Raw genomic sequence first — 72089 nt, 5'->3', positions numbered from 1 at the left:
AAGCATTGATATACAACCAGACCTCACCTACAGAGAGAGGCCAGTAAAGATTTTGGAAGAATCTGAAAGGAGGACCCGTCAGAAAACTACAAAATTTTTCAGAGTTCAGTGGAGCAACCACACTGAGGATGAAGCTACATGGGAAAGGGAAGATTTTCTCCAGGCAGAGTATCCATATCTATTCGAGGATCAGCTGAAATCTCGAGGACGAGATTTTTCCTAAGGGGGTAGGTGTTGTGACACCCAAAATTTTATTTGGATTTTTCAAAATTTTTATTTGACTTGAGGGAGGTGTTTTAATTTTTTTTCTTCAAAAGAACCCTCCCTTTCAAAATATTTTCTTTATGGCAAGAGTTTTATTTAGTTTCACCCAAGACTTGATTTTGGTCTTGGAGGTTCTTTCTTTTTAATTGGACTCAAACCAAAATACTTTTCACTTGGGAAAAATGTCCTTTGAAAATTTCTTTGAAAATGCCCTATGGCTTTTGGAATGGTCCTTTGCCACTTTCAACAAATCTCTCTTGCCATGACCTTAGTGCAAATCCGCTCTCATAAACCATTCCTCATCTTTGGAACATGATTTACTTCAAACCCAGCAAGATGGACCTCTCCATTTATTTATTTCCACTTAATTCTTATCAAAAACAAATTCAGCCTTCTATTCTAGCTCTTGGAGTTTTTCAAAGGAGCTACTCTTTCTGTTTTGATTTTTGCCTCCAAACCAACTTCCCTGGGTAGTCCTTTGAACCCTCAACCTAGATCAATGAAGATCCACTGGTCTCTAGTTCAAATTTTTCAAACTATACTTGCTGCAAGTTTGGACCAGATTTGCCAAATTTGATGAAATTCATTCAAATCCTTCTCCAAAAATTCTGAGAAAAATCAGGCAGCCTCTGGGTGCATTGAGAGGTCACCTCACCAAGTCCCAGCTCCAGAAAATTTTTTCTTCATACCATATCATTTCATCGAACACCTTCAGAGCACTGTCAATATCAGGTTCAGTCAAATTCAGTTAACAGTGTCTGAAACCACTGTCGTTTCTTCAGTGTCCGTTGCCGATCTCACCAGTGCCCCGGCGTCGCCGTGTTCCCTGTCCCCTCCCCCTTGTCCTCTGCACCGCACGACCGCCTGGAAGCTTGCGGACGTCGGCGACGAGCAGCAGGAGGTGCGCCGCCCCGTGACCGACGCCAGCGGCGGCTTTGCGGCCGTCAGAAGGGAGGCGCAGCGCAGACGGCGCCGTCCAGCGCCGCCCAAGCCACCGGAGGTCGGCGCGTGGTCTTCCACTCCCCCATGCGCGCTGCCACCCTCGTCGTGAACCGCTAGGCGCGGAGCACGCTCTCTGCCGCCGCCGTGCCAGTACGGCGACCCCGACGAAGACCGGCGCCATTACGCCATGCCCGACCGAGTTTAGCAGTGGAACGGGACCAGTAACTCCCACTGATGCTGCCTGGCTACCTAAACCCCCTGCCAATCCACTGCATCGCCGTAATTGCTCGCCGGAGATTCTCCGTTCACGGCCACCCCCTCGAGCCGCCTATAAATAGAGGCCCCGAGCTCCAGCTAGTACCCACACCACCTCTGCACTCCACCAAGACCCCGCCTAGCCACTGGAAGAGCCCCGAGGGAGTCTCCTTCCTCAACTCCGGCCGCCGCGACCAGCCACGGGATCCAGCTCGATTCGCTCCCGTGCGTGCATCTCTGCCTCCCATCTCTTGCCAGTAACTCTCTAGTGCATCCCTCCTTCTGACCCGCGCTTCAATTCGAGGTTTGCAGCACACCACTGGAGTTCCCCACCATCGCCCGAGCCACCGTCCGCCGGAGAAAGTGTCGCCGTCGACGTGGTGCTCCCCGACGCCCAAGTACACCACCCACCGACGCGGAAGGACACGCTGATACTCTTGGTACACTCCGATCTCCCTGACTCGCCGTGGTTCGACGCCGGCGACCACCGCAGCCTTCGGGCGCCGGCGAGGTTTTTCAAACCTAACATGTGGACCCCCACGTCAGCCTCTCTTCTTTCACCCCGAAGCGTTTTCTGTTGGCGCCTTCGGGCAGAGTGCGTTTTCTCTGTGGGCTGGCGCGTTTCTATTCGAATCGTTTTCTGTTTTCTCAGTTAAGCCCCTGGAACTTTTCTGTTTCATTATAGATGAGTCCCTGGATAGAAACCCTTATAACTTTTTAATAAAAAGCGATTTTGGAGTGATTCTTTTTCTGACAGTATTATAATTTTGTCTAGTTTTTTACGGGATTTATTTGAAAAATTTTTGGAACAACTTTTATGCACACGTTGGTTTTCACGTTAGTATGCTTTTTCGCTATACCATAGGTTCCGGGAGAGGTGACGGAGCCGCGAACTTCACTGAGCTAGACTCCGACTTCTCTGAACCAGGCAAGCATGTTTGAATCTTTGATATGATTAGTGTTTTGCATGTTTGCGTGAATGGTTGTGCATGGCATATGAGCATCGGTGAGTATCTCGTTGCATGTAAGGCAACTACCCGCGTGTTCCGAAGTTACTATGATCTCTGATGAGAGATGGCCTAGTCATGTGGTGACATGAAGGGCAGTAAGGTGGTACTGTTGTAGCATGCCAGCCTTACGTCATCCGTTAAATTCCGACGTTAACGTGGACGGAGTCACGTTATCGTTCTTCCCCCTTCCGTGCCACCACATGTTTTCTGCCAGAATGCGGTTTAGTAAGTTGGTAACCTCTTTCCGTGTACACACCAAATAGAGGGGCCGGGATGAGGGTTCCATGGCCCTGGAGTAATCCGGTCAGGGGGCATGGGTGTTTCCGGTTGGGACCGAGAGGGGGGCACCCCTTAGAGCGCGCGTATATAAATTTGATCCCATGCTACGCGAGGTTGTAGCCTCCCCGTCTCAAGGTTTTTCTTGAATGTTGCCGAGGGTGATTCCTGGCTTCGGAATGTTGAATGGGTGTGTACTGGTTAGATGTGTTTCTCCCAAAACACCGTAAACGGAACTAGTCCCCGTGACTACTGAAATCCGTTGGCTGTGGTTAAAGTACAAACTCTGCAGAGTCAAATCCTTCCGAGTCATCGTATCCAAGGTCAAGTATCGTGATCAGTGTATCCATTTCTATGTCAAGTCCTCGTGGCATTATCCCTGGTAACCAAACTGGAGTGGTAAACTTGGTTAAACATTTTTCCTAAGGATGGACTAACCCCTGTTATTTACCTCATACATGATTATTCCGTTGTTATGATTTAAATTCTTGAGCCACTAAGGTACTAAGTTATGAAGCCCTTTATGTGATGTCGCTCAGACGTCCGACTGTGGCACTCTTGTTATTTACTCTTGATATAAGCCCTTTATGTGATGTCGCTCAGACGTCCGACTGTGGCACTCTTGTTATTTACTCTTGATATAAGCCCTTTATGTGATGTCGCTCAGACGTCCGACTGTGGCACTCTTGTTATTTACTCTTAATATAAGCCCTTTATGTGATGTCGCTCAGACGTGCGACTGTGGCATTTGGTTATTTACTTTTGATATAAGCCCTTTATGCGATGTCGCTCACACGTCCGACTGTGGCATGCACTATCTTTTATTTTCTATTATAAGCCCTTTATGTGGTGTCGCCCTGACGCCCGAATGCGGCATTGTTATTCTTGCATTTTCCTCTCGAGGAGTCATTCAGACCCTCGTTTGGCACCCAGTATTTATTTTGGGATTTCGGGAGGACTACCGCCCGACTTCTCTTTTATTTCCCATGCAGTATTATCTCTATGTCTAGATGCACTTGTTAACCTATTCTTATGCTCCATGCATACATTTGTTATATCTTAAGTCCGAACTGTCTTGCGAGTACTTTCATAGTACTCACCTGGCTTGTTGATTTGGCCAGATGTTGACGAAGGCGATCTCATGGATGAAGAGTTTGATAGTGAGTCCGACGCCTAGAGGAATCCCAGTCAGTCCCGTGCGATCCTGGATATTGGTCACTTGTATTATATACGCTTCCGCCACCCGCAATAAGTCTCCTCGAGCCTCACTCCGACGCTCGAAGAGCTGTAGTTTTCAGGAGTCATATCACCCACTTCGCGGTGATATTTCCACCACCGTTGTTATCGTGAGTTAGTAGTTATGCCACCCTATCCGCATTTATGCTTTTATTGGTGTGTTTGTAATAAATTGTTGAGCAGTCTCCGCTCAACCTTGTATTATATTCAGTACTCCTGGTATTTTTCTTCTGTGACCAAGATATTGTCTACCAGTGAGAAGGAATTCTTCTTTACTGGTCCGTAAAAGGGATTGGTCTCTTAATAAATATTTTATTGAAAAACCGGTCGTGACAATTTGCCAAATTTCATAATCATAAAATGCGGACAGACTTAAGCATCGCTACGGGTGAGAAGGTCTCATCGTAGTCAATCCCTTGAACTTGTCGAAAACCTTTCGCAACAAGTCGAGCTTTATAGACAGTAATATTACCATCAGTGTCAGTCTTCTTTTTGAAGATCCATTTGTTTTCAATGGCTTGCCGACCATCGGGCAAGTCAACCAAAGTCCATACTTTGTTTTCATACATGGATCCCATCTCGGATTTCATGGCTTCAAGCCATTTTGCGGAATCTGGGCTCACCATCGCTTCTTCATAGTTCGTAGGTTCGCCATGGTCTAGTAACATGACCTCCATAACAGGATTACCGTACCACTCTGGTGCGGATCTTGATCTAGTTGACCTACGAAGTTCAGTAATAACTTGATCTGAAGTTTCATGATCATTATCATTAACTTCCTCACTATTTGGTGTAGGTGTCACAGAAACTGATTTCTGTGATGATCTACTTTCCAATAAGGGAGCAGGTACAGTTACCTCATCAAGTTCTACTTTCCTCCCACTCACATCTTTCGAGAGAAACTCCTTCTCTAGAAAGGATCCATTCTTAGCAACGAATATCTTGCCTTCGGATTTGTGATAGAAGGTGTACCCAATAGTGTCCTTTGGGTATCCTATGAAGACACATTTCTCCGATTTAGGTTCGAGCTTATCAGGTTGAAGTTTCTTCACATAAGCATCGCAACCCCAAACTTTAAGATACGACAACTTTGGTTTCTTGCCAAACCATAGTTCAAAAGGCGTCGTCTCAACGGATTTCGATGGTGTCCTATTTAGAGTGAATGCAACCGTCTCCAAAGCATAACCCCAAAACGATAGCGGTAAATTAGTAAGAGACATCATAGATCGCACCATATCTAATAAAGTACGATTACGACGTTCGGACACACCATTACGCTGTGGTGTTCCGGGTGGCGTGAGTTGCGAAACTATTCCGCATTGTTTCAAATGTAGACCAAACTCGTAACTCAAATATTCTCCTCCATGATCAGATCATAGGAATTTAATTTTCTTGTTACGATGATTTTCAACTTCACTCTGAAATTCTTTGAACTTTTCAAATGTTTCAGACTTATGTTTCATTAAGTAGATATACCCATATCTGCTCAAATCATCTGTGAAGGTGAGAAAATAACGATATCCGCCATGAGCCTCAATATTCATCGGACCACATACATCTGTATGTATGATTTCCAACAAATCTGTTGCTCTCTCCATAGTACCGGAGAACGGTGTTTTGGTCATCTTGCCCATAAGGCACGGTTCGCAAGTACCAAGTGATTCAAAATCAAGTGATTCCAAAATTCCATCAGTATGGAGTTTCTTCATGCGCTTTACACCGATATGACCCAAACGGCAGTGCCACAAATAAGTTGCACTGTCATTATTAACTCTGCATCTTTTGGCTTCAACATTATGAATATGTGTATCACTACTATCGAGATTCATTAAAAATAGACCACTCTTCAAGGGTGCATGACCATAAAAGATATTATTCATATAAATAGAACAACCATTATTCTCTGATTTAAATGAATAACCATCTCGCATTAAACAAGATCCAGATATAATGTTCATGCTCAACGCTGTCACCAAATAACAATTATTTAGGTCTAATATTAATCCCGAAGGTAGATGTAGAGGTAGCGTGCCGACGGCGATCACATCGACTTTGGAACCATTTCCCACGCGCATTGTCACCTCGTCCTTAGCCAATCTTCGCTCAATCCGTAGCCCCTGTTTCGAGTTGCAAATATTAGCAACAGAACCAGTATCAAATACCCAGGTGCTACTACGAGCATTGGTAAGGTACACATCAATTACATGTATATCACATATACCTTTGTTAACCTTGCCATCCTTCTTTTCCGCCAAATACTTGGGGCAGTTCCGCTTCCAGTGACCAGTTTGCTTGCAGTAGAAGCACTCAGTTTCAGGCTTAGGTCCAGACTTGGGTTTCTTCTCCTGAACAACAACTTGCTTGCTATTCTTCTTGAAGTTCCCTTTCTTCTTCCCTTTGCCCTTTTTCTTGAAACTAGTGGTTTTACTGACCATCAACACTTGATGCTCCTTTTTGATTTCTACCTCCGCTGCCTTTTGCATTGTGAAGAGCTCGGGAATAGTCTTATTCATCCCTTGCATGTTATAGTTCATCAAGAAGCTCTTGTAGCTTGGTGGCAGTGATTGAAGAATTCTGTCAATGACGCAATCATCCGGAAGTTGAACTCCCAGTTGAATCAAGTGATTATTATACCCAGACATTCTGAGTATATGCTCACTGACAGAACTATTCTCTTCCATCTTGCAGCCATAAAACTTATTGGAGACTTCATATCTCTCAATCCGGGCATTTGCTTGAAATATTAACTTCAACTCCTGGAACATCTCATATGCTCCATGACGTTCAAAACGTTGTTGAAGTCCCGGTTCTATGCCGTAAAGCATGGCACACTGAACTATTGAGTAGTCATCAGCTTTGCTTTGCTAGACGTTCATAACTTCTGGCGTAGCTCTTGCAGGAGGCCTGGCACCTAGCGGTGCTTCCAGGACGTAATTCTTCTGTGGAGCAATGAGGATAATCCTCAAGTTACGGACCTAGTCCGTGTAATTGCTACCATCATCTTTCAACTTAGCTTTCTCAAGGAACGCATTAAAATTCAACGGAACAACAGCACGGGCCATTTATCTACAATTAACATAGACAAGCAAGATACTATCAGGTACTAAGTTCATGATAAATTTAAGTTCAATTAATCATATTACTTAAGAACTCCCACTTAGATAGACATCTCTCTAATCATCTAAGTGATTACGTGATCCAAAGCAACTAAACCATGTCCGATCATCACGTGAGATGGAGTAGTTTCAATGGTGAACATCACTATGTTGATCATATCTACTATATGATTCACGCTCGACCTTTCGGTCTCTGTGTTCCGAGGCCATATCTGTACATATGCTAGGCTCGTCAAGTTTAACCTGAGTATTCCGCGTGTGCAACTGTTTTGCACCCATTGTATTTGAACGTAGAGCTTATCACACCCGATCATCACGTGGTGTCTCAGCACGAAGAACTTTTGCAACGGTGCATACTCAGGGAGAACACTTTTATCTTGAAATTTTAGTGAGAGATGATCTTATAATGCTACCGTCAATCAAAGCAAGATAAGATGCATAAAGGATTAACATCACATGCAATCAATATAAGTGATATGATATGGCCATCATCATCTTGTGCTTGTGATCTCCATCCCCGAAGCACCGTGCTCGTGATCTCCATCTCCGAAGCATCGTCATGATCACCATCGTCACCGGCGCGACACCTTGATCTCCATCGTAGTATTGTTGTCGTCTCGCCAAATAATTGCTTTTACGACTATCGCTACCGCTTAGTGATAAAGTAAAACTATTACATGGTGATAGCATCTCATACAATAAAGCGACAACCATATGGCTCCTGCCAGTTGCCGATAACTTGGTTACAAAACATGATCATCTCATACAACAAATTATATCACATCATGTCTTGACCATATCACATCACAACATGCCCTGCAAAAACAAGTTAGATGTCCTCTACTTTGTTGTTGCAAGTTTTACGTGGCTGCTACGGGCTTAGCAAGAACCATTCTTACCTACGCATCAAAACCACAACGATAGTTTGTCAAGTTGGTGTTGTTTTAACCTTCGCAAGGACCGGGCGTAGCCACACTCGGTTCAACTAAAGTGAGAGAGACACACACCCGCCAGTCACCTTTAAGCAACGAGTGCTCCGAACGGTGAAACCAGTCTCGCGTAAGCGTACGCGTAATGTCGGTCCGGGCCGCTTCATCTCACAATACCGCTGAACCAAAGTATGACATGCTGGTAAGCAGTATGACTTATATCGCCCACAACTCACTTGTGTTCTACTCGTGCATAGCATCAACGCATAAAACCAGGCTCGGATGCCACTGTTGGGGAACGTAGTAATTTCAAAAAATTTCCTACGCACACGCAAGACCATGGTGATGCATAGCAACGAGAGGGGAGAGTGTTGTCCACGTACCCTCGTAGACCGACAGCGGAAGCATTATCACGACGCGGTTGATGTAGTCGTACGTCTTCACGATCTGACCGATCAAGTACCGAACGCACGACACCTCCGAAGTTCTACACACATTCAGCTCGATGACGTCCCTCGAACTCCGATCCAGCCGAGTGTTGAGGGAGAGTTTCGTCAGCACGACGGCGTGGTGACGATGATGATGTTCCACTGACGCAGGGCTTCGCCTAAGCTCCGCGACGGTATTATCGAGGTGTAATCTGGTGGAGGGGGGCACCGCACACGGCTAAAATATCGTATATCAAGTGTGTTCTTAGGTGCCCCCCTGCCCCCGTATATAAAGGAGCAAGGGGGAGGCCGGCTGCCCTAGGCGCGCCAAGGAGAGAGGGGGAGTCCTCCTCCTAGTAGGAGTAGGACTCCCCTTTCCTAGTCCTACTAGGAAAGAAGGGGGAAGGAAAGAGAGGGAGAGGGAGAGGGAAAGGGGGTTGCGCCCCCCTCTCCTAGTCCAACTAGGATTCCCCTTGGGATGGGGCGCGCCACCTCATGGCTGCTGCCCTCTCTCTCCCCTCAAGGCCCACCAAGGCCCAATACTTCCCCGGTGGGTTCTGGTAACCCTCCAGCACTCCGGTTTAATCCGAAACATCTCCGGAACACTTCCGGTGTCCGAATATAGTCGTCCAATATATCAATCTTTACTTCTCGACCATTTCGAGACTCCTCGTCATGTCCGTGATCACATCCGGGACTCCGAACAACCTTCGGTACATCAAATCACATAAACTCATAATATAACTGTCATCATAACTTTAAGCGTGCGGACCCTTTGGGTTCGAGAACTATGTAGACATGACTGAGACACCTCTCCGGTCAATAACTAATAGCGGGACCTGGATGCCCATATTGGCTCCCACATATTCTACGAAGATCTTTATCGGTCAGACCGCATAACAACATACGTTGTTCCCTTTGTCATCGGTATGTTACTTACCCGAGATTCTATCGTCGGTATCTCGATACCTAGTTCAATCTCGTTACCGGCAAGTCTCTTTACCCGTTCCGTAATACATCATCTCGCAACTAACTCATTAGTCACAATGCTTGCAAGGCTTATAGTGATGTGCATTACCGAGTGGGCCCAGAGATACCTCTCCGACAATCGGAGTGACAAATCCTAATCTCGAAATACGCCAACCCAACAAGTACCTTTGGAGACACCTGTAGAGCACCTTTATAATCACCCAGTTACGTTGTGACGTTTGGTAGCACACAAAGTGTTCCTCTGGTAAACGGGAGTTGCATAATCTCATAGTCATAGGAACATGTATAAGTCATGAAGAAAGCAATAGCAACATACTAAGCGATCGGGTGCTAAGCTAACGTAATGGGTCAAGGTAATCACGTCATTCTCCTAATGAGGTGATCCCGTTAATCAAATGACAACTCATGTCTATGGCTAGGAAACATAACCATCTTTGATTAACGAGCTAGTCAAGTAGAGGCATACTAGTGACACTCTTGTTTGTCTATGTATTCACACATGTATTATGTTTCCGGTTAATACAATTCTAGCATGAATAATAAACATTTATCATGCTATAAGGAAATATATAATACTTTATTATTGCCTCTAGGGCATATTTCCTTCACTTGGATCTTCCTAGCGGGCCTCGTTTTGCTATTCTTGTTCTCATTCGCTCTTCTGCCTGACTTGCAGGACTACCACAACCTCCGCGCGGCTGCCTTCAACTCCCAGGCTCGGGAGCTGACCCAGAAGACTGCTGACCAATCTGAGAGCCAAGGTAAGTGCTTTGTCTTTTATCTCATGTGGGGGCGCGTCAGCGCTCCCACTGGCTGTAGTCCCCGAGATTCGGGCCGACTGCTGAGCAGTCGGGTCGGATCTTCCTTGACGACTTCTTCCTTATTGCTTCTTTCTTCTCTGCCATCCCTGCAGCGGCCAACACCAGTCTAAAGGAGCAGCTGGGCGGGACTCAGGCCGCCCTCCGCGCTAAGGAGGCTGAGTTTGCCGCCTTGGCATAGGGGCGTGACCGCCTGGCCAAGAGGTTGGCCGACCAGGAGGAGAGCCACAAGGCGGCCCTGAAGGCGGTGCGGGACAGCGAGGCCGCCCTCCAAGCCGAGTATGAGATAGAGGCGACCAGCTGGGCCGAAGTGAAGCAGACGCTGATCAACGGCTATGGCCAGATCGAAGACTTGGTTGACGGTAGTCCGCCTTCCTCTTCTTCCTTTGCCGCTTGCCGTTTTGGCTCGTTTTCTGACTTGGTGTTTTTCTCTTCTTTCTCTTTCTTTCTTGCGCAGAGTACTTCCCTGACTACTCTACCACCGCCAACCAGGTCGTCGAGGCCCACCGTGAGGCACAAAGGCAGGCTGGCGCCGAAATCGCACCAAACGCTCGCCGGTCGTTGGAGGAGCATCTCTTGGCAATCCAGGCCCGCCTCCAGTCAGCTCATCGCCTGCTCCGCCGGCTTCAGCGTGTTGGGGCGCAGGTGTTGGCCGCTCTCTGGCCTGGTGAAGTGATTCCCCGCACCCCCAGTCGGACTGCCGACTGGCTGGAGGTGGCGGTCGGCCGCTTCGAGGCCTGGAAGGCTTCGACGGCTCAGTCCGGCGCCAGGCGGGCGCTGGAATTCGCCAAGGCCTGGTATCCCGAGCTGAGTCTGGACCAGCTGGCCACCTGGTGGCAGGAGGCCGACACGGAGCTGGAGCCGGCGCGGCCGGCTATCATCCAGCGGGCTTCGGCGATCGCCGACTACACCGACACCTCCGCCTTCGTTCCTGAGGTGGATGACAACGGTGTTGCCCAGCCGGAGGAGTGGTTCGGGCTGAATCCGGCAGACAGCGAAGACTCGGCGGAGGAGATCGACTCCAGCGACGAGGGCGAGGAGGAGGAGGAGGAGGGTGAAGACGCTGGGCCAGATGGTGGAGCGGCCGGTCAGCCTCAGCTTGACCGTGCCTCCAGCAACAAGGCACGCGCGGGTGCACCGCCAGCAGCTGGCGATGATCAAGCCGAGACCCGCCAGCCGGCCACTCCTCCAGCCGGTGGCGCCGTCTCCACCGACCAACCCGGCTCCCACACCGCGCCCTTAGTCTAGTCTGCTGCCTCTGTTTTCCTGTTTTACCACTCTTGGAACAGTGTTTTGTTAGGTTTGCACAATTCCACCCACTGGGGGTGTATTCGAACTATGTTGATTGCCGGCCTGTTGGGGGCCTTATGTGTAAATATGAATATGCATGCGTTTGGCTTTCCCTTGTTCTTTGCTTTTCATCCTTCTGCTATTTCCTTTGCCGCCCTCCCTTGGTTGCCGCCTCCCTAGTCGGATGTTGCTCTGCAATCTGTGGCTGGAGAAGTGCTTGGCCAGTTGGGAGGGCAAGTACTCTAGCTTTGTTGGATTATAGCGAAGTGATTGGGAGGCCGACCAGCCGGCTATTTTGACAGCCGGCAAGCGTGGTTGGAGGCCGTCTTTTCGTTATACCAGTTCGTTAGTCCTTAGCCGTTTTTCGTGTGGGCATCCTTTCTGCCTTTGGCTCTTGCTAGTCGGACAGTCGGTTCTTCGAGCTGCGACTTTCGACAAGAGAGGGCTCGGGAGCCGGCACACTACTTGTCTGACTTCAGGTAGAACTTTAATATAACTTAAGGCGGCCAGTCCCCGGGCCGACTAGTCGAACCCGGTGCCAGACAGAAAATCAAATGTAATAATACATTCATGAATATGACACTCGTCGTTCATAGATATAGGAGGGCAGTCCCCGAGTGCTCCTCGGGGGGCCCTTTGTTTCGTACTTAATAAAAAAGGTAGCATGTTACATACTGCTTTCAACTGTAAAATCTTCTCAGGAGGTTCGCGTTCCATGGTGGCTCCGACTCCTTGCCGGAATCATCCCTCTTGCGTGCTCTTGGTTTTTGTGCGTCGATCAGGTAGTAGGAGTCGTTGCCTAGTGCCTTGTTGATGACGAAAGGGCCTTCCCAAGGGGCCGAGAGCTTGTGCTGGCCGGCTGTTCGCTGGATCAGTCGAAGCACAAAGTCGCCCTCTTGGAAAGATCTTGGCTTGACCTTGCGGTTGTGGTAACGGCGCAAACCCTACTAGTAGATGGCGGACCGGCTGAGTGCTAACAGCCGGCCTTCTTCCAGCAGGTCGACGCCGTCTTCTCGCGCTTCCTTGGCCTCCGCCTCCGTGTACATGGTGAACCGAGGCGAGTCGAACTCGATGTCGGTTGGGATGACAGCCTCGGCACCATATACAAGGAAGAACGGAGTGAAGCCGGTTGACTTGTTAGGTATAGTGCGCAGACTCCAGAGGACAGCCGGCAGCTCATCGAGCCAGCAGCCGGCCGATCGCTCCAGTGGTACGACCAGTCGAGGCTTGATGCCGGAGAGGATGAGTCCATTTGCTCGCTCGACCTGGCCGTTTGACTGCGGGTGGGCAACGGACGCTAAGTCCAGTCGGATACCCTGCGTCACGCAGAAACGTGCCAGTGCTCCTTTGGCGAAGTTTGTGCCGTTGTCAGTGATGATGCGGTGTGGCACACCGTACCGAGTAGTGATGTCGGCAATGAATGTCACGGCAGTCGGCCCGTTCAGCTTCTTGATCGGCTTTGCTTCGATCCACTTGGTAAATTTGTCCACGGCGACAAGCAGATGTGTCAAGCCGCCGTGGGCTGTCTTGAATGGGCCCACCATGTCCAGCCCCCAGACGGCAAAGGGCCAGGTGAGGGGGATGGTCTTGAGTGCAGAAGCCGGCAGGTGTTGGTTGGAACTGAAGACTTGGCATCCTTTGCAGCTTTTGACTATCTCTTTGGCATCTTCCAAAGCAGTCGGCCAAAAGAAACCGTGGCGGAAAGCTTTGGCCACAAGTGATCTTGAGGCTGCGTGGTGGCCGCATTCGCCTTGATGGATATCCTTGAGGATTGCCACACCTTTCTCTGGCTCGACGCAGCGCTGGAAGACTCCAGTGACGCTGCGCTTGACAAGTTCTCTGTTTATTATTGCATATGCTCCGGCTCGTCGTTGCACTAGTCTTGCTGATATCTCATCAGTCGGCAGCTCTCTATTGACTAGGAAGTTGAGGATGGGCTGGGCCCATGATGGAGCTGTGACTTCTTCTGCTGTCAGTACGGCCACTGTGACTCGGGTGGGCGGGTTGGGTGGTGGGGAGTTGGAGTCGGCCACCGCTTCTTGTGTCGCTGCAGTCCCCGGGCCGACTGCTGCAGTCCCCGGGCCGGGTTCTGAAGTCCCCGAGCCGGGTGCGACTATGGCAGTCCCCGGGCCGGTTGTCGAAGTCCCCGCGCCGCCTGCTGGGTTCCTCCAGTCGGATCCGGCTGCATCGGTGGCAGGCGGTACGAAGATAGAGTCCGACTCTGGAGACGGCTTGATGGACGGTTTGAGGAGGCGCTGGAGAGAGACACCGGTCGGTATAGCCTGTCGGGTGGAGCCGATCCGCGCCAGGGCATCTGCTTGGTCGTTGTCGGCCCGTGGCACGTGAAGGAACTCGCACCCTTCGAAGTACCCGCTGATCTGCTGGACGAGGAATCGATAGCTCGCCATGTTTGCATCCTTGGCGTCCCAGTCGCCAGATGACTGCTGGACCACCAAGTCTGAGTCGCCATAACACAGGATCCGGCGTATGCCGAGCTCTTTGGCTAGCCGGAGCCCGTGTATGAGTACCTCGTACTCGGCCACGTTGTTGGAGGCGGCGAAGTGGATATGCAGAGTGTATCTGAGTTTGTCACCTTTGGGGGAGGTGAGGACGATGCCGGCTCCCAAGCCGGTGCGCATCTTGGACCCGTCGAAGTGCATCCGCCAATGGGTAGAGTCGGGAGTCGGCGGTAGGTACCGGGTCTCGGCCCAGTCGACGAGGAAGTTGGCCAATGCTTGGGACTTGATGGCGGTGCGGGGCTGGTAGAAGATTGTGTAGGGTGCCAGCGCAATGGCCCATTTAGCCACCCGCCCGGATGCATCCCGGCTGCCTATGATCTCGGCAAGCGGGGCGGTGCACACGACCGTGATGGGATGCTCTTGAAAGTAGGGCTTCAGCTTCTTGGCGGTGAGGTACACTCCATAGCACATCTTCTGGTAGTGCGGGTAGTTTTGCTTTGAGCTGGATAGTACTTCGCTTAGATAATATACTGGCCTCTGGACTAGCTGGGCTCGGCCTTCTTCCGGGCGCTGGACCACGACAACTGTACTGACCACTCGGCTAGTCGCGGCAATGTAGAGCAGCATGGGCTCCTTCTTAGTCGGCGCCGCCAGGAGAGGTGGACTAGTCAGCATCTTCTTTAACTCATGGAAGGCTTGGTCTGCTTGGTCATTCCACTCGAAATGAGTGGATTTCTTCATGAGTCGGTACAGGGGGAGAGCCTTCTCTCCTAGCCGGCTGATAAAGCGGTTTAAGGAGGCCAGGCACCCAGTGAACTTCTGCACGTCCCGCAACTTGGTGGGAATCTCCATTCTCTCAATGGCCTTGATCTTCACAGGGTTGCACTCAATGCCGCGTTCGGAGACCAGAAAGCCTAGAAGCTGGCCGGCTGGTACTCCGAACACGCATTTCTCGGGGTTGAGCTTGATCTGGAATCGGCGCAAGTTGGCAAATGTTTCTTTGAGGTCCTCCAGCAGGGTGCCGTGCTTCTCTGTGTTCACCACAATATCGTCTACGTAGACGTGGGCATTTCTGCCGAGTTGCTTGAGGAGGCATTTCTGCATGCAACGCTGAAAAGTGGCACCAGCTTTCCTCAAGCCGAATGTCATAGTCAGGTAACAAAAAGCCTCGAATGGTGTGATGAAGGCAGTCTTCAGGCGGTCTGCTGGGTCCAACTTGATCTGGTGGTATCCTGAGTAGGCATCCAAAAAACTCAACAGCTCGCATCCGGCCGTGGAGTCTATCACTTGATCAATCCGTGGCAAAGCAAACGGATCTTTGGGGCAAGCCTTGTTGAGGCTGGTGTAGTCTATACACATACGCCATTTGTTGTTCTTCTTCAACACCAAGACTGGGTTGGCAAGCCACTCTGGGAAAAATACTTCCATAATAAAGCCCGCGGCGAGGAACCGGACTATCTCTTCTCCTACGATTCTTCAGTTCTCTTCTGACAGTCTGCGGAGGGGCTGCTTGACCGGCTTCGCGTCGGCTCGGACGTGCAATTTGTGCTCGGTGAAATCCTTCGGAACACCGACATGTCCTTTGGGGACCATGCAAAGATGTCTCGATTCTCACGAAGGAAGTCGACGAGCTCGCCTTCCTATTTACTGTCCAGGTTTGCACCAATGACTGCAAACCTTTCCGGGTTCTCCTGGTCCAGAGGTATCTTCTTCGTCTCCTTGGCCGGCTGGAAGGAGCCCTGCGCATCATAATCCTTGGGGTTGGGGGACAAGGCCGGCTGCTTGCCGGCCATGGCCACAACTCGCTCCAGCATCTTCTTCTCTTCTGCCACTACGAGGGACTCGGCCAGCCGACTGCTGGCTGTGGCGCACTCGATGGACTTCTTGTAGTCGCCGGTTATAGTGATGATCCCCTTCGAGCTCGGCATCTTCATCTTCAGGTAGGCGTAGTGGGGCACAGCCATGAACTTGGCCAGAGCAGGTCGGCCAAGCAAGGCTTGGTAAGGGCTCTCCAGATCTACTACCTCGAACCAGATTGCTTCTCGGCGAAAGTGATCCTTGTCTCCGAAGAGAACATCCATCTTGATCTTGCCGATCGGGGAATAGGACAAGCAGGGTACGATGCCATGGAACACGGTCCGACTTGGCATGAGCTGCTTTGCCTTGAGGTTCAGCTTCTCCATGGTATCGCGGTACAGTATGTTGATACTGCTTCCACCATCAATCAGAACGTGGGAGAATAGGGCAGCTCGCCTCTCCGTTGCGAGGGTGACATCCAATACTAATGCGTAGGAGCCAGTGGACGGCATCACCTCTGGGTGGTCGGCCTGGCTCCAGTTGATAGGCTTCTCGGACCAGTGCATGAACTCAGGGTTGCTGGAGGCGACTGCGTTGACCTCTTGGTGCTGTCGGCGCCGGCTGCGCTTGTCTTCGACCTGGCTCGTGAAGACGACGTAGGCGGCGTGCTCTTCAGGGAACTCATCTTGAATGGCTCCGACTGCTGGTCGAGCAGCCGGCTACTGGGGGGCTGGAGGCGGCGGGCTGGGAGGCGGAGGCGGCACCAGCCCCTCGCCCTTGAAGATCCGTGTGAGCCAGTGGCACTTTCGGTGTGGTTGGACGGCTTCGCGCCGCTGTGGAACTTGCAGGGGGCATCGAGAGTCTGATCGTAGGAGAAGGCCGGCTGCCAAGCCGGCCTGCCGCCCTTCTTCTTGGGAGCGGGCCGTTCTTCGGGCTGCTCATCTTCGACTGTGGCCACCTGCCGACTGGTGGAAGGCGGCATAGGGGCCTTGCGCTTGTGGTCGTTCTGGTAGGGGCGCCGATTGGAGTCGCCAGCCGGTGTCTTGGGAGCCGGAGCGAGCACCTTCCCAGAAGCGTCCACTCGGAGCTCGGTCTTCATCGAGGAGTCGGCCGTGGCGTACTTATCTGCGATGATCAACAACTCGTCGAGGGTAGCCGGCTCGTCGCAGAGGAGTCGGTGCTTGAGGAGGGTGCCCTCTCGGCACCCGGCGGTGAAGTATTCGATGGCCTGAACCTCGTGTACCCCCTCACAGGAGTTGCGGAGCTCGGCCAACCACGTGAGGTAATCGCGGGTCGACTCGGTGGGCCCTTGGACGCAGAGGGAGAGCTGGCGGGGCTTGGGAGGCCGCTTGTACGTGCTGGTGAAGTTGCGGACGAAGACTTCCGTCAAGTCCAGCAAGCTGTTGACGCTGTAGGGCTTGAGGCTGTTGAGCCAGGTGCGCGCCGTGCCTTGCAGCATGAGGGGGACGTACTTCACGGCTACGCGCCTGTTGCCGTTGGCTATGCTGACAGCAGTAGAGTAGTAGATGAGCCAATCTTCCGGCTTCACAGAGCCATTGTACTTGGGCGTGTCTCTGGGGAGCGAGAACCCTTTGGGGAAGGGCTCGTCACGGATGCGGGGGCCAAAGCATGGCGGACCGACATCGTCTTCTTCTTCTAGCGCCAGGGATCGAGCTAGGCGGTCGATCCGGTGGCGGGCGTCGTTCTCGCTGACTCCTTCGCGGTGGCCTAGTCGGCCACCAAGAGTCGGATGCGTGACAGGTGGCGGGGTGGGATATCTTTCCCCTCGAGGCGGGGGAGGAGGCGGATTTCCTTGGCACTCCACTGCTCGAGGGCGGCCTTCCGCGTCGCGCTCGATGGTGATCCGAGTCCGGCTGCGGCTAGCAGCCGGCTCCTTGTCTTTCCTTGCGCGGGCGCCGCTCGCAGTCGGTGACCGGGATGTCGCGGCGTGCTCTTGGCGCGGGGGAGGACTCTCAGCGCGGGCGCCGGCTTCGTGCCGCTCTGCGGCCGCGTCGATCAGCTCCTGGATTCGCCTTGTCATGTAGGGGAGCTCATCAGCCCCCAGCCCGTTCAGTTCTTCAGCGGCCGCCTGAGCGGCTCGCTGATTCTCGAGCGGGGTGGCGTAGACGGGGCGGTCTGCCCCCAGCATGCTGGCGATGGCCGCGCCGCGCTTCTTGACGAGGCCGGCTCGGCTCGGCCCGCCAGGAGGCGGCGTGCCAAAGGCGGCGCGGTCGACTTCGCGCTGGTGAGCCTCGGTGAGGCGTCTCATGGAGGCTATCTTCTGGCCTTCCGCGACGAGGGCGAGGCGACGTGCCTCCAGGGTCTCGGCGTCGGCGTCGGCCGGGATGGGGACGGATAAGTCATGCATTACCGCTTGCAGGGCGTCGTGGGTGTTCTCGCCCGAGTTGGCGACGTGGCTGATGACCAGCACTTCATTGATAGCGCTGCTGCCGCTGTCAGCTCGAGGGAGAGGGTCGTCAAAGACTACCACATCGGAGGGGTAGGCGTCGAGCGATGCCGTGTCGGAGTCGACAAGCATCGGGTCAGTGGAGCCGACCGACTCCAAGTCTATAGCAGGCTCGCTGGAGACGTGAAGTTGGTCGAGGAGGCTGACGAGGCGGCTCTCGGGGTAGTCCGTGCCCGCGTCGGACGCGGGCTCGTTGGAGATGCGAGTCTCGCCGAGCAGATCGGCGAGGCAGCTCGCTGCGCAGGCGCCGTCGACGCCTTGCAACGCGTCGGGGCAAACGCCATCGGGTGCAGCAGGCTGGCTGCGCTCGCGGGGGAGGAAAAGGGTTCCCGTCCAGAACAGGTCTCCGGACGACGGTGCACCTGGCCCCACGGTGGGCGCCAAATGTCGGGTGGTAGGTGCGACATATGCCAACGAGTGGCTTATCATTGTGGGAGCCAGTAAGACATCCCCGGTGCCTGGAAACGGGATGAGGCGAAGACATGCACGCCGGCGAATCTTACCTAGGTTGTGGGCTCTCCGTGGAGATAACACCCCTAGTCCTGCTCTGCGGTGTCTCCGCGTGATCACTAGATCAAAACAAGTAGCTACAAGTGCTCCTTGAGCTGTCTGGTTAGAGGGAGAAGAAGGGCAAGGCTAGCTCTCCTTTTCTGTCTATGTGGTGTGTGTAGTTCTATCAGACCAACCATTTGCATGGGTGTCCCGGGGGGTTTATATAGGCCTACCCCCCGGGGGTACAATGGTAATCCGGCTGGGCGCGGGTCCCAGCCGTCAGTGTCTGTGCTCGCCGGCTTCTCCGCCGGCCATTGGGGCCCACCGACTGGTGGGTCCCGCCGGCTGCCGGCCTCTTGGCCGACAGGCCGGCTCCGCCGCTTGGGGGCCTGGTCGGCGGCTGGTTACTGTTGCCTCGCCTCTGATGACGAGGGCTTTGTCGAGGTAAGCGCGGCTACAGTGCCGCCGTCTTGCGGACTCTCACTGTAGCCTCACCTCGTCTTGTCTCCTTAATGAGGCACGTGTTTCGGAGGGAGGGAGGTAGCCGGCTATTGGAAGCCGACTACACCCCTGGCCGCCTAGGGGAGGCCGGGCCGCCTTCGAGCGTCTCTCTGGCTAAGGGGCTCGCCGCCTGCGGGCCGTACTGGCGCCTGTCGTGAGTGACATCGAGGTCAACATGGCTATAGTGCCGCGCCGGACGGGAGATGGCTGACCCGTACGGCGCCCTGTGGCCATGCCTGCTTCGGGATTCGGGGGTAGTGGGCTGTACTGCGGCCACGCCCCGTCTTATCACCGTTATGTGGATGTAGTCTTGTTGGGTGCAGTCTTGGCCGGCTTCCGGGAGTCGGCATTCTTCACGGCCGGCTTCTGGGAGTCGGTCCTCTTGAGGCCGGCTTCCTGGAGTCGGCCATCTCGTAGCTTTCTTGGGGAAGGTTTCTGAGACTGGGTCGCCTTCTGGGAGTCGGCCCTGGGGATAGTCGGCCGGGGGAAGGCGGCCCTCTGCTTTGTATGTTTGAAGGCTTGAATGGCCTGATAATTTTTTGAAGAGCCAGGGGGAGTCGGTTAGGCTAGCCATGGCCATTTACTCCGACAAATGTACTAGTGTCGATGATGTTTTCAGCATTGTCCTTTTGCTTTTGCCTTTTTGCTCCAGGAGTAAAAACAGTGCTTGTATCTGATTTCCTCTTTTTTTTGCTTGTTGCTAGATGTTTATTCCTGTTGAGCCTGGTGTAAGTTATCATTTCTTCCGCAGGTGGTTTGTTCCTCATGTTTTGTTCTGTGTCCTTTTCTGATGAATGAGGAGACATGCTGCCTGTTTCTATGCTTTGAATATCACCGTCTTCGTGTCCTGTATAATGACCAGGTAACAAAAAAGGATGTTCTTTTTGTCCGAAAATAGTTGATACACATTTAAAATATATATCTTCCATGATTATGCATAAGGAACGTGAAACTCCCAAAGGGGGTTTTTAGTTTTATTTTCTTGGGTTAAGATAGGTTATTACTATTGTTATCGATTGAGCTAATCAGGGGATGGAAGAAAATATTAATTATGGTTATGAGTGCAGCTGGGGTAGTGAAGTTAGGGTGGAGCATTTTCTGAGACAAAAATGCACTCTGCAGGTGATATTTCATAATTGGAGGAATATCATCAATTATAGTTCAAGATTTATTGGGTAAGCTAAACTATTTTTGAATTAAAAATAAGATAGTGTGCGAACATTTTTAATGTTTTCTATAAAGAAATATATAAAAAGTGGCAGGTAGTTTTATTTGTAGACATAGTTAAGTTATTGTTGTCAAGGATAGCAGTTAAGTAATTAATATCTCAATTTTTTTTTGTAGATGGATAGTGGAGACTTTTTGCTCAAACCTTTGACAGGAGCTTGCTGGATTGCATGCTCTTCAGCAGGGTCTTCGTCAGTATTTTGCTGCGTTTTAGCTTCTTCGTGAGGATTTGTCATTGCTGCATAAAAAATGGGCAGGTGTTCGAAGCAGAGTCGAGTGTCACAGGAAAAAAACCTGCGTGGTGTGAAAACAAATTTGCATGGATAGAGAGGCACGGGTTGTTTTACCCTAGAAGCACAGGGTACACCTATTCTTTGTTCGCGGTATTTCACACCAGAGGCACTTAATTTGAAAAACGGTTACATTGACGGGCCAAGAGATGTAGAAAATCTCGTACGATTATCAGTTTTGGCCTCTTAGGATGCTTGCGGGGTTTGGATCTATCGACGTATTCTAGTTACTGATGTTTCATGTTTTTACCTTTGAGCACAAATCGTATGGCGAAAATCCTAGGGCGGAGAGCAGTAGCATTTCTATTAAATCTCATCTCTGCGCTAGTTCAATTTGTTAGGCAAATTGATTTAGGTTATTAGAAAACTCCTAGGTAGCGGTGGCTAGGGTTGCTGTTCCTGGAAGTGGAAAAATCAATACGATCTACCCGGTGGAATGGAGTGGGATAGAATGATAATTACCTTCAATTACTTGTGCGGTGTTCTTCCCTTCCATCGGCTTATTGTGTCGTTGCTCCTTTTTTGTTGCGATTTCCGCCGCCGCTGTTGAAGTCCTCGCCGTCGGTCGCCGCAGCCGGAGGGGTTATTGGTGTTGTCGCGGGCAGAGAGTGGCTGATTGTATGTCGGATTTCAGTGTGGTTGGCGAACGCAGTGGCGGTTGTCCGGTGACGCAAACTCGATTTCGAGTTTGTGTTTGTGTGCAGAAGGAAGGAGGAGAGCGTGCGGGAGTGATGAAGGTTTCGAGATTTACTTTGCGGAAGGGGAAGCAAGCTAGTAGAAGAGGGAGGGGGAGATGGAAACCATCGAACCGTCTCTAATCTTCAACCGTCCGTTTGGGCATCAAGATTCGTTATGCTTGGCTTGGGTTTTTTTGTGTGCTACAATATTTTTTTAGTGTTGAGACTGTTAGTGCTGAAGTGGAGCCTCTCTACAGGCATGTGGATGCAGGCACACGAGGCACATAAGTGCAGGTTCTACAGGCATGTGGATGTAGGCACAGGAGGCACGGAAGTGCAGGTTCTACAGGCACTTCCAGAGGGAAGCACATGAGGCACGGAAGTGTGGGTTCTACAGGCAGTTAGAGAACCACGGGACAGGCCAGTGTCGCGTGAGGCACGTGGATGTAAGAACCGGAGGCATGGAAATGCAGCTAACACAGGCACGGACATGCTGCTTCTCGAGGCACGGGTATCAACCCTGTGGATGTAGTACAAGAGTGCGGTGGCAGAGGCATGTGTTAGAATGCTCGGTTAAAGAGGCATGGTTTTGAAGTTTCAGGAGCGACGCGGGCGTGGCAGTGGGACCATGTAAGAGTCACGACGCATGTTTCGTTAGGCACGTGAGGCACGTTGGTTCATGCACGGAAGGTAGAAAAGGTGAATCCAAAACAGGCACGTACGTGTGTTTTCTCAAGTCACGGGTGTTTACTCTCTGGATGCACAAACGTATGGCGGCAGAGGCATGGGTCCGACTACTCGGTTACAGAACCACATTCACGAAGTCACGTGGGTGTGGCATTACGGGGCATGTAAGAGTCTGGGCGAGTGACACGTGAGGCACGTGGGTGCATGTACGTGTAGGCACAGAAATGAAGGCATCATGTTTGCGAAGTCACGTGGTAGTGCTGAAGTGGAGCCTTTCTACAGGCATGTGGATGCAGGCACACGAGTCACGGAAGTGCGGGTTCTACAGGCACGTTGATGCAGGCACAGGAGGCCAGTGTCATGTGAGGCGCGTGGTTGTAAGCAGCGGAGGCGCGGAAATGAAGCCAACGCAGGCACGGATATGCTGCTTCTCGAGGCACGGATATCAACCCTGTGGATGTAGTACAAGAGTGCATTGGGAGAGGCATGTGTTAGAATGCTCGGTTAGAGAGGCATGGTTGTGAAGTCTCGGGAGTGACAAAGGCACGTTGGTTCAGGCATGGAAGGCAGAAAAGGTGAATCCAAAACAGGCACGTACATGTGTTTTCTCAAGTCACGGGTGTGCACTCTCTGGATGCACAAACGTATGGCGGCAGAGGCATGGGTCTGACTACTCGGTTACAGAACCACGTTCGCGAAGTCACGTGGGTGTGGCATTACGGGGCACGTAAGAGTCTGGGCGAGTGACACGTGAGGCACGTGGGTGCATGTACGTGTAAGCACAGAAATGAATGCATCATGTTTGCGAAGTCACGTGGTAGTGCTGAAGTGGAGCCTTTCTACAGGCATGTGGATGCAGGCACACGAGGCACGGAAGTGCAGGTTCTACAGGCACATTGACGCTGGCACAGGAGGCCAGTGTCGTGTGAGGCGCGTGGATGTAAGCAGCGGAGGCGCGGAAATGAAGCCAACGCAGGCACAGACATGCTGCTTCTCGAGGCACGGATATCAACCCTGTGGATGTAGTACAAGAGTGCGCTGGGAGAGGCATGTGTTAGAATGCTCGGTTAAAGAGGCATGGTTGTGAAGTCTCGGGAGCGACAAAGGCACGTTGGTTCTGGCATGGAAGGCAGAAAAGGTGAATCCAAAACAGGCACGTACGTGTGTTTTCTCAAGTCACGGGTGTGTACTCTCTGGATGCACAAACGTATGGTGGCAGAGGCATGGGTCCGACTACATGGTTACAAAACCACGTTCGCGAAGTCACGTGGGTGTGGCATTAGAGGGCACGTAAGAGTCTGGGCGAGTGACACGTGAGGCACGTGGGTGCATGTACGTGTAGGCACAGAAATGAAGGCATCATGTTTGCGAAATCACGTGGTAGTGCTGAAGTGGAGCCTTTCTACAGGCATGTGGATGCAGGCACACGAGGCACGGAAGTGCAGGTTCTACAGGCACGTTGACTGTGACGCCCCCGATTCAATCATACACTAATCATACACGCAAACGTGTACGATCAAGATCAGGGACTCACAGGAAGATATCACAACACAACTCTACAAATAAAATAAGTCATACAAGCATCATATTACAAGCCAGGGGCCTCGAGGGCTCGAATACAAGTGCTCGATCATAGACAAGTCAGCGGAAGCAACAATATCTGAGTACAGACATACGTTAAACAAGTTTGCCTTGAGAAGGCTAGCACAAACTGAGATACAGATCGAAAGAGGCGCATGCCTCCTGCCTGGATCCTCCTAAGCTACTCTTGGTCGTCGTCAGCGGCCTGCACGTAGTAGTAGGCACCTCCGGTGCAGTAGGAGTCGTCGTCGATGGTGGCGTCAAGCTCCTGGGCTCCAGCATCTGGTTGCGACAACCAGGTAGAATGGAAAGGGGGAAAAGAAGGAGAAAAGCACCCGTGAGTAGTCATCCAAAGTACTCGCAAGCAAGGACCTACACTACATATGCATGGGTATATGTGTAAAGGGCCATATCGGTGGACTGAACTGCAGAATGCCAGAATAAGAGAGGGATAGCTAATCCTGTCGAAGACTACGCATCTGGCAGCCTCCATCTTGCAGCATGTAGAAGAGAGTAGATGGTAAGTTCACGAAGTAGCATCATATAGCGTAATCCTACCCGACGATCCTCTCCTCATCGCCCTGTTAGAGAGCGATCACCGGGTTATATCTGGCACTTGGAACAGTGTGTTTTATTAAGTATCCAGTTCTAGTTGTCATAAGGTCAAGGTACAACTCCGGGTCGTCCTTTTACAGAGGGACACGGCTATTTGAATAGATAAACTTCCCTGCAGGGGTGCACCACATAACCCAACACGCTCGATCCCCTTTGGCCGGACACACTTTCCTGGGTCATGCCCGGCCTCGGAAGATCAACACGTTGCAGCCCTACCTAGGCACAACAGAGAGGTCAGCACGCCGGTCTAAATTCTATAGCGCAGGGGTCTGGGCCCATCGCCCATTGCACACCTGCACGTTGCGTACGCGGCCGAAAGCAGAACTATCCCCCTTAATAAAAGAGCAGGCTTACGTTCCAATCCGGCGAGCGCCGCTCAGTCGCTGACGTCACGAAGGCTTCGGCTGATACCACGACGTCGAGTGCCCATAACTTCCCCATGTAGTTGGTTAGTGCGTATAGACCAAATGGCCAGACTCAAATCAAATACCAAGAACTCGTTAAGCGTGTTATTATTAAGTATCCGCGGACGCCGACCAGGGCCAGGCCCACCTCTCTCCTAGGTGGTCTCAACCCGCCCTGTCGCTCCGTCACAAAGTAACAGTCGGGGGCCGTCAGGAACCCAGGCCCACCTCTACCGGGATGGAGCCACCTGTCCTTTCAGCCCCCTCATCAGAATCACTTGCGGGTACTCAACGAGCTGACCCGACTTTAGTCACCACATGTGTCATGTATATAAAGTATATAGTATATACCCGTGATCACCTCCCTAGTGATCACGGCCCGATAGTATAGCATGGCAGACGGACAAGAGTGTATGGCCACTGATGGAACTCTAGCATCCTATACTAAGCAGTAGGATAGCAGGTAAGGGTAACAACTGTAGCGACAATGACAGGCTATGCAGCAGAATAGGATTAACCGAAAGCAGTAACATGCTAGACTCTTCTAATGCAAGCAGTATAGAGAAGAATAGGCAATATCTGGTGATCAAGGCGGGGGGGCTTGCCTGGTTGTTCTGGGAAGAAGGAGGGGTCGTCAACACCGTAGTCGAACTGGGGGTCACCGGCAATCTCGGGGTCTACCGGAAAGAAGTAACCGAGGGGGAACACAATAAATAACAGAGCAATCAAAGCATCACAAAGTGTAACATGGCATTACGCGGTGCTAGAGGTGAACTATCGTAGTAGTAGGTGCTACTGGCGAAGGGGGAAAACATCCGGGAAAGTATTCCCGGTGTTTGACGTTTTCGGGCAGATGAAATGGAGGTGGATTGTTGCATGTTCGTTATGCTAGGGACGTGTGGCTGACGAACAGACTGCGTATTCGGGTTCGTCTCGTCGTTCTGAGCAACTTTCATGTACAAAGTATTTTCATCCGAGCTACGGATTATTTTCTATGAATTTTCAAACATTTAACATTTACTGGAATTTACCTATTTAACAGAAAAGGGAATTATGACATCAGCATGATGCAAAGCTGACGTCAGCAGGTCAAGAGGTCGGCTGGCCAGTCAAACCAGACAGGCGGGTCCAGTGGGACCAACATGTCATTGACAGTGTACTAACAGTGGGGTGAGTTTAATCTAATTAGACTAATAATTGTGTGGGACCTACTGTTAGTGGCTGCTTAGCCATTTAATTAACTAAATTAATTAATTACCTAATTATGTATTTATTTTGAACAGTTTAAAAGAGCAGGGCCCGCATGTCATAGCCACAGGGGCGCCCAGTCAGCGTTGACCCAAGTCAACGGGGTAAAAGGGGCCCGCGGGGCCCACAGTCAGTGGCACAGGGCGGGACCCACTGGCGCCAGGTCAGCGTGGCGGTCGGAGCAACGCCGACGACCATCTTAGCGGCGGAGCGTCGCTGGACTTGGCCGAAAAAACGCTACGGTGGCCCGTTCGGGGTGCGCTTAGGCTCGTTCGATCGAGCGTTCAACGCCACATCCATCTACGGTGGCGGTGCCGCCGTAAACGGCCGGAGCGGACGTCGGAGTTCGGCCCTCGCGCGAACTGCGGCTAGAGGGCACGGCAGGACTACTGGGGAGGTTCTAAGGGGTCCTGGCGAGGCCTAGAGCACGGTGGCGAGCCCGGGTGAGCATGATATCGACGAGGACGACGGTGACGAGCTCCGCTGCGGAGTGAGCTTCGGGCGGCGATGGCAGCGGCGGCTACGGTGATGGATCCGTGCGGGGAAGCGAGGAGAGAGATGCGGTGGCTCACCGGGAGCCGTAAGGAAGTGGCAGTGTGCTTGGGGAGCCGCGGAGCATCCGGAATCGACGGCGACAGACGACGGCGATCCGAGGAAGGAGAAGAAGATGGCGGCGGCGTGGAGGCTTCCCGGCTCGTTCCGTTCGGCGTAGTCGATGTAGTCGACGTCGGGGAGCCGTTCGGGCACGTCGGCGGGGCAATCGGGGCACGGTGGCCGCGGGATCGAGCGGCGGCGGCGGCGAGCTCTCGGGCAAGCTCGCAGCGGGAGCGATAGAGAGAGCGAGGGGGAAAACTGGGGGTAGCTAGGGTTTCCAGGGGGTCGAGGGTGGCCTTAATCGCGCGGGGGGCACGGCGGATGGTCGCCGCGTGGCCATCCGTGGCCTGGACGAGTGCCCGGCGGCCACCGAGCTCGGATGAGCAGTAGGAGGAAGTAGGGAACTCCAGGTGGGCTGGGCCGCACCTGTAGCTAGTAGGCCTAAGTGTACAGTAGAACTTAGGCCCCTTTCTATTTTCTTATTTCTGTTTTCTGTTTTTCTTTATTTGTTAACTACTCTTCATTTTAATTGAGCGACCAAATGAATTTAGTCAAATGTGAAACTTCACACAAAAATTCAGGGCAATATTGTTGAGCCACACACAAGTCTGTAGAATATTTGGAAAAGGATAATTATTTTTAGAATTCGAAATGGCCGGGTTATGTGCTGTTGCACCACTTTTTAATTTGTCAAGGGCATTTTAATAATTCAAATGAGGTTGGTTAATTCACCACAATTTCTTATTGAATATTTTCAACACAACGAACATTTTTGTTTTACTGTTTGAAGAAATAAAATTTTGTCTTGCAATTTAAATTTGAATTTGGGTTTGATTTGGAACAAAGTGATGATTAACAAAATAATTGTGATGACTTGGCAGTCATTAGCAGGAGGTTACTGTAGCACGATTATAGGGGTGTTACAAATCTCGCCCACTACAAGAAATCTCGTCCCGAGATTTAAGAGGTAGAGTAAGGGGGAAAGGGTCTGGTTACGAAATTCTAATGGATCTTCTCAATCTTGGCTGCTCTTCTCGAAGAGATCGATCCATTACATTGATGTCTTCATTCCATTGCTTCAGATCATCATTATGAAGTCGTCATCCTTTCTTCGGGGGTTCCTTCGTACTTACGAATAGGTAACGGGGCAGATCGAAACTTGACAAAATGCTACAAGGGTAATATTCTGGGATTAACCCATGAATGAGCATAAGAGTACCTCTCGAGTTGAACAATTAAAACACATCGAGAGTAAAGTTCGAAGGTACCATAAGAAGTTTCAAGCGGATAGACAATCGTTCGTTGTCGGAAACAGAGTGTGAAAGGGGTTTAGAGCAACGGGAATAATTATTGTGTTTCATACCAGAATTGATGATCTCTCAGAAGGTAGCTCGTGAATTGCATACGAGGCCACACGCGAGGAACAATCTTGGGAACAAGGAGTGCAAGAGAGTCAGGTTTCGATCCTGTGGACCTGTGGGTTATGGGCCCACCATGTGGGTTAAAAGTAGGAAGGCGATGACGTCTTACACGATCATGTAAGCAAGGCACGTCAGAGAATAACCGGTCAGTTATGTTGGCAGCATCGTTGGTACCAAGGGCGAGGAACGAAGAGAACCATTTTCCTGCTCGTTGAAACAAGGCGGACCAGTAGGTAAAGTTCTCGTCCATCGGTGGTTACCAGAATGTCATCAACAAAAGTAACAGGGTCTTACTGATAGAGTTGTACAACAAGGTGTTTACTAAGCAGGGAATTATCACTGCTCAGTTAAGTCAGAGTACAAGAAAGGTTAAACAAGACAATGGAAAGGAAAAATGCAATTATCAAGTTTAAAGAGAACAATGGAAATGAAAATGTGTATACACACATATTTCGGGGGTATATCCTTCCCAAGGACAAGCGGAGCATGATATTCATGACAGGATAGAAAGTAAAAAACCATTTAGGTAAGGGGGGAGGAATCTCATGATATTGCCCATACAACAGTGTTAGGATAAATGATAAAGAAAATTTAGCATTGTGCTTCAAATGCTCTTATTAAAAATCGGATTACCACAGACATGCTTCGAGATAGCATTGACATGGTCTTCAAGCAAAGGTCAGACTTTGGATGCAGGAAGGATCCATCAGGAACAACTTGTAGAATAAGTCTTACAATTTCTTCATGGATGAATGGATAACCTTGCAGAAAAGGAAACTATAACACTAGGTGCTCTGGCCGGTGTGCTAGGCATGACATCACCTTACCCGGTCATGTAAAGATGTTATAACTCTTGAAATATGTTCCAACCATCATATCTGACCGCGATTTAGATCTGATTGGTGTCAAGATATCTCAGACACGGGATGCCTGAGAAGAAAAGGTGCAACGCAAATTGACGAGATGACATTGTACGATTCCCGGGGAAATGAACTATGAAAGCAAGTTCCGAAACAAGAGTTCATCATTAAACCAAGGAGAGGGTTAGGAGGTGGCTGATGGACTCAGCGACATTCCATTGAGATTTCCAAAAGATGGATTTCCACAATTATGTGTACAAGGAGATAGCTTTTGTCAGTTCAAATGATATAATGAGGTATGCTCGAGGAAACATACACGATTGAACATTGGTTGACGGTGCACCCGAAATACGGACTTAGGTAGCACAAACAATGTTAGAATGGCGATTCGATAACCAATGGTCTAAGAATGAAATGTTGACCATTAACTTCAAAGCAATAAGGTTGCTAGAAGTTTTTAAAATTACTAGTCCATCTGTCGGTATTCCTGTTAGGAACAACACGGGGACCAAGAAAAGAATGGTGATGGTGAAGTATCACTTATATCAAGAATTCTCAAGAGGTGGTGAGATTCTCACGACATTCCTGACATAAAAGATGGTAATACTCCAAGCTAAAGAAGAACAATTGCTGGATAGCAAGGATCTCAAGGTATATCACAAAGAACGAACAAGTTTTTGTTGAACGAAAGGCAGTAAAATGGTCGATGATAACACAAATCATTGAGAGCAAAGGGTGGTATTTCTCATCAAGAATTCGATAGATATCTTGGAAGAGCTCAGAATGTTGATGATGTTCACGACACATTTGTCGTGAGATTTCATGAAGATGTAATCGATCGGCGACGACATCAAGTCAAAGGAATGATGAGGCGAAAGATTATTGCAACCAAGAGTATGACACGAACTCGAAATCAAGCTTGCCGTTCGAGGTGAAACGATACGACAAGGAAGATCGACATAAGCTTAGCTCATCGTCGAAAGTTGTGCTCCGGGAAGAAGGACCAGGTAGCACAGTTAAAAGTTTGCACGATAATGATATAGCCGACAAGGCTAGGAATGACTTGAAGGATTATTAAACTCGTAGCAACAATAATTACTTAGAGTTATTGAATCGGAGTGCGGAATCGGTTCACTTATCGGTGTTCTCGAGTGACTAATAACTCAGAACCTGGGGGGATCCGAGATCGGTGAGAAGCAATACTAGATGAAGACTTGCAGGAAGCAACACAGTTCTCGAGATACCAGAGGTTAATACTCGAGGAAGATCAAAAATAGAGGTTGCGGAGATGTATCGATCAACAAAAGACAAGTGCTTTAACTTGTGTGAGAAATGGAATCAAGGAGAAAATGTGGTCGGGACCACGATTGCAAATGATCAATACATAGATACAAGATGATTTCATATCAAGGAAATAGTTATTATTACAAGAAGCTTCTATGATAGGATCTACATCGTGTCCATGGGCAAGAACTCAAAGTTCAAGGTCGACTCCCACTTCTTTAATGCATAACCTTTCATTCACTTCTCGCCTTCAACGAAGTTGTGGTGTTGAAATTTTATCTGTCATAACACCAGTAGAGTATGACCCGTGGTAGTTTTCGGGTTCACACAGATTAGAAAAAGGCATATGTCCAACCCATCGGGGCCTCTTAGGAACATATACGACAAACTTCAGGAGTAATTATCACCAGCTCGAAAGTAGAGCATGGTTGACAAAGCAGAGGATACAATTTATCAAAGGCATTATATACCCGTGGAAAGGCTCACAAGGTTATTGAATATGAAGCACGATGTCGGATGAAATCCAACAATGGATCGAGCGATCCACAATGGAGCTGATGTGAGTATCGGTACTCAATCGGAGGAAGAAATAATGCAAGGGCGTCAGATTATAGAACATCTGAATAATTTGATGCTTAGTTAACAAAGGAATTTATGATTTCCAAAACGAAGGATCAGAAGCAGACGCTCTGATCAAGGATGGATAAACTGAATAGACCAGAGGCACAATTGACGACAAATAGTTTGGTCAAGAACCAGCTCATGTTCAAAATGACGTCTGAGCTAGAAAGATAATTTAGAAGGGTCGATTGATGATTGTGTGCATTCGCACACATGTTGAATCAATAGGATCAAAATGATAGTGTCAAAAGATACTAGTGAATATTGCTAGTGATATGGGAGCATCCATAATGTAAGCATACAAGTATATGCAGAGCAATAGTTCGAAGAGGATGCTCAGAAGGTCGGATAGTATTTCAGAGTATCTTATGAAGCATACGAACAACTGGGGATGAACGTATACTCAATAAGTGCGAGGAATCTTCAATAGGGGTATTCATGTGGTAAAGAACTACAAGGAAGTAAGCTTAAAGGATTTTCGGAACAACGGAGAGCAATTTAGGGCATCTTGTAATAACAAGAGCAACTGAGGATGAAGGTATGAACGACAATTGTAGGTAGTTATCCATAAGGGTATATCGGTGGTAGGGGATTGTAAAGTCGGTGGGCACAAGGGTCTCGGGAAAACCTCGGAGAGTATCTTCGGAATCTTCTGGTGCAGCAAGCGATCATCTGGAGTGAGGGGCTCTCCGGGAGAAAGTCTTTCGAGAACCTAAAGTTAGTCTTCTTAGCAAAATCATTTAACCCGAATAGAAGAGAGATCAGAATCCCGAGTAAAGATCGAGGAGTAAAATATCCTAATACCACCCAATGGCGACGTGGGCCCGTAAGCCACACAGCCATGTTAGTAAAAGTTTTGCAATGTCTAGACTCGACTTCGGCCAAGGAGTATGGAAGGGGGATTCCTACAGGCAGTTGGCTCTGATACCAACTTGTGACGCCCCCGATTCAATCGTACACTAATCATACACGCAAACGTGTACGATCAAGATCAGGGACTCATAGGAAGATATCACAACACAACTCTACAAATAAAATAAGTCATACAAGCATCATATTACAGGCCAGGGGCCTCGAGGGCTCGAATACAAGTGCTCGATCATAGACGAGTCAGCGGAAGCAACAATATCTGAGTACAAACATAAGTTAAACAAGTTTGCCTTAAGAAGGCTAGCACAAACTGAGATACAGATCGAAAGAGGTGCAGGCCTCCTGCCTGGGATCCTCCTAAACTACTCTTGGTCGTCGTCAGCGGCCTGCACGTAGTAGTAGGCACCTCCGGTGCAGTAGGAGTCGTCGTCGACGATGGCGTCAAGATCCTGGGCTCCAGCATCTGGTTGCGACAACCAGGTAGAATGGAAAGGGGGAAAAGAAGGAGAAAAGCAACCGTGAGTACTCAGATGTGTAAAGGGCCATATCGGTGGACTGAACTGCAGAATGCCAGAATAAGAGGGGGATAGCTAATCCTGTCGAAGACTACGCTTCTGGCAGCCTCCATCTTGCAGCATGTAGAAGAGAGTAGATGGTAAGTTCACCAAGTAGCATCGTATAGCGTAATCCTACCCGGCGATCCTCTCCTCGTCGCCCTGTTAGAGAGCGATCACCGGGTTATATCTGGCACTTGGAAGGGTGTGTTTTATTAAGTATCCAGTTCTAGTTGTCATAAGGTCAAGGTACAAATCCGGGTCGTCCTTTTACCGAGGGACATGGCTATTCGAATAGATAAACTTCCCTACAGGGGTGCACCACATAACCCAACACGCTCGATCCCCTTTGGCCGGACACACTTTCGTGGGTCATGCCCGGCCTCGGAAGATCAACACGTCGCAACCCTACCTAGGCACAACAGAGAGGTCGGCATGCCGGTCTAAATCCTATGGCGCAGGGGTCTGGGCCCATCGCCCATTGCACACCTGCACGTTGCGTACGCGGCCGGAAGCAGAACTAGCCCCCTTAATACAAGAGCAGGCTTACGTTCCAATCCGGCGAGCGCCGCTCAGTCGCTGACATCACGAAGGCTTCGGCTGATACCACGACGTTGAGTGCCCATAACTTTCCCACGTAGTTGGTTAGTGCGTATAGACCAAATGGCCAGACTCAGATCAAATACCAAGAACTCGTTAAGCGTGTTATTATTAAGTATCCGCGGACGCCGACCATGGCCAGTCCCACCTCTCTCCTAGGTGGTCTCAACCCGCCCTGTCGCTCCGCCACAAAGTAACAGTCGGGGGCCGTCAGGAACCCAGGCCCACCTCTACTGGGATGGAGCCACCTGTCCTTTCAGCCCCCTCATCAGAATCACTTGCGGCTACTCAACGAGCTGACCCGACTTTAGTCACCACATGTGTCATGTATATAAAGTATACATTATATACCCGTGATCACCTCCCTAGTGATCACGACCCGATAGTATAGCATGGCAACGGACAAGAGTGTAAGGCCACTGATGGAACTCTAGCATCCTATACTAAGCAGTAGGATAGTAGGTAAGGGTAACAACTGTAGCAATAATGACAGGCTATGCAGCAGAATAGGATTAACCGAAAGCAGTAACATGCTACACTCTTCTAATGCAAGCAGTATAGAGAAGAATAGGCGATATCTGGTGATGAAGGGGGGGGGGCTTGCCTTGTTGTTCTGGCAAGGAGGGGTCGTCAACACCGTAGTCGAACTGGGGGTCGCCGGCAATCTCGAGGTCTACCGGAAAGAAGTAACGGAGGGGAACACAATAAATAATAGAGCAATCAAAGCATCACAAAGTGTAACATGGCATTACGCGGTGCTAGAGGTGAACTATCGTAGTAGTAGGTGCTACTGGCGAAGGGGGAAAACATCCGGGAAAGTATTCCCGGTGTTGGACGTTTTCGGGCAGATGAAATGGAGGTGGATTGTTGCATGTTCGTTATGCTAGGGACGTGTGGCGGACGAACAGACTGCGTATTCTGGTTCGTCTCGTCGTTCTGAGCAACTTTCATGTACAAAGTATTTTCATCCGAGCTACGGATTATTTTTCTATGAATTTTCAAAGATTTAACATTTACTCGAATTTACTTATTTAACAGAAAATGGAATTATGACATCAGCATGATGCAATGCTGATGTCAGCAGGTCAACAGGTCGGCTAACCAGTCAAACCAGACAGGTGGGTCCAGTGGGACCAACATGTCATTGACAGTGTACTAACAGTGGGGTTAGTTTAATCTAATTAGACTAATAATTGTGTGGGACCTACTGTCAGTGGCTGCTTAGCCATTTAATTAACTAAATTAATTAATTACCTAATTATGTATTTATTTTGAACAGTTTAAAGGAGCAGGGCCCGCATGTCATAGCCACAGGGGCGCCCAGTCAGCGTTGACCCAAGTCAACGGGGTAAAAGGAGCCCGCGGGGCCCACAGTCAGTGGCACAGGGCGGGACCCACCGGCGCCAGGTCAGCGTGGCGGCCGGAGCAACGCCAACGACCATTTCAGCGGTGGAGCATCGCCGGAGTTCGATCGAGCGTTCAACGCCACATCCATCTACGGTGGCGGTGCGGCCGTAAACGGCCGGAAACTACGGCGGCGAGCGGTGGAGTGGACGCCGGAGTTCGGCCCTTGCGCGAACTGCGGCTAGAGGGCATGGCAGGACTACTGGGGAGGCTCTACGGGGTCCTGGCGAGGCCTAGAGCACGGTGGCGAGCCCGGGTGAGCATGACATCGACGGGGACGACGGTGACGAGCTCCGCTGCGGAGTGAGCTTCGGGCGGCGATGGCAGCGGCAGCTACAGTGATGGATCCATGCGGGGAAGCGAGGGGAGAGATGCGGTGGCTCACCAGGAGCCGTAAGGAAGTGGCAGTGTGCTCGGGGAGGCGCGGAGCATCCGGAATCGACGGCGACAGACGACGGCGATCCGAGGAAGGAGAAGAAGATGGCGGCGGCGTGGAGGCTTCCCGGCTCATTCCGTTCGGCGTAGTCGATGTAGTCGACGTCGGGGAGCCGTTCGGGCACGTCGGCGGGGCCATCGGGGCACGGTGGCCGCGGGATCGAGCGGCGGCGGCGGCGAGCTCTCAGGCAAGCTTGCAGCGGGAGCGATAGAGAGAGCGAGGGGGAAACTGGGGGTAGCTAGGGTTTCCAGGGGGTCGAGGGTGGCCTTAACCGCGCGGGGGGCATGGCGGATGGTCGCCGCGTGGCCATCCGCGGCCTGGACGAGCGCCCGGCGGCCACCGAGCTCGGATGAGCAGTAGGAGGAAGTAGGGAGCTCCAGGTGGGCTGGGCCGCACCTGTAGCTAGTAGGCCTAAGTGTACAGTAGAACTTAGGGCCCTTTCTATTTTCTTATTTCTGTTATCTATTTTTCTTTATTTGTTTACTACTCTTCATTTTAATTGAGTGACCAAATGAATTTAGTCAAATGTGAAACTTCACACAAAAATCAGGGCAATATTGTTGAGCCACACACAAGTCTGTAGAATATTTGGAAAAGGATAATTATTTTTAGAATTCGAAATGGCCGGGTTATGTGCTGTTGCACCACTTATTAATTTGTCAAGGACATTTTAATAATTCAAATGAGGTTCGTTAATTCACCACAATTTCTTATTAAATATTTTCAACACAACAAACATTTTTGTTTTACTGTTTGAAGAAATAAAATTTTGTCTTGCAATTTAAATTTGAATTTGGGTTTGATTTGGAACAAAGTGATGATTAACAAAATAATTGTGATGACTTGGCAGTCATTAGCAGGAGGTTACTGTAGCATGATTACCGAGGTGTTACATTGACGCAGGCACAGGAGGCCAGTGTCGTGTGAGGCGCGTGGATGTAAGCAGCGGAGGCACGGAAATGAAGCCAACACAACAACAGACATGCTGCTTCTCGAGGCACGGATATCAACCCTGTGGATGTAGTACAAGAGTGCGTTGGGAGAGGCATGTGTTACAATGCTCGGTTAAAGAGGCATGGTTGTGAAGTCTCGGGAGCGACAAAGGCACGTTGGTTCAGGCATGGAAGGCGGAAAAGGTGAATCCACAACAGGCACGCACGTGTGTTTTCTCAAGTCACGGGTGTGCACTCTCTGGATGCACAAACGTGTCGCGGCAGAGGCATGGGTCCGACTACTCGGTTACAGAACCACGTTCGTGAAGTCACGTGGGTGTGGCATTATGGGGCACGTAAGAGTCTTTGCGAGTGACACGTGAGGCACGTGGGTGCATGTACGTGTAGGCATAGAAATGAAGGCACCTCGTTTGTGAAGTCACGTGGTAGTGCTGAAGTGGAGCCTTTCTACAGGCATTTGGATGCAGGCACACGAGGCACGGAAGTGCAGGTTCTACATGCACGTTGACGCAGGCACAGGAGGCCAGTGTCGTGTGAGGCGCGTGGATGTAAGCTGCGGAGGCACGGAAATGAAGCCAACACAGGCACGGACATGCTGCTTCTCGAGGCACGGGTATCAACCCTGTGGATGTAGTGCAAGAGTGCGTTGGGAGAGGCTTGTGTTAGAATGCTTGGTTAAAGAGGCATGGTTGTGAAGTCTCGGGAGCGACGGGGGCGTGGCAGTGGGAACATGTAAGAGTCACGGCGCATGTTTCTCTAGGCACGTGAGGCACGTTGGTTCAGGCACGGAAGGCAGAAAAGGTGAATCCAAAACAGGCACGTACGTGTGTTTTCTCAAGTCACGGGCGTGCACTCTCTGGATGCACAAACGTATGGCGGCAGAGGCATGGGTCCGACTACTCGGTTACAGAACCACGTTCGTGAAGTCACGTGGGTGTGGCATTACAGGGCACGTAAGAGTCTGGGCGAGTGACACGTGAGGCACGTGGGTGCATGTACGTGTAGGCACAGAAATGAAGGTAGCACGTTTGCGAAGTCACGTGGTAGTGCTGAAGTGGAGCCTCTCTTCAGGCATGTGGATGCAGGCACACGAGGCACGGAAGTGCAGGTTCTACAGGCATGTGGATGTAAGCATAGGAGGCACGGAAATGAAGCCAACACAGGCACGAACATACTGCTTCCCGAGGCACGGGTATCAACCCTGTGGATGTAGTACAAGAGTTCATTGGGAGAGGCATGTGTTAGAATGCTCGATTAAAGAGGCATGGCTGTGAAGTCTCGGGAGTGACGCGGGCGTGGAAGTGGGACCATGTAAGAGTCACGGCGCATGTTTTGTTAGGCACGTACGTTGGTTCAGGCACGGAAGGCAGAAAAGGTGAATCCAAAACAGGCACGTACGTGTGTTTTCTCAAGTCACGGGTGTGCACTCTCTGGATGCACAAACGTATGGCGGCAGAGGCATGGGTCCGACTACTCGGTACAGAACCATGTTCACGAAGTCACGTGGGTGTGGTATTACGGGGCACGTAAGAGTCTGGGCGAGTGACACGTGAGGCACGTGGGTGCATGTACGTGTAGGCACAGAAATGAAGGCATCCTGTTTGCGAAGCCACATGGTAGTGCTGAAGTGGAGCCTTTCTACAGGCATGTGGATGCAGGCACACGAGGCACGGAAGTGTAGGTTCTACATGCACGTTGACGCAGGCGCAGGAGGCCAGTGTCGTGTGAGGCGCGTGGATGTTAGCAGTGGAGGCACGGAAATGAAGCCTACGCAGGCACGGACATGCTGCTTCTCGAGGCACGAATATCAACCCTGTGGATGTAGTACAAGAGTGCGTTGGGAGAGGCATGTGTTAGAATGCTCGGTTAAAGAGGCATTGTTGTGAAGTGTCGGGAGCGACAAAGGCACGTTGGTTCCGGCATGGAAGGCAGAAAAGGTGAATCCACAACAGGCATGTACGTGTGTTCAAGTCACGGGTGTGCACTCTCTGGATGCACAAACGTATGGCGGCAGAGGCATGGGTCCGACTACTCGGTTACAGAACCACGTTCGCGAAGTCACGTGGGTGTGGCATTACGGGGCACGTAAGAGTCTGGGCGAGTGACACGTGAGGCACGTGGGTGCTTGTACGTGTAGGCACAGAAATGAAGGCATCATGTTTGCGAAGTCACGTGGTAGTGCTGAAGTGGAGCCTTTCTTCAGGCATGTGTATGTAGGCACACGAGGCACAGAAGTGCAGATTCTACAGGCACATTGACGCAGGCACAGGAGGCCAGTGTCGTGTGAGGCGCGTGGATGTAAGCAGCGGAGGCGCGGAAATGAAGCCAACGCAGGCACGGACATGCTGCTGTTCGAGGCACGGATATCAACCCTGTGGATGTAGTACAAGAGTGCGTTGGGAGAGGCATGTGCTAGAATGCTCGGTTAAAGAGGCATGGTTGTGAAGTCTCGGGAGCGACAAAGGCACGTTTGTTCAGGCATGGAAGGCAGAAAAGGTGAATCCAAAACAGGCACGTACGTGTGTTTTCTCAAGTCACGGGTGTGCACTCTCTGGATGCCCAAACGTATGGCGGCAGAGGCATGGGTCCGACTACTCGGTTACAGAACCACGTTTGTGAAGTCACGTGGGTGTGGCATTACAGGGCACATAAGAGCTTGGGCGAGTTACACGTGAGGCACGTGGGTGCATGTACGTGTATGCACAGAAATGAAGGCATCATGTTTGCGAAGTCACGCGTTAGTGCTGAAGTGGAGCCTTTCTACAGGCATGTGGATGCGGGCACACGAGGCACGGAAGTGCAGGTTGTACAGGCACGTTGACGCAGGCACAGGAGGCCAGTGTCGTGTGAGGCGCGTGGATGTAAGCAACGGAGGCGCGGAAATGAAGCCAACGCAGGTACGGACATGCTGCTTCTCGAGGCACGGATATCAACCCTATGGATGTAGTAGAAGAGTGCGTTGGGAGAGGCATGTGTTAGAATGCTCGGTTGAAGAGGCATGGTTGTGAAGTCTCGGGAGCGACAAAGGCACGTTGGTTCAGGCATGGAAGGCAGAAATGGTGAATCCAAAACAGGCACGTACGTGTGTTTCCTCAAGTCACGGGTGTGCACTCTCTGGATGCACAAACCTATGGCGGCAGAGGCATGGGTCCGACTACTCGGTTACAGAACCACATTTGCGAAGTCACGTGGGTGTGGCATTACGGGGCACGTAAGAGTCTGGGCGAGTGACACGTGAGGCACGTGGGTGCATGTACGTGTAGGCACAGAAATGAAGGCACCTCGTTTGCGAAGTCACGTGGTAGTGCTGAAGTGGAGCCTTTCTACAGGCATGTGGATGCAGGCACACGAGGCACGTAAGTGCAGGTTCTACAGGCACGTTGATGCAGGCACAAGAGGCCAGTGTCGTGTGAGGCGCGTGGATGTAAGCAGCGGAGGCGCGGAAATGAAGCCAACGCAGGCACGGACATGCGGCTTCTCGAGGCACGGATATCAACCCTGTGGATGTAGTAGAAGAGTGCGTTGGGAGAGGCATGTGTTAGAATGCTCGGTTAAAGAGGCATGGTTGTGAAGTCTCGGGAGCGACAAAGGCACGTTGGTTCAGGCATGGAAGGCAGAAAAGGTGAATCCAAAACAGACACGTACGTGTGTTTTCTCAAGTCACGGGTGTTGTAACACCCCGGATGTAACTTTCCATATTTGTAACTCCAACTCTTGCCATTTTCGGCTATTTGTTATGATATTTCCTTCGTGGTCGGATTTTGTCTTTCGTTTTGCATTTTGTTCATGTCATGCATCTCATATCATGTCATCATGTGCATCTCATTTGCATACGTGTTCGTCTCATGCATCCGAGCATTTTCCCCGTTGTCCGTTTTGCAATACGACACTCCCACCTCCTCCGGCGCACCCCTCTTGTTTTCCTTTTCGTGAGCGGGTGTTGAACGTTCTCGGAATGGACCGAGGCTTTCCAAGTGGCCTTGGTATACCACCGGTAGACCACCTGTTAAGTTTCGTTCCATTTGGTGGTCGTTTGGTGCTCCAACGGTTAACCGGGTAACCGCAAAGTCCGTTTGTGTGTTGGAGCAAAACCGCCCTCTAAACAGCCCAAAACCCCTCTAAGTCTCTTCCATGCTCTAGGTCGTTCGATCACGATAGTGTCGGCGAAAACCGCACTCCGTTTGGAGTCTCCTAGCTCCCTCTACCTATAAAACTCCTCCCCCCTCCGAAATTCACGATGCAACCCTAGCCTCTTCCTCCTCCGCGCGCCGGACATGTCCGGCCGCCGCCCCGGCCAATAGCGCGCTGCCACGTGTCATCGCCGCCATCCCCGCCGCCGCGGCCCGGAGAGCCCGGATCGGGCCCCCCGAGCCCATCTCCCTCCCGCGCCCCGCGCGCGCCTCCTCCTCCAGCGCGCTCGCGCGCCACCGCCGTCCTCCGCCGGCCGCCGAGCTACTCCGGCGAGCTCGCGCGCCGGCCGCTCCTCCTCGTCGTCGCCCGTCGCCGCGGGAGCCCGTGGCCGAGCCTGCCGCGCCTCCCCGCCGAGCTCCTCCGACCGGCCTCCTTCCCCGACGGCCCCGAGCCCACGCCGCCCGCCCCTCCCTCCTTCTTCTCCGGCGAGCCGAGCCGCTGCCCCGACGAACCGCTCCCGATCCGATCTGGAAATCCCGTCGGTTGACTTTTCTCCCTCCCGAAATATTCTAAGTCCCGTAATATTTGCATTATATGCCCATGTTCATCGCATCATAACTCTCTGCATATAGCTCCGTTTCATGCGTGTAATATATCGAAATGTTCGCCTCAATATGCTCTTCATTTTGTTCCATTGCACTATGTTCATTTGAGTCCACCTGTATGCCCAAATCTCTGGTGCAATAGTTCTAGTTACTGTTCACTGCTGTTACTTATCAGAACTTGAGGATTTGTTATTTTTGTTTCATTTAATCTGTGCATCTTCTGAGTATGAGCTCTACATGTGTTTTTATGTATGCCATGCCATCTTTCAGAGGTGTATGCTATGTATTTTTGTGATCTCTGTGGTGACTAGCACAAGCATGCAAACTAGGCTTCGTGATGTTTCTGTTTTCATGGACTTAGTAATTTTACTAAGTCTGTGACTGCTGTTATTTTGTTGCTTTGTATCCATATGTCTACAGAGAGATCCATGCTTATTTTGGTGATGTTTAGTAAGGATGTTTTGTAGATATTGTTGTACTTGATCCATTCATGCCCTTGTTTGCAATTATGGAGTGCCATAGCATGACTCAATCTTGCTCTACTTTTGCTATAAAATATTTCTGGCAGATTATTAACATGATATTTAATTTTGCCAAGCTTGTTGTAGTTGTTTCATACATGCTATGTACTTGATCTTGCCGTGGATAGCTTCATAAACATGCCATCTTGTTGTAGGTGTACTTGTTTTGTCATGCATTGCTTTGTGATGAGTGCATCAAGCTCACCAAGATGCCTTCATATTATTGTTTCTGCCATGCTCTGTTTTCTGCCAAGTCTGAAACCTGTTAACGAAACTTGCTATGTTTACATGGTTGCCATCATATCTTCTGGTCCTTTTTGGCTTACGGTCAGTAAGGGAATTTTGTCATATGCGTTTAGTCGATTAATGCCATTCCTCTTTTTGCTATGTTAAGTTTACGTAGCATGTTAATTTCTTGCTCTGAACATTGCTACCTGATGCTGGTTCATGCATGTCCAGTAATTTCACCATGTCTGTGAACCTGATATCTTTTGCACTTTTGCCATGCTTGTTTGAACCTGTCATGTTGTGATCTAGCCGTAGCTCAGTGTTCATCTTTTCTCAAGCATCACCTGTAGATTACTTCCATATGCTTTGTTGCTATGTTAGAGTGCCGTAACATAGTTTCTTGTTGCATTCTAAGTGCTATCATGCTGTTAATCACAGATTCGTGTCATTCTTATTTTGCTTGCCATTTGCAAACCGTGCATCCGTTTCCGGTGATCTTTATATCGATTTCGACCTAAATCATCTCATCTTTCAAGTGGCATGCTTGGTTTGCCAAGTTACTTCCTTGTTCATCATTTTTCTTCCGGAGCACGCATATGCATCACATACCACATCATATCCTACATGTTTTGCATCATGTTGCTTGTGCATTTCCTGTGATTGATTGTGGTTCCGTTGCTTGTGTTCTTGTCTTGGGTAGAGCCGGGAGACGAGTTCATGAACGAGGAACCTGTTGAGTATGCTTACGAGGATCAAGCTTTCGACAACTCTGAGAACCTTGCAGGCAAGATGACCATACCCTCGAAATCACTTCTATCTTTGCTTTGCTAGTTGTTCGTTCTATTGCCATGCTACGCTACATACCACTTGCTATATCATGCCTCCCATATTGCCATATCAAGCCTCTAACCATCCTGTCCTAGCAAACCGTTGTTTGGCTAAGTTACCGCTTTTGCTCAGCCCTTCTTATAGCGTTGCTAGTTGCAGGTGAAGTTGAAGTTGGTTCCATCTTGGAACATGGATATTTTGGATATCACAATATCTCTCATTTAATTAATGCATCTATATATTTGGTAAAGGGTGGAAGGCTCGGCCTTATGCCTGGTGTTTTGTTCCACTCTTGCCGCCCTAGTTTCCATCATACCGGTATTATGTTCCTTGAGTTTGCGTTCCTTACACGGTTGGGTGATTTATGGGACCCCCTTGACAGTTCGCCTTGAATAAAACTCCTCCAGCAAGGCCCAACCTTGGTTTTACCATTTGACCACCTACCACCTACACTTCCCTTGGGTTTTCGCGAGCTCGAGGGTCATCTTTATTTTAGACCCCCACGGGCCAGTGCTCCTTCGAGTGTTGGTTCGAACCAAGCTGCCTGCGGGGCCACCTTGGGGAAACTTGAGGACTGGTTTTACTCGTAGCTAGTCTCATTCGGTGTTGCCCTGAGAACGAGATATGTGCAGCTCCTATCGGGATTTGTCGGCACATCGGGCGGCTTTGCTGGTCTTGTTTTACCATTGTCGAAATGTCTTGTAAGCCGGGATTCCAAGACTGATCGGGTCTTCCTGGGAGAAGGTTTATCCTTCGTTGACCGTGAGAGCTTATAATGGGCTAAGTTGGGACACCCCTGCAGGGTATTATCTTTCGAAAGCCGTGCCCGCGGTTATGAGGCAGATGGGAATTTGTTAATGTCCGGTTGTAGAGAACTTGTCACTTGACTTAACTAAAATACATCAACCGCGTGTGTAGCCGTGATGATCTCTTCTCGGCGGAGTCCGAGAAGTGAACACAGTTTCTGGGTTATGTTTGACGTAAGTAGGAGTTCAGGATCACTTCTTGGTCATTACTAGTTGACGACCGTTCCGCTGCTTCTCTTCTCGCTCTCATTTGCGTATGTTAGCCACCATATATGCTTAGTGCCTGCTGCAGCTCCACCTTTACACCATCCTTTCCTATAAGCCTAAATAGTCTTGATCTCGCGGGTGTGAGATTGCTGAGTCCTCGTGACTCACAGATTCTACCAAAATAGTTGCAGGTGCCTACGATGCCAGTGCAGATGACGCGACCGAGCTCAAGTGGGAGTTCGATGAGGAACGTGGTCGTTACTATGTGTCTTTTCCTGATGATCAGTAGTGGAGCCCAGTTGGGACGATCGGGGATCTAGCATTTGGGGTTATCTTATTTTCATTTGGATTTGACCGTAGTCGGTCCATGTGTGGATTTTGGATGATGTATGAATTATATTTATGTGTTGTGTGAAGTGGCGATTGTAAGCCAACTCTCGTTATCCCATTCTTGTTCATTACATGGGATTGTGTGAAGATGACCCTTCTTGCGACAAAACCACAATGCGGTTATGCCTCTAAGTCGTGCCTCGACACGTGGGAGATATAGCCGCATCGTGGGCGTTACAAATTGGTATCAGAGCCATCCCCGACTTAGGAGCCCCCTGCTTGATCGAATCGCTGGCGTTGTTGAGTCTAGAACAAAAATGTTTTGAGTCTTAGGATTATATATATCGGAGAGTAGGATTCTTTTTACTCCTCAGTCCCTTCGTTGCTCTGGTGAGGTCTCCTAACGTAGAAGTTTTGACTCTTCTCTCCTCAAATTTCACAAAAAAAAATTTAGGATCACGCGGGTATCTTAGAATCGTTCCGATGGTTTTGTGACGAGAACATTGTTCTTGGTGCCTCCTGACATTTAGGGGTTGTGGTAGTGTCCCGGGGAGTTGAGCTCCGAGGTGTTGTCGTCACAATTTTATCGTTGCAATTCTGGAATACCTGAGTTTCGCCGACATCGAAATCTCTTTTATGCAGTTGTTGGTGAGATCACCTCGACGCCACCCAGTACTGGGGCGGGAGTTCGGGAGTATTGCCATAACTCGTATAACGGATGCTTTTCGAAGGTTGAGGTACACGATTTCCGAAGGTTTCTTGGTTATGTGTTGACGGATGGATACAGCTGGATCTAGGGATTGCTAGTTTGGGTGATATATTTTGTGTCCCCTGTATCCCCAACACCAGATTGCATAACCAGAAAGTTTCGGGAGTTTATAAGTAGGAATTCAAGTAGCTCCTAGTATATCTTTCCGACAGACGCATGATATGAGATTGGGGTTCGACGTCTAGTAGTCCGCCTTTCCACAGTTGGTTTTACAGTGGTCTCGTAGTGTCTTAAAGAGTCCTTGGCTATGCCGACTCGGGGACGCTTCGTATGTCATGTGCACTGCCTTGTACATGATGGTGCTGTACGATCGAGCCCGTGTGGGCCCCACCACGAAAACTTCGGACGAAATCTCTATCATATGTTTGTTTCGGCTTATTCTGCAAGCCAATACTTTGTTTTGTTTTGAATTGTGGTATTCGAGTTGCTTCAAAGTCAAATGTTGATTTCCATACCTTTTTTCTAAGTGGCTTCTCAACTTAATGGAAGTGTGATGATTTACTATGGAATTCATTTGTTCATCTTCGTTCGAATGTTTATTGTGAAGACTATATGTTGCAATTTCTATCCGTTGATTCAACTTGTCTATTTGTCTATCAAGATGCAAACGGATGTCACCCTCTTCAGGATGGCTCCGCCAACGCGTCAGAATCCGGAACGCAATGAAGGGAGTCAGGCGAACCCTCCGCCACCACCTCCGCCTCCGGAGGCATGGCAAGCTATCATGGTAGCCACCAACGCCAATGCTCAGATGATTCTGCAACTCTTGAAAGAACGCAACCAAGGGCAAGGCAATCAAGGAAATCAAGGTCAAGGCAACAATCAGCCTCACTTTGCTACTCTCAACCAGTTACTCGCAAATCAGCCCAAGTCTTTCAGCTATTGTGCCGAGGCCACAGATGCCGATGATTGGCTCGTGGACATCAACAAGCATTTTGAATGTAGCAATGTCAGGCCTGAGGACTATGTCAAGTTCGCTTCTTTTCAGCTCAAGGACCAAGCTGTTGATTGGTATCAACAATACAAAGATTCCAGAGGAGGTCGTGTGACCACTTGGACTGACTTCTGTCGGGACTTCAAAGCGCACCACATTCCACAAAGTGTTGTTGAGAGCAAGCATGAGGAGTTCCGCAATCTCAAGCAAGGCAACATGTCTGTGTATCAATTCAACATCCAGTTTCATAAACTTGCTCGCTTCGCTAAACAAGACGTTCCTGATGAAAAGAGCATGATCTATCACTTCAGAGGTGGCCTTAGAGAGGATCTGCAGTTAGCTCTCGTTCTTGTTGAGCCTACTCAGTTTGATCAATTATATACCATGGCACTGAAGCAAGAGGCTGCTCAGCTCAAGTGTGAGGCTTCTAAGAAGAGAGTCAGGGACGCAGTTCAGTCTTCTTCTTCCTCACTAGTGGCTGCTAAGCAACAGAAGTTCTGGTTGCCTCCTCCTCCTCCGTTTTGCCAGCCTTACCAGCAGAAGAACAAAGGTGGCCATGGATCTTCCCACTCTTCCAACTCTGGCTATCAGAACAAGTCTCAGAATCAAGCTCCAAAGTCGAATGCTCCTTATCATCGTCCACTCTCAGAATTGACTTGCAACAAGTGTCAGCAGAAAGGTCACTATGCTAACAAGTGCTTCAATCAAAGGCGCCTTCCGCCTCCTCCTCCTGTCAGATCTTCCAGCAATGCAGTGGTCAAGCATAATCCCAAGTCTGCAAAGGTGAACATGATGAATGCAGCTCAAGCGGAGGAATCTACTGATGTGATAATGGGTAATCTTCCTGTTAATGACTTTCCTGCAAAAGTCTTATTTGATACTGGTGCATCGCACTCTTTCATGTCATACCCATTTGCATCGAAGCACAATTTTGACACAGAGGAATTATCTAGAGCAATGCAAGTTATTTCTCCGGCTAAGCGTTTGAGCTCCAGCATGATGGTTCCGGATGTTTCCATCAAGATGGGAAACTATAAATTTCTGTCTTCTCCAATTGTTCTTGGTGACTCGGATATTGATCTTATTCTCGGGATGGACTGGCTTTCTAAGCACAAGGCTCAACTTGATTGTGCTGCCAGGGAAATTCAATTGAGACACTCTTCTGAGGATGTGATCATTTATGCCGCTCGTGATGAAACCATTCGGTTATTTTCTCTCAATGAGAAGGGCGATTTGAATGCCATCTCTCAGATTCCAGTCGTTTGTGAGTACCAAGATGTCTTTCCAGAAGAGCTACCGGGTATGCCTCCTCACCGGCCAGTTGAGTTCGTTATCGATCTCGAGCCTGGCACGGAACCCGTTTGCAAGCATCCATACAAGCTTCGACCCAAGGAGTTGAAGGAATTGAAGAAACAGCTCGATGAACAAGAGCGTCTGGGTTTGATCAGACCGAGTTCATCTCCATGGGGTTGTGGTGTTCTTTTTGTCCAGAAGAAGGATGGCACGGACCGACTTTGTGTCGACTACCGTCCATTGAACAAGAAGACAATCAAGAACAAGTATCCACTTCCCAACATCAATGAGTTATTCGAGCAACTCAAAGGTGCTAAAGTATTCTCCAAGCTTGACCTTCGTATGGGTTATCATCAGATTCGCATTCGTGAAGAAGATATTCCCAAGACAGCATTCAGAACAAGCTTTGGTTCTTATGAATATACTGTCATGTCTTTCGGCCTTGTCAATGCTCCTCCAACATTCTCTCGGATGATGAATTTCATCTTCAACCCCTATACCAATGAATTCGTCCTGGTGTATCTCGATGATATCTTGGTCTTCTCCAAGAATAAGAAGGATCATGCCAAACATTTGCGATTGGTGCTCGACAAGCTCAGAGAGTATCAATTTTATGCGAAGTTTTCCAAATGTGAGTTTTGGCTCGATGAAGTTCTTTACCTTGGTCACATCATCTCTGCCAAGGGCATCGCTGTTAATCCCGAGAAGGTGTCTGCAATTGTGAATTGGGAACCTCCTCAGAATGTCAAGCAGCTTCGCAGTTTTCTTGGTCTTGCAAGCTATTGCCGAAGATTCGTTGAGAATTTCTCTAAGATTGCAAAGCCTCTTTCCAACCTCCTCCAGAAGCATGTGAAGTATGTCTGGTCTCCTGAGTGTGACGTTGCTTTCAACACTCTCAAAGAGAAACTCGTCACAGCTCCTGTCTTAACTCCTCCTGACGAATCCAAGCCTTTCGAAGTTTTCTGTGATGCTTCTCTCCAAGGTCTCGGTGCTGTGTTAATGCAAGAGAAGAAAGTTGTGGCTTATACCTCTCGTCAGTTGAAGCCCAATGAAAAGAACTACCCCACTCACGATCTTGAGTTGGCGGCAGTTGTCCATGCATTAATAACATGGAGACATCTCTTGTTGGGAAGACAAGTGGACATATTCACCGATCACAAGAGTCTCAAGTACATCTTCACTCAGCCCAACCTCAACCTCAGGCAAACTCGATGGGTCGAAATGATTCAAGAGTACAATCCGAGTATTGAATATACTCCAGGCAAAGCCAATGTCATTGCAGATGCTTTGAGCAGGAAGGCTTATTGCAACAGCTTAATTCTCAAGCCATTCCAACCGGATCTTTGTGAAGCTTTCCGCAAGCTGAATCTCCAAGTTGTTCCTCAAGGCTTTCTTGCCAACCTCATAGTCTCTCCTACTTTGGAAGATCAAATTCGTGAGGCACAACTCCTGGATACCATGGTGAAGAAGGTGAAACGTGGTATCGACAAGGGTCTTTCCAAATACAAGTGCTATCGCATTGATGACAGAGACACTTTATTCTTCGAGGACCGGATTGTGGTTCCTAAAGGTGATCTAAGGAAAGTCATTATGAACGAGGCGCACAATTCTCTTCTTTCCATTCATCCTGGAAGTACGAAGATGTACCATGACCTCAAGCAGTCGTATTGGTGGACTCGAATGAAGCGAGAAATCGCTCAATTCATGAATGAATGTGATGTCTGTCGAAGAGTGAAAGCAGAACACCAACGACCAGCTGGTCTCCTCCAACCTCTTGCTATCCCAGAATGGAAGTTTGATCATATCGAAATGGACTTCGTGACTGGTTTTCCCAAGTCCAAGCGCGGAAATGATGCTATCTTCGTTGTCATCGACAAGCTTTCTAAAGTGGCTCATTTCCTTCCAATCAAAGAATCTATCACAGCAGCTCAGTTGGCAGAGCTATACACCTCCAGGATTGTCTCCTTGCACGGCATTCCACAATTGATTTCTTCAGATCGTGGAAGCATCTTCACTTCTAAGTTCTGGGACTCCTTCCAGAAGACCATGGGCACCAACATTCGCTTCAGCACAGCCTTCCATCCTCAAACTAGTGGCCAAGTCGAGCGAGTCAATCAAATTCTTGAAGATATGCTCAGGGCTTGTGTCATTTCCTTTGGCATGAAATGGGAAGATTGTCTTCCATATGCCGAATTCTCCTACAACAACAGCTTCCAAGCGAGTTCGGGCAAGGCCCCATTCGAGATTCTCTATGGCAGAAAGTGTCGTACTCCTCTCAATTGGTCAGAGACTGGTGAACGCCAACTTCTTGGCAATGACTTAATCACAGAGGCTGAAGAAATGTGTAAAGTCATCCGTGAAAATCTCAAAGCCGCGCAAGCGCGACAGAAGAGTTACTATGATAGTAAGCACCGTGATGTGGCTTTCGAGATCGGAGACCATTCCTACCTCCACGTCTCTCCAATGAAAGGCACTCGTCGCTTCGGTATCAAAGGGACGCTTGCCCCTAGATACGTGGGTCCTTTCAAGATCATTGGCATAAGAGGCGACCTCGCCTATCAACTTGAGCTTCCCTCCAACTTCGCGAACATGCACGATGTGTTCCACGTGCCACAGCTCCGCAAGTGCTTCAAGACTCCTGAGCGCACCATCAACTTCGAAGAGATTGACCTCCAAGAAGATCTGTCTTATCATGAGCACCCCGTTGCTATTCTTGAAGAAACTGAGCGCAAGACTCGCAACAAGTCAATCAAATTCCTGAAAGTGAAGTGGTCGCACCATTCCGACCGAGAAGCCACCTGGGAACGCGAGGACCACCTCCGTTTCGAATATCTGGAGTTCTTTCAGTCCTAGATCTCGGGACGAGATTCTCTCATAGTGGTGGAGTGTTGTAACACCCCGGATGTAACTTTCCATATTTGTAACTCCAACTCTTGCCATTTTCGGCTAGGTGTTATGATATTTCCTTCGTGGTCGGATTTTGTCTTTCGTTTTGCATTTTGTTCATGTCATGCATCTCATATCATGTCATCATGTGCATCTCATTTGCATACGTGTTCGTCTCATGTATCCGAGCATTTTCCCCGTTGTCCGTTTTGCAATCCGACACTCCCACCTCCTCCGGCGCACCCCTCTTGTTTTCCTTTTCGTGAGCGGGTGTTGAACGTTCTCGGAATGGACCGAGGCTTGCCAAGTGGCCTTGGTATACCACCGGTAGACCACCTGTCAAGTTTCGTTCCATTTGGAGGTCGTTTGGTGCTCCAACGGTTAACCGGGTAACCGCAAAGTCCGTTTGTGTGTTGCAGCAAAACCCCCCTCTAAACAGCCCAAAATCGTTCGATCACGATCGTGTGGGCGAAAACCGCACTCCGTTTGGAGTCTCCTAGCTCCCTCTACCTATAAAACTCCTCCCCTCCGAAATTCGTGGTGCAACCCTAGCCTCTTCCTCCTCCGCGCGCCGGACAAAACCTCCCGCGCCGCCGGACATCTCCGGCCGCCGCCCTGACCAATAGCGCGCTGCCACGTGTCATCGCCGCCATCCCCGCCGCCGCGGCCCGGAGAGCCCGGATCGGGCCCCCCGAGCCCATCTCCCACCCGCGCCCCGCGCGCGCCTCCTCCTCCAGCGCGCCCGCGCACCGCCGCCGTCCTCCGCCGGCCGCCGAGCTACTCCGGTGAGCTCGCGCGCCGGCCGCTCCTCCTCGTCGTCGCCCGTCGCCGCGGGAGCCCGTGGCCGAGCCTGCCGCGACTCCCCGCCGAATTCCTCCGGCCGGCCTCGTTCCCCGACGGCCCCGAGCCCACGCCGGCCGCCCCTCCCTCCTTCTTCTCCGGCGAGCCGAGCCGCTGCCCCGACGAACCGCTCCCGATCCGATCTGGAAATCCCGTCGGTTGACTTTTCTCCCTAATATTCGAAGTCCCGTAATATTTGCATTATATGCCCATGTTCATCGCATCATAACTCTCTGCATATAGCTCTGTTTCGTGTGTTTAATACATCAAAGTATTCGTCTCAAGATGCTCTTCATTTTGTTCCATTGCACCATGTTCATTTGAGTCCATCTGGATGCCCAAATATCTGGTGCAAGAGTGCTAGTTGCTGTTAACGGCTGTTACTTATCAGAACTTGAGGATTTGTTATTTTTGTTTCATTTAATCTGTGCATCTTATGAGTATGAGCTCTACATGTGTTTTGATGTATGCCATGCCATATTTACAGAGGTGTATGCCATGTATTTTTTTGATCTCTGTGGTGACTAGCACAAGCATGCAAACTAGGCTTCGTGATGTTTCTGTTTTCATGGACTTCGTAATTTTACCAAGTCTGTGACTGCTGTTATTTTGTTGCTTTGTATCCATATGTCTACAGAGAGATCCATGCTTATTTTGGTGATGTTCATTAAGGATGTTTTGTAGATATTATTGTAGTTGATACATTCATGCCCTTGTTTGAAATTATGGAGTGCCATAGCATGACTCAATCTTGCTCTACTTTTGCTATAAAATATTTCTGGCAGATTCTTAACATGATATTTAATTTTGCCAAGCTTGTTGTAGTTGTTTCATACATGCTATGTACTTGATCTTGCCGTGGATAGCTTCATAAACATGCCATATTGCTGTAGGTGTGCTTGTTTTGTCATGCATTGCTTTGTGATGAGTGCATCAAGCTCACCAAGATGCGTTCATATTATTGTTTCTGCCATGCTCTGTTTTCTGCCAAGTCTGGAACCTGTTAACGAAACTTGCTATGCTTACATGGTTGCCATCATATCTTCTGGTCCTTTTTGGCTTACAGTCAGTAAGGGAATTTTGTCATATGCGTTTAGCAGATTACTGCCATACCTCTTTTTGCTATGTTAAGTTTACGTAGCATGTTGATTTCTTGCTCTGAACATTGCTACCTGATGCTGTTTCATGCATGTCCAGTAATTTCAACAAGTCTGTGAACCTGATATCTTTTGCACTTTTGCCATGCTTGTTTGAACCTGTCATGTTGTGATCTAGCCGTAGCTCAGTGTTCGTCTTTTGTCAAGCATCACCTGTAGATTATTTCCATATGCTTTGTTGCTATGTTAGAGTGCTGTAGCATAGTTTCTTGTTGCATTATAGGTGCTATCATGTTGTTAATCACAGATTCGTGTCATTCTTGTTTTGCTTGCCATTTGCAAACCGTGCATCCGTTTCCGGTGATCTTTATATCGATTTCGACCGAAATCATCTCATCTTTCCAGTGGCATGCTTGGTTTGCCAAGATACTGCCTTGTTCATCATTTTTCTTCCGGAGCACGCATATCCATCACATACCACATCTCGCATATCCTACATTGTCGTGGAATTGTCACGGCAGATGTCCTTGTGCAAGGACTTACTCGTGGAGAAATCACAGCTAGGAAGCTTAAAGGGGTTAAACGGGACAAAGGACATAAGGATTATACTGGTTCGGCCCCTTACGGTGAATGTCGTGGAATTGTCACGGCAGATGTCCTCGTGCAAGGACTTAGTCGTGGAGCCATCGCAGCTAGGAAGCTTAAAGGGGTTAAGCGGGACAAGGAACACAAGGGTTATACTGGTTCGGCCCCTTACGGTGAAGGTAAAAGCCTACGTCCAGTTGAGGTGGTATTACTTAGGGTTTTGATGACCAGGGAGCTTAATCGCTATGCCTGGCTCTCGATCTGTTGTCCCTCGTCCTGAACCGCCGCCGGGTCATCCCTTTATATAGAGAGGTTGACGCCCCGCGGCTCTCAGAGTCCCGCCCGGCTTATAACAGTATCCGGCTCGGACTCTTACTACTCTTGCCTTACGTTACAAGTCTTGCCATAACGGCGGGTTATCACTACGGGCCTTAAGCCGCCTCCGGGTCTTAAGCCCATTATTGATGCGCCATCCTCAAGCTTGGTACTGGGCTTCACGTGATGATCATTATGACGTAACCCGGCCCCTCCTGGGCGGGTGACTCTAATGGTTATATCCTCAACATTAGGCCCCAGATTGATTTGAACCGGTTCATGTCAATCTTCAAAATCTTCAAAATCTTTCGGCTTCTGCCTGTGCAAAGGTTATAACCCGTCGTGACGTCATCTTCTGGATTCTTGGTAACCCACCATGATGTCATCTTCCATTAAATTCATTTTTTATTCTGTCATATCTCAACGGATCTTATCTTTAAAGACCATCCCAAAAATCGAGGCGTTTCTGCGGCAACATAATCATGTCTTCCGCCTCCTCTTTTCCCGCGCCCATTTACCAGCCGGCCCTTATAAATAGGCCCGGCCCATAGGTCTTCGTCACTCTTCCCCTCCATCGTCTTCCTCCTCTGACGCTCAAGAGCCCGAGCTCCGCCGCCGCCGCCGCGCACCTCGTCTTCACCGACCAAGGCCGCTGCATCAACCTGTCTTGATCAGAATCCTGCGGCGCGCCTCCGCTGCTCATCAGCACCAGTAAGTCCTTGTCGTCCCGTACCTTAGATCCGCATTAGAACTCGCAAGTTTTCTGTGCTCTTCGTAGTTCATCGTGATTCCTTCACAGTACCGCCACCGAGGTTCCCTTTGATCCAAAAACGGTACAGACTCCCTGCGGTAGTAGTTTCTCACTCATTTTTATGCTAGTAAATCCCCTTTGTCCGCAACAAGACCTCATTTAGAGCTTATAAACTTCTCTGTATCAGTTTTTAGGTCTAGAAATTTTTCCTTTCCCAAACGACCGTTTGATCCAAAATAATCCCTGCAATCTGTGAAACTTGTTTGTGCAACACTTAGACAAAAACCTGCATCTGTTAGCCATGGCGGCTCCTATCTCCGGCTTAAAAGAGGCCATGCTCTGTGAAATTTCCGGCTCATTCATAATAGAGTTTTAAATAACTTGAATTACTTATGATATCCACAGCGGCTTAGATAACCCGACACAATTAGCCATATATCATTAGGCCCCTTCATAAGCCGCCATCTTCAATACTAAACTGAAATCTTCCTCCGGCTTAAATTTGAACCGGAAACTTTCTTTTGTGATAGGCTTTCGTCTTTCACAATGCCGCCCAAGGCTCCCAAGGCGCCCATTACATGCAACTGGTGAGATCCAACGTCACTGATAATACCTTAGATGACTTCGTGAAGACGGGTTACCTGCCTAAGAAGGAGGTCATGTCCTATCGTGCCCCTGACCCGTCCGAAGAAAGACCTCAACCAAGAGACGGAGAGGTTGTTATATTTGCTAATCACATGAGCCGGGGTTTTGCACCTCCCGGCTCAAAATTCTTCAGAGATGTTCTGCACTTTTTCGATCTGCGACCTCAAGAGATCGGACCCAATTCCGTGTCGAACATTTGTAACTTCCAAGTGTTCTGTGAGGTGTACCTTGGAGAAGAGCCCAGCCTACTGCTCTTTAGGGAGCTGTTTTATCTGAACCGCCAGAACGAGTGTGCCAACGGGCCTAGCTTCGAACTTGGCGGAATTTCAATCCAACGACGGAGAGATTGCCTCTTTCCTTATGCTGAGCCGCCAAGCCACCCAAAGGACTGGAACCAGACATGGTTCTACTGCCAGGATACTTCTCCGGCTGATGAGAACCCTCTGCCCGGCTTTCGCGCCCTGCGTCTGGAGTCAAATCACCCCCTGCCAGACAAATTATCTCAAGCTGAGCGTCAACCACTTATCCCCACCATCAACAAGATTAAAGCTCTTCTGGGAAACGGCCTTAACGGCGTTGATCTGGTCCGGGTCTGGATTGCTTGGCGGGTGATTCCTCTAAGCCGCCGCCCCGGCTTAATGTGTGATTACACGGGCCGGAAGGATGATCCTCTTCGGCACAGCTCCAACGACTTATCTGAGGACGTCGTTGATGATATGACCAAGTCCCATCTCAACGAGAGCTTAGCAGATTGCGGGAGGACAGGCTTAAGTCCCTTCTGCAAAGCTAACCCAGCTCCGGCGGTAAGCTACTGATCTGAACACCTTACTTTCCATTTTAACAATTTTCATCTTTAACTTCAAGAAACCTTTGTTGTATTTTTCAGGCTAATGATATGTTCTGGAAGGTCAGGTATGACCATGAGGCTGCTAAAAAAGCCAGGAAGGTTAAAAAAGCCGCCAGGAGAGCCGCTCCCCGCAAGAAGGGGAGTAAGCCTAGCGCCTCAGACCTGCTTCAGTTGGATGACACCTCCGAGTCAGAGGTAGCCCTTGATTCTTTAGGCTCTTCTTTTGTTTTTTGTCTGTTTTTAACCACCTTATTGACACTGATTATCAGCAGGATGATACCGGAGCGAGTAACCCGGTGATTGAAGAGGTAACTATACTTTCCTCCGGCTCGGAGCCCTTGCCAAGGCTGAAAGTCCGAAGAGTAAGCCGGGGCTTGATGCCCTTCAAGATTTCCTGATTGGCTCTCTCAGCTTGACCATTGGACTGAGGGTGAGCCACTAATGAAACATCAAGCCGAATATGCTCTTGTTGACAAAACTCCTCCATGGCGCCCCTAGACAGATTGGTACCATTGTCAGTTATAATGTTGTGTGGAAAACCAAAGTGAAATATCACCCTTTTCATAAACTGAACCGCTGTGGCTGCGTCACACTTACTAACAGGCTCTGCTTCAACCCACTTCGTGTACTTGTCGACCGCCACCAGGAGGTGGGTCTTCTTATCCTTAGATCTTTTAAAAGGCCCAACCATATCAAGCCCCCAGACCGCAAATGGCCAAGTAATTGGAATCATCCTCAATTCTTGAGCCGGCACATGAGCCCGTCGCGAGAACCTCTGGCAACCGTCACATTTACTGACCAAATCCTCTGCATCAGCATGAGCCGTCAGCCAATAAAAACCATGACGAAAAGCCTTGGCCACAAGGGATTTTGAGCCGGCATGATGGCCACAATCCCCCTCGTGAATTGCACGTAAAATCTCTTGACCTTCCTCAGGGGAAACACAACGCTGGAAAGTTCCAGTGACACTGCGACGATGCAGCTCGCCATTGATAATTATCATTGACTTAGACCGCCGGGTTATTTAACTGGCCAAAGTTTCATCCTCAGGCAATTCTCCCCGGGTCATGTAAGCCAAGTATGGTACTGTCCAGTCTGGGGTAATGCGGAGAGCCGCCACCAACTGTGCCTCCGGGTCACGAACAACCAAGTCTTCCTCTGTAGGCAACTTAACAGAAGGGTTATGCAAAATGTCCAAGAAAGTATTAGGCGGCACCGGCTTTCGCTGAGAGCCCAGCCGGCTTAATGCATCAGCCGCCTCGTTCTTCCTGCGATCGATGTGCTCTACTTGGTAACCCTGAAAATGGCCAGCAATGGCATCAACTTCGCGGCGATAAGCCGCCATGAGAGGGTCCTTGGAATCCCACTTGCCTGACACTTGTTGGGCCACTAAATCTGAGTCGCCAAAGCACCTTACCCGGCTCAAGCTCATCTCCTTAGCCATCCGAAGACCATGGAGCAAGGCCTCGTACTCAGCCGCATTGTTAGTACAGGGAAACATCAACCGTAGCACATAGCAAAACTTGTCACCTCGAGGGGAAGTTAATACAACTCCAGCCCCCGAGCCCTCCAATTGCCTAGACCCGTCGAAGTGAATAGTCGAGTATGTACTGTCCGGTTTCTCTTCACGCACCTGCAGCTCTGTCCAATCGTTGATGAAATCCACCAATGCTTGAGATTTGATAGCAGTGCGTGGCACGTATTTCAGACCATGAGGCCCAAGTTCTATAGCCCACTTAGCCACTCTTCCTGTGGCTTCTCTATTTTGGATGATATCTCCTAAGGGAGCAGAACTAACCACAGTGATAGGGTGACCCTGAAAATAATCCTTAAGCTTCCGGCTTGCCATGAATACCCCATAAACAAGCTTCTGCCAATGTGGATACCGTTGTTTCGACTCAATGAGTACTTCGATGACGTAGTAAACCGGCCACTGCTGAACCGGATACTCCTTACCCGCTTCCTTACGCTCCACCACCAAAGCCACATTGACGGCTCGTGTGTTAGCGGCTACATACAGCAATAAGGGCTCCTTGTCAACAGGAGCAGCAAGGACTGGGGGCTCAGCCAGCTGTCTCTTCAAATCCTCAAAAGCAGCATTAGCAGCATCATTCGAGATAAAGTCATCTGTTTTCTTCATCAACTGGTACAGTGGCATGGCCTTTTCACCCAAACGGCTTATAAACCGGCACAAAGCAGCGATGCGGCCCGCCAGACGCTGGACGTCGTTTATGCACGCCGGCTTAGCCAGAGAGGTGATTGCATTGATCTTTTCTGGGTTAGCTTCAATTCCTCTTTGAGAAACGAGAAAACCGAAGAGCTTGCCTGCGGGAACACCAAAAACACACTTGGCCGGGTTAAGCATCATCTTGTAAACCCGGAGATTATCAAAGGTTTCTCTAAGATCATCTACCAGGGTCTCCTTCTCCCTGGATTTAACCACGATATCATCCACATAGGCATGAACGTTGCGCCCAATCTGGTTATGAAGACAATTCTGCACACAACGCTGGTAAGTCGCCTGTGCACTCTTGAGCCCAAAAGGCATAGATACATAACAGAAGGCTCCAAAGGGAGTGATGAACGCCGTCTTCTCCTGGTCCTTAACTGCCATTCTAATCTGATGGTATCCAGAATAAGCATCCAAAAAACTTAAGAGCTCACAACCCGCCGTAGCATCAATAATCTGATCAATACGGGGGAGAGCAAAAGGATCAGCCGGACAAGCCTTGTTTAAATCCGTGTAATCCACACACATCCGCCAGGTGCCGTTCTTCTTGAGCACGAGCACCGGGTTAGCTAACCATTCTGGATGAAAGACTTCAACAATAAACCCGGCCGCCAAGAGCCTGGCTACCTCCTCACCAATGGCTTTCCGCCTCTCTTCATTAAACCGCCGGAGGAATTGCCTGACCGGCTTAAACTTCGGATCAATATTGAGAGTGTGCTCAGCGAGTGCTCTAGGTACACCTGGCATGTCAGAAGGTTTCCATGCAAAGATGTCCCTGTTTTCACGGATGAACTCGATGAGCGCGCCTTCCTATTTTGGATCCAGATTGGCACTGATGCTGAACTGCTGAGATGAGTCACCTGAAACAAAGTCAACAAGTTTAGTCTCATCAGCGGACTTAAATTTCATTGCCGGCTCATGCTCCGTGCTTGGCTTTTTCAAAGACATCATATCTACCAGGTCAACATTGTCCTTGTAAAACTTCAACTCCTCTGTTGCACAAACAGATTCCGCATAAGCCGCGTCACCTTCCTCACACTCCAAGGCTATCTTTCGGCTACCATGAACCGTAATGGTCCCATTGTGACCCGGCATATTGAGCTGCAGATACACATAACACGGCCGTGCCATGAACTTGGCGTAAGCCGGCCGCCCAAACAAGGCATGGTACGGGCTTCTTATCTTGACCACCTCAAAGGTTAGTTTTTCCGCCCTGTGGTTGTACTCATCTCCAAAAGCCACTTCCAGCTCGATCTTACCTACCGGATATGCTGACTTGCCGGGCACCACGCCATGGAAAACAATATTGGACTAGCTGAGGTTTTTATCAGTTAAACCCATACGACGGAAGGTCTCATAATAGAGGATGTTGATGCTGCCGCCTCCGTCCATGAGCACTTTAGTGAATTTATACCCTCCAACCTGAGGAGCCACCACCAAGGCCAGGTGACCCGGATTGTCAACCCGGGGAGGATGATCTTCCCTACTCCACACAATAGGCTGCTCAGACCATCTTAAATAACGTGGAACCGCCGGCTCAACAGCATTCACCGCCCTTTTTTGGAGCTTCTGCTCTCGCTTGCACAGACTGGTAGTAAATACGTGATACTGCCTGCCATTGAGCTGCATTGGATTAGTCTGGTATCCCCCCTGCTGCTGCTGATGACCCTGGTCGGACTGCGGATTAAAGCCCCCTTGAACATTCTGAGAATTGGAATTTGACCCGCCGCCCGGGCCATGAAAGCCGCCAGCGCCTGAGCCGCCGCCTGGGCCACTGTTGCCATTGAAAGCATTGGAATTTTTAAAGGCCTTCATGATTGCGTAGTCCTTCCATAGATGAGTGGCCGGCTTTTCCCTAGAGCCATGCCTTGGGCAAGGCTCATTCAGCAATTGTTCAAGCGTCGGGCCTGACCCGCCGGCTCGGGGAGGTGGTCTCCCCTTGCGCCGGTGGTTGTTACCCTGTGAATAGGCGTTGGCCACAAATTCCATACTGCCATCAGCCTTACACTTGTTACCTCCTTGGTTCGCCGGGTTATGCTGGGGGCCCTTGCCATTGCCGTTCCGTATTCCCTTCCCTGTCCTTTCAACATCCGACGCGGGATCCTTGGTACTATCAGAGTCGGCGTACTTGACCAGAGCCGCCATCAGCGTACCCATATCATTGCAATCGCGCTTGAGCCGCCCGAGCTTCATCTTCAGGGGCGCAAAACGACAATTCTGCTCTAACATTAAGACTGCAGAGCCGGCATCCATCTTATCAGATGAATGTATTATCTCTTTGACCCGGCGAACCCAATGGGTTGTAGACTCACCCTCCTGCTGCTTACAGTTAGTCAAATCCACAATTGACATAGATTGCCTACACGTATCTTTGAAGTTTTGGATGAACCTGGGCTTTTAGCTCAGCCCAAGACCCGATAGAGTTCGGTGGCAGTCCTTTCAACCAAGTGTGGGCAGTCCCATCTAACATCATGGTGAAGTACTTGGCCATTGCCGCTTCACTGACCTCCAGCAACTCCATAGCCATCTCGTAACTCTCGATCCATGCTCCGGGTTGTAAATCAGCCGTGTAATTAGGTACCTTCCTAGGCCCTTTGAAATCCTTGGGCAGACGTTCATTACGGAGAGCCGGCACCAGACAAGGAACACCTCCGGTCCTCGTAGGTATACCCGTGTCGATGGAAGCCGTCGGATAAGCCGGGAGTGGCTGGTAAGCCGTCAACTGAGCCGCCTGCTCCGCCTCTTGTCATGCTCTGTCTTGGTCTACCGCGTTAAAAGCTCCATTATGAACCGGGCCGCGGCCTAGAGGCAAATCACGGCGTCGGACATTGCTAGAGCCGGTCGCTGAGACCATGTGTCTGCTATAACTCGGGCTCCGGCCTGGGCGAGGGGTTGAATGAATCATGTCCCGGCTATATGAATATGCCTCCTGTTGCGCCAAAGCCGTCTGAAGGAGTTCTCTGACCCGGCGGGTTTCAACCGCCGTCGGAGAGTCTCCATCGATTGGGAGAGCCGCCAGTCGCGCCGCTGCGGCGACCATGTTTTCCAACGGGTTGGCATAATGACCCTGTGGTATTGGCACGTACTGAGGCGGGGCAGCATTCACCCGGGGAGGCCCCATCACTTGGGGCTGAATTGACGTTCCAGCCCCGGGCGCTGCACCAGGCGTGTTGAAGAGGTTTCAAGGATCGTAAACCGAAGGGAGTCGAGATTGGGCCTTTTGATGCCTTCTTCTCATGACCTCATTGGACGTGTTCTGATCCATTGTGAGCCGGAAAGACTGCGCCTGAATCAGCTGAGTCTGGGCGTCGAGAGCCGCCCTCTCTGCAACCATCCTGATCCCTTCCGCCGCCAGATCCTCCTTGGCTTTTGCTAGATCCAACTTTAACTGTGCCAGCTCCGCGTCATGCTGAGCTTGATCCGCTGGGGCGACCGTAGCGGTTAATAGGGCCGTCATCTTGTCTGTGAGATCCATCAGCACCTGAGCCGGTGAGGGCACAGGGCTTCCTGCCCCGGCGGCGGGGTTTTGACCAGGTTGTGTGCCAGCCATGAAGATTCCAACCCGGCTCGGCGGCTCAAAGGGGTCTGGGATACTGTCGCCATTGGAACAACCCCTGAGCCTGCCATCTTGAAGTTGGTATAACGAGTCGGTCTCCTATGTGGATGACTCGCCGTCAGAGTGAGCGGCCGTCTCCTCGCCAGATCCAGATCTTTCAGAGAGTCCTCCATGGACGCATCCCACGAAAGCATGCTTCCAGGCAGGCAGAGTCCGAGCGGGTCGTGCACGCTGAGCCGTCTCGATGAGATCGGCGCAGAGGTCCGGCTCAATGCCCGGCTCACCAATCTTGCCAATAAAGACATGGATTCTGCCGAAGGGGACCCGGTACCCGTACTCGATTGAGCCGGCGTCGGGGCCCCAGTTTGCATCGTCGATGTAGAGCTTGCCGCGACGACTCTTGGTCATCCGGCCCACAGCGTATCCCTTGAGCCCTTCGAAGCTGCCCTTCAAGAACTCAAATCCACCGTGCGCTGGCCCCACGGTGGGCGCCAACTGTCGTGGAATTGTCATGGCAGATGTCCTCGTGCAAGGACTTAGTCGTGGAGCAATCGCAGCTAGGAAGCTTAAAGGGGTTAAACGGGACAAAGGACACGAGGATTATACTGGTTCGGCCCCTTACGGTGAATGTCGTGGAATTGTCACGGCAGATGTCCTCGTGCAAGGACTTAGTCGCGGAGCCATCGCAGCTAGGAAGCTTAAAGGGGTTAAGCGGGACAAGGAACACGAGGGTTATACTGGTTCGGCCCCTTACGGTGAAGGTAAAAGCCTACGTCCAGTTGAGGTGGTATTACTTAGGGTTTTGATGACCAGGGAGCTTAATCGCTATGCCTGGCTCTCGATCTGTTGTCCCTCGTCCTGAACCGCCGCCGGGTCATCCCTTTATATAGAGAGGTTGACGCCCCGCGGCTCTCAGAGTCCCGGCGGGCTTATAACAGTATCCGGCTCGGACTCTTACTACTCTTGCCTTACATTACAAGTCTTGCCATAACGGCGGGTTATCACTACGGGCCTTAAGCCGCCTCCGGGTCTTAAGCCCATTATTGATGCGCCATCCTCAAGCTTGGTACTGGGCTTCACGTGATGATCATTATGACGTAACCCGGCCCCTCCTGGGCGGGTGACTCTAATGGTTATATCCTCAACAGTGAAGGTAAAAGCCTACGTCCAGTTGAGGTGGTATTACTTAGGGTTTCGATGACCAGGAGCTAAACCGCTCTGCTTGGCTATCGATCTGATCTTACTTGTCCTGAACCATAACCGGGTCGTCCCTTTATATAGAGAGGTTGACGCCCAGCGGCTCTCAGAGTCCCAGCCGGCTTATAACAGTGTCCGGCTCGGACTCTTAACTATTCTTGGCTTACACTACAAGTCTTGCCATAACGGCGGTTTATCACTATGGGCCTTAAGCCGCCTCCGGGTCTTAAGCCCATTACTGAACCGCCATCCTCAAGCTTGGCACTGGGCTTCATGTGATGATCATTATGACGTAACCCGGCCCCTCCTGGGCGGGTGACTCTAATGGTTATATCCTCAACATTAGGCCCCAGATTGATTTGAACCGGTTCATGTCAATCTTCAATACCTTTAAGAGAAAATCTTCCGGCTTCTGCTTGTGCGAAGGTTATAACCCGCCGTGACGTCATCTTCAGGATTCCTGGTAACCCGCCATGACGTCATCTTCCATTAAATTCATTTTTTATTCTGTCATATCCCAACGGATCTTATCTTAATGACCATCCCGAGAATCGAGGCGTTTCTGCGGCAAGATAACCATGTCTTCAGCCTCCTCGTTTCTCGCGCCCATTTACCAACCGTCCCTTATAAATAGGCCCGGCCCATAAGCCTTCGTCACTCTTCTCGATCCATCGTCTTCCTCCTATGACGCCCCAGAGCCCGAGCTCCACCGCCGCCGTCGCACCCCTCGTCTTCATCAACCTCGGCCGCTGCATCACCCTGAGTCGGTCCAGAGAAACAGCGGCGACCTCCGCTGCTCATCGGCACCAGTAAATCTTTGCTACCCCGTACAGGAGATTCGCATTAGGGTTCCATGTTTCTTCCCTGTTCTTCGTAGTTTCATCTCGGTTTCTTCACAGTTCCTCCACCGAGGTTCCTTTTGATCCGAAAATGATACAAAATTCCTGCGGTAGTAGTTTCTCGCCCATTTTTATGCTAGCAGATCCCTCTTGCCCACAAAAAGACCTCATTTAGAGCTTATGAACTTCTCTGTATCAGTTTTTAGGTCTAGAAATTTTTTCTTTCTGTACGATCGTTTGATCCAAAATAATCCCTGCAATCTGTGAAACTTGTTTGTACAACACTTAGACAAAAACTGCATCTGTTAGCCATGGCGGCTCGTATCGCCGGCTTAAAAGAGGCCATGCTTTGTGAAATTTCCGGCTCATTCATAATAGAGTTTTAATAACTTGAATTACTTATGATATCCACAGCGGCTTAGATAACCCGACACAATTAGCCATATATCATTAGGCCCCTTCACAAGCCGCCATCTTGAATACTGAACTGAAATCTTCCTCCGGCTTAAATTTGAACCGGAAATTTTCTTTTGTCATAGGCTTCCATCTTTCACAATGCCGCTCAAGGCTCCCAAAGCACCCATTACGTGCAACTAGGTGAGATCCAACGTTACTGATAGCACCTTGGATGACTTCGTAAAAACGGGTTACCTGCCTAAGAAGGAGGTCATGTCCTACCGAGCTCCTGACCCGTCCGAAGAGAGACCTCAACCAAAAGACGGAGAGGTTGTTATATTTGCTGATCACATGAGCCGGGGTTTTGCACCTCCTGGCTCAAAAAAATTCAGAGATGTTCTGCACTTTTTCGATCTACGACCTCAAGACATTGGACCCAATTCTGTGTCAAACATTTGTAACTTCCAAGTGTTCTGTGAGGTGTACCTTGGAGAAGAGCCCAGCCTACTGCTCTTTAGGGAGCTGTTTTATCTGAACCGCCAGCATGAGTGTGCCAACGGGCCTAGCTTGGAACTTGGCGGAATTTCAATCCAACGACGGAGAGATTGTCTCTTTCCTTATGCTGAGCCGCCAAGCCACCCAAAAGATTGGAACCAGACATGGTTCTACTACCAGGACACTTCTCCGGCTGACGAGAACCCTCTGCCCGGCTTTCGCGCCCTGCGTCTGGAATCAAATCACCCCTTGCCAGACAAATTATCTCAAGCTGAACGTCAACCACTAACACCCACCATCAACAAAATAAAAGCTCTTCTAGGGAACGGCTTAAATGGTATTGATCTGGTCTGGGTGTGGGTTGCCTGGCGGGTGATTCCTTTAAGCCGCCGCCCCAGCTTGATGTGTGAGTACACAGGCCGGAAAGATGACCCTCTACGGCACAGTCCAGACGACTTACCAGAAGACGTTATTGATGATACAACCAAGTCGCTTCTGAACGAGAGCCTGGCAGATTGCGGGAGAGTGGGCTTAAGCCCTTTCTAGAAGACTAACCCGGCGCGGTAAACCATCGACCTGAATGCTTCTCCTTTCATTTTAACGATTTTTTCTTAGCTCACTAATCTTTGTTGTACTTTACAGGCTAATGATAAATTCTGGAAGGTCAGATATGACCATGAAGCTGCTAAGAAAGCCAGGAAGGTTAAAAAATCCGCCAGGAGAGCCGCTCCCCACAAGAAGGGGAGTTAGCCTAGCGCCTCGGACCTGCTTCACCTGGAAGACACCTCCGAGTCAGAGGTAGCCCTTGATTCTTTAGGATCCTGTTTTAACCATCTTATTGACACTGATTATCAGCAGGAGGATACCGGAGCGAGTAACCCGGTGATTGAAGAGGTAACTATACTTTCCTCCGACTCGGAGCCCTTGCCAAGACTGAAAGTCCGAAGAGTAACCCGGAAAGTAAGATTTTCACATCCTTTAGCTTATCAAGATCCTCAATTTCTTTTGAAGCGACAGATTCATGAGAGTCGGAGGCAGACCCGGACCAGCAAGGATGCAGACCTCTCCTCCAGCTTACCCGAAGCATCAAGGAAGCGCCGGACCGAGGTTATCTCCGACTTATATCCTTTTCATCCTTTGGCGGGCGTCACTCGTCAACCGCTCAATTCTTCTGATTCAAACTATCAGGGAACTTCACCTTCTTCCAGCGACTCCATGCAGTCTAGCTTGCCGGCCTTCAAGACCGCCCCCGGGTAATGTTGATCAGCTTACTTTGTGCTTATCTTACTCATGTTTTTGCACTAACTCTTTGACTTTCAGTGTACAAGTAAAGCCCAGCAAGAGGGCGAAGAAAAATAAGCCGGTCGAAGAGCCGGTCTTAACTGAACCTGAGGCTTCTGCTCCTGAGCCGCCGTCTGTCTCAGGTCCTGAAACCACCACTGCTCCATCTGAAGAACAAGTCATGGAGGGTACTGATAACCCGTAGATCCCCAGCCCGGCTCAACCGGCCGATGACCCGGACGTTGTAATCACCCGGACAGAGTTCGTCGAGCCGCGGAGACCCACTGTGTTAGCTAGATGCTCTGCAAAGGAAGAACTGCTGGAACGCCACAGGGCCAGGCTGGACATCACTGACTATGCTAATTTGAGCATTGGAGATATTGTCTCCGGCTATGTTAATCAAGTGCACAACAGCCGGGATCTGGAAATTGACATGGTGAAGCAAATCCAGCAAAAATCTGAGGTATGATTCTCTTGCTTACTCCATAGTTACCCTTACCATGCCAGCCCCCAAGTCTATGACTTATGATAAAATATGTTGTAGACTTAATACCGTCTTAATAATTACTACAAGAAAAACCGGCTTACCTGGTACCATTCAAGGGCCGGCTTAAACAGCATAGTTCACCCGGTTCTTTCCTTTCTTTAACCAAGTAGTTGAGCAACCTTACACATTAGCCCCCAAGTGCCAAGTACCTTTGCCTGCAAAGTGCTTGGGACTTATTTTCATGAACCGGCACTGTAAATAGATCTTCTCAGCATACATTAGCCCCCAAGTGCCAAGTGTCTTTGCTTGCAAAGTGCTTGGGACTTTAATGTTGCATGATAATCACCCAAACTGTAACCCGGAAATTGTACAGGCTGCCTGCAAGAAATTTGAATCGGAAATCTCTGATCTGAAGAACCGCCTGAAGACTCAGGAAAATGAGACCCAAAAGGCCAATGCCAAATTGGAATTCAGTGTTTCTGCACAAGAGAAACTGAAGAAAAAATTTGAAGCAGAAAGAAAAGCCTGGGCGGATGAGAAGACTGCCTTGCTCAGCCGGGCCGAACAAGCGGAGGCCGCTCTTACTGAAAGGACCGCCGAACTTTCCGGCTTAAAACACCATGTGTCTCAGATGGTCTCCGCAATCTTCGGTAAGTTACTCTGTAAGTTTCTAACTAGTTTACACCATTCATTTCCCAGAAACCTCACCATGGCCGTCAGCTCACCTGACTTTGTCATGCAGGTTCCAGAAGTTCCAATCTCAATCAGAACGTGCTAACCAAGCTGAAGGCGGTTTATACCTTGGTGGAGCAACTTTACACCGGGTCACAGCGTGCCTTAGCCGTTGTGGCTCTGTCAAATGAGGTTCCCACTCACCTGGCAGACGTACTCAGGCGGCTTGCCGTACTTCCTCAACGCTCCAAGAGCTGAGACGGGCTTCTGCAAGAGCCGGAGCTATAGCTGCTCTGAGCCGGGCCAAGGCGTTTCTACCGGAGCTAGACCCGGCCGACATCGCTCTTGGATACCCCAGCCTGAAGGAAGACGGCACCCCCTTTGACCAGAAAGACTTCGCCGCCTGTGTGAAGAGCGTGCGTCCGGTGGCACAGACCTTACCAAGTATCAACCGGGCTATGACGCCGAGAATCAGAGGATCCCAACTCCACGCTATGAAGCAGTCAGCCTGATCCCTCCGACTCGTAAGCATACCTTCGCCCCAGAAGTTGACCCGGCCGGGTTAATTGATGACGAGGCTCAATTTGAAGCCTTGAGTGGCATTGACTGGAAATCATCAACCTTCCAGGTCATGGAAACAGCTGGAGGAGCGGAGAGGGATGAGCCGGGAGCTTAAACCCAACAAGCACTTTGATTTCTTAGGCGGCTCATGTTATGCCTTAAAAACAATGCCTCACCTTTTGGACTCGGGGAGTCCTGTAATAGATTAGGACAAACACTTAATTTTGTCGTGCCATCGTGCACGTGTGCAGCGCTTAACTCTGTTGAAGCTGCTCTTTTATATTCCTCCGTGTTATGTTTGATCATTTACTTTCCTTAAGCTTAAAGAGCTGTCTTTAATTGTCCTGTATAGAAAAACAAATCACAAGTCTCTAGGCGGCTTACCGCATGGAGAGTCATATATTTTACATATAACCCGGAATATGAACCAAGGTCATAAAAGACCGGCTCTCAATTATATCTTCGAGATAACTATAATAGCATACCTGCAAGCCTTCAAGTACACTTCCGGTTTATGTAACCCAAATAATGAGGTTGAGAACTCAACTCCTATAGTGCTTATTGTGTGCTATCAACATTATTAATCAAAGTTAAGCCGGTGGGGTAAGAACCACCTGTGCACACCTTTGGTATGATCAAAAGAACTTGGTGCAAACCAAAAGATCAAAAACTTAGGGGCTTCTGATTCGAATACGACCAGAGAACCGTCCCAAAGGGGTTAAGCTAAGATTCGAATGCAATCATATAGCCCAGTGGCTTTGGCGTTGCCGATCAAGAGGGTACCGACAGCTATGTTCTCTTTGGTTCGAATACGACCTATGTTTGAACAGGAAGCCCCCAAATGACCTTGAGAGTTGTTTAACGACGCTGATTCGAATATGATTCACGGCGGTTCCCAAAGGGGGTTGAGCTATGATTCAGATATGATCAAGAAAAACTCCCCAATGAGCTCGGCAATTTGCTAATCAAGTGGGTATCGACAGCTATGTTCTCTTTGGTTCGGATACGACCTATGTTTGAACAGGAAGCCCCCAAGTGATCATATTGTTAACGGCTAGATTCGAATACGATCATAAGCCGGATCAACCTCCAAGTGTCCATGTAATGTTGCAATGGAAATAACAATAATACATTTACCTTCGAAGGGAAAAAAGGACGGAGGTCCTGCTTTATTATTTATCATAATATATACATAACTATAGAAATATGTACATTATGAGAACCGGTGGCTCAAGTGTAATAAGGCTGAAGCTGAGCTATGTTCCACGGCCGACGGGTCTCTTCCTCCGACTTACGTGAATCTTTGTGCTCCCGAACATCGATAAGGTAGTATGACCCGTTGTGCAAGTTCTTGATGACCACAAAGGGCCCTTCCCAAGGCGGGGATAACTTGTGTGCGTCTGTTTGATCTTGGATGAGCCGGAGCACCAGATCACCTTCCTGAAAGACCCTGGACTTAACCCGGAGGCTGTGATACGGCGCAGGTCTTGTTGGTAAATCGCCGAGCGAGCTGCTGCCACATCACGCTGTTCTTCCAACAAGTCAAGAGCATCTTGACGTGCCTGCTCATTATCCGCCTCAACATAAGCCGCCACTCGCGGCGAGTCATGACGGATGTCGCTAGGGAGGACCGCTTCCGCTCCATAAACCATGAAGAAAGGCGTGTAACCCGTAGACCTGTTAGGAGTAGTATTGATGCTCCATAACACGGAGGGTAACTCCTCCACCCAACAACCCGGCGTCCGTTGCAAAGGGACCAAAAGCCGGGGCTTGATGCCCTTCAAGATCTCCTGATTGGCTCTCTCAGCCTGACCATTGGATTGAGGGTGAGCCACTAATGAAACATCGAGCCGAATATGCTCTCGTTGACAAAATTCCTCCATGGCGCCCTTAGACAGATTGGTGCCATTGTCAGTTATAATGCTGTGTGGAAAACCAAAGCGAAATATCACCCTTTTCATGAACTGAACCGCTGTGGCTGTGTCACACTTACTAACTGGCTCTGCCTCAACCCACTTTGTGAACTTGTCGACCGCCACCAAGAGGTGGGTCTTCTTATCCTTGGACCTTTTAAAAGGCCCAACCATATCAAGCCCCCAGACCGCAAATGGCCAAGTGATTGGAATCATCCTCAACTCTTGAGCCGGCACATGAGCCTGTCGTGAGAACCTCTGACAACCGTCACATTTACTGACCAAGTCCTCTGCATCAGCATGAGCCGTCAGCCAATAAAAACCATGACGAAAAGCCTTGGCCACAAGGGATTTTGAGCCGGCATGGTGGCCACAATCCCCCTCGTGAATCTCACGTAAAATTTCTTGACCTTCCTCAGGGGAAACACAACGCTGGAAAGTTCCGGTGACACTGCGACGATGCAGCTCGCCATTGATAATTATCATTGACTTAGACCGCCGGGTTATTTGTCTGGCCAAAGTTTCATCCTCAGGCAATTCTCCCCGGGTCATGTAAGCCAAGTATGGTACTGTCCAATCTGGGATAATGTGGAGAGCCGCCACCAACTGTGCTTCCGGGTCAGGAACAGCTAAGTCTTCCTCTGTAGGCAACTTAACAGAAGGGTTATGCAAAATGTCCAAGAAAGTATTAGGCGGCACCGGCTTTCGCTGAGAGCCCAGCCGGCTTAATGCATCAGCCGCCTCGTTCTTCTTGCGATCGATGTGCTCTACTTGGTAACCCTGAAAATGGCCAGCAATGGCATCAACTTCGCGGCGATAAGCCGCCATGAGGGGGTCCTTGGAATCCCACTTGCCTGACACTTGTTGGGCCACTAAATCTGAGTCGCCAAAGCACCTTACCCGGCTTAAGCTCATCTCCTTAGCCATCCGAAGACCATGGAGCAAGGCCTCGTACTCAGCTGCATTGTTAGTACAGGGAAACATCAACCGTAGCAAATAGCAAAACTTGTCACCTCGAGGGGAAGCTAATACAACTCCAGCCCCCGAGCCCTCCAATTGCCTGGACCCGTCCAAGTGAATAGTCCAGTATTTATTATCCGGTTTCTCTTCAGGCACCTGCAGTTCTGTCCAATCGTTGATGAAATCCACCAATGCTTGAGATTTAATAGCAGTGCATGGCACGTATTTTAGACCATGAGGCCCAAGTTCTATAGCCCACTTAGCAACTCTTCATGTGGCTTCTCTGTTTTGGATGATATCTCCTAGGGGAGCAGAACTAACCACAGTGATAGGGTGACCCTGGAAATAATGCTTAAGCTTCCGGCTTGCCATGAATACCCCATAAACAAGCTTCTGCGAATGTGGATACCGTTGTTTGGACTCAATGAGTACTTCGCTGATGTAGTAAACCGGCCGCTGAACCGGATACTCCTTACCCGCTTCCTTACGCTCCACCACCACAGCCACACTGACTGCTCGTGTATTAGCGGCTACATACAGTAATAAAGGCTCCTTGTCAACAGGAGCAGCAAGGACTGGTGGCTCAGCCAGCTGTCTTTTCAAATCCTCAAAAGCAGCATTAGCAGCATCATTCCAGATAAAGTCATCTGTTTTCTTCATCATCTGGTACAGTGGCATGGCCTTTTCACCCAACCGGCTTATAAACCGGCTCAAAGCAGCGATGCGACCTGCCAGACGCTGGACGTCGTTTATGCATGCCGGCTTAGCCAGAGAGGTGATTGCCTTGATCTTTTCCGGGTTAGCTTCAATGCCTCTATGAGAAACCAGAAAACCCAAGAGCTTGCCTGCGGGAACACCAAAAACACACTTGGCCGGGTTAAGCATCATCTTGTAAACCCCGAGATTATCAAAGGTCTCTATCAGATCATCTATCAAGGTCTCCTTCTTCCTGGATTTAACCACGATATCATCCACATAGGCATGAACGTTGCGCCCAATCTGGTTATGAAGACAATTCTGCACGCAACGCTGGTAAGTCGCCTGTGCACTCTTGAGCCCAAAAGGCATAGACACATAACAGAAGGCTCCAGAGGGAGTGATGAACGCCGTATTCTCCTGGTCCTTAACTGCCATTTTAATCTGAGTGTATCAAGAATAAGCATCCAAAAAGCTTAACCGCTCACAACCCGCCGTAGCATCAATAATTTGATCAATACGGGGGAGAGCAAAAGGATCAGCCGGACAAGCTTTGTTTAAATCCGTATAGTCCACACACATCCGCCAGGTGCCGTTCTTCTTGAGGACGAGCACCGGGTTAGCTAACCATTCTGGATGAAAAACTTCAACAATAAACCCGGCCGCCAAGAGCCGGGCTACCTCCTCACCAATGGCTTTCCGCCTCTCCTCATTAAACCGCCGGAGGAATTGCCTGACCGGCTTCAATTTCAGATCAATATTGAGAGTGTGCTCAGCGAGTTCTCTAGGTACACCCGGCATGTCAGAAGGTTTCCATGCAAAGATGTCCCTGTTCTCACGGATGAACTCGATGAGCGCGCCTTCCTATTTTGGATCCAGATTGGCACTGATGCTGAACTGCTGAGATGAGTCACCTGGAACAAAGTCAACAAGTTTAGTCTCATCAGCTGACTTAAATTTCATTACCGGCTCATGCTCCGTGGTTGGCTTTTTCAAAGACGTCATGTCTGCCGGGTCAACATTGTCCTTGTAAAACTTCAACTCCTCTGTTGCACAAACAGATTCAGCGTAAGCCGCGTCGCCTTCCTCACACTCCAAGGCTATCTTTCGGCTGCCATGAACCGTAATGTTCCCATTGCGACCCGGCATCTTGAGCTGCAAATACACGTAACACGGCCGTGCCATGAACTTGGCGTAAGCCGCCCGCCCAAATAAAGCATGGTACGGACTTCTTATCTTAACCACCTCAAAGGTTAGTTTTTCCGCCCTGTAGTTGTACTCATCTCCAAAGGCTACTTCCAGCTCGATCTTACCGACTGGATACGCCGACTTACCGGGCACCACCCCATGGAAAACAGTATTGGACTGGCTGAGGTTCTTATCAGTTAAACCCATACGACGGAAGGTCTCATAATAGAGGATGTTGATGCTGCTGCCTCCGTCCATGAGCACTTTAGTGAATTTGTATCCCCCAACCTGAGGGGCCACCACCAAGGCCAGGTGACCCGGATTATCGACCCGGGGAGGGTGATCTTCCCTACTCCATATGATAGGTTGCTCAGACCATCTTAAATAGCGGGGAATCGCTGGCTCAACAGCATTTACAGCCCTCTTATGAAGCTTCTGATCTCGCTTGCATAGGCTGGTAGTGAACACATGATACTGTCCACCATTGAGCTGCTTTGGATTGGTCTGGTACCCCCCCTGCTGCTGCTGATTACCCTGGCCAGATTGCTGATTAAAACCCCCTTGGAAATTCTGAGAATTGGGATTTGAGCCGCCGCCCGGGCCATGAAACCCGCCGGCGCCTGAGCCGCCGCCCGGGCCATTGTTGCCATTAAAAGCATTGGAATTTTTGAAGGCCTTCATGATTGCGCAGTCCTTCCATAGATGAGTGGCCGGCTTCTCCCTAGAGCCATGCCTTGGACAAGGCTCATTCAACAACTGCTCAAGCGTCGCGCCTGACCCGCCGGCTCGGGGAGGTGGTCTCCCCTTACGTCGGTGGTTGTTACCCTGTGAATTGGCGTTGGCCACAAACTCCATACTGCCATCAGCCTTACGCTTGTTACCTCCCTGGTTCGCCAGGTTATGCTGAGGGCCCTTGCCATTGCCATTCCGTTTTCCCTTCCCTGTCCTTTCATCATCCGACACGGGATCCTTGGTACTATCAGAGTCGGCGTACTTGACCAGAGCCGCCATCAGCATACCCATATCATTGCAATCACGCTTGAGCCGCCCAAGCTTCATCTTCAGGGGCGCAAAACGACAATTCTGCTCCAACATTAAGACTGCAGAGCCGGCATCCATCTTATCAGATGAATGTATTATCTCTTTGACCCGGCGAACCCAATGGGTTGTAGACTCACCCTCCTGCTGCCTGCAGTTAGTCAAATCCACAATTGACATAGATTGCCTACATGTATCTTTGAAGTTTTGGATGAACCGGGCCTTTAGCTCCGCCCATGACCCGATAGAATTAGGCGGCAGTCCTTTCAACCAAGTGCGGGCAGTTCCATCCAACATCATGGTGAAGTATTTGGCCATTGCCGCTTCGCTGACCTCTAGCAAATCCATAGCCATCTCGTAGCTCTC

The sequence above is a fragment of the Triticum aestivum genome, chromosome 3D, assembly GCF_018294505.1.
Source record: "Triticum aestivum cultivar Chinese Spring chromosome 3D, IWGSC CS RefSeq v2.1, whole genome shotgun sequence".
NCBI lineage: Eukaryota > Viridiplantae > Streptophyta > Magnoliopsida > Poales > Poaceae > Triticum > Triticum aestivum.
This window is presented reverse-complemented; position numbering follows the sequence as displayed.